General features: G+C 37.0%; 3 protein-coding genes across 3 annotated transcripts; 2 read left to right on the plus strand and 1 right to left on the minus strand.

Annotated features, from left to right (window-relative positions):
- Window positions 1–33,868: 33,868 nt before the first annotated feature.
- Window positions 33,869–35,267, plus strand: LOC108174353 (ethylene-responsive transcription factor ERF098). The gene is given in 2 exon segments (XM_017335083.3): window positions 33,869–33,902; window positions 33,905–35,267. Coding segments are annotated over 2 exon segments (585 nt in total). The 3' UTR covers window positions 34,456–35,267.
- Window positions 35,268–39,574: 4,307 nt separating this feature from the next.
- LOC103445673 (ethylene-responsive transcription factor ERF098-like) lies at window positions 39,575–40,230 on the minus strand. Its single transcript, XM_008384686.1, has 2 exons — window positions 39,801–40,230; window positions 39,575–39,627 (listed from the first exon to the last, which is right to left on the minus strand). Exons 1-2 carry the CDS (start codon window positions 40,228–40,230, stop codon window positions 39,575–39,577), a joined length of 483 nt encoding a protein of 160 aa, XP_008382908.1.
- A 16,056-nt stretch (window positions 40,231–56,286) lies between these two features.
- On the plus strand, window positions 56,287–59,242 carry LOC103445638 (At1g08530-like protein). The gene is made up of 5 exons (XM_008384653.4): window positions 56,287–56,895; window positions 57,131–57,181; window positions 57,751–57,884; window positions 58,339–58,439; window positions 58,529–59,242. Exons 1-5 carry the CDS (start codon window positions 56,518–56,520, stop codon window positions 58,705–58,707), a joined length of 843 nt encoding a protein of 280 aa, XP_008382875.1. The 5' UTR covers window positions 56,287–56,517; the 3' UTR covers window positions 58,708–59,242.
- The last annotated feature ends 12,847 nt before the right edge of the window (window positions 59,243–72,089 follow it).

Here is a 72,089-nt window from a genome sequence, read left to right on the forward strand (position 1 = left end):
TAGAATAAGTTTCTCTCTAAAGTTGAATTAATAATCCACTTAAGGTGGACTTAAATAAGTTTTGAGAGGAATTTATTTCCATTTCCTAGAATTATCTAATTTCCTATTAAAAGAGAAAATCAACATCAAAATAGGAAACAATTCAAAGTTTCCTAAGGTAAGAAAATCTCTACACCTGTTGCCTTTTCTGCGAGCAGCCCAACAGGTGTGGGAGCATTTGTGGAGCCAAAAATAATCACAAGGTGACACACAGATTTTTGGACAAAAGAGGAAAAAATTACCCTTGAGGCTCACCAGATTTCCTACGCGTGAGCAGTGGACAATCATCCGTCAATCAAGTCAAAAGTGCCCAAAATAGGTAACAAATTCAAAGTTATTTTATCCATCATCATTCTATATTTTCCACAAGGTAATTATTTCATAACCTTCAAAACATTCCATATAAATTAAGTTAATTGACCAATTAATGGATTCATTCCTAATTAAGCCATTAATTACCAATTAAATCACCCATTTCACACAAAAATACCCCAAAGGGCAAGCCACCTTTTCTCAAAGGGGGACCGGCCATGCTCTATATATTGAACCCCATTTTCTCTAAAACCTAAGTCCATACTCTTGCAAAACTCCAAAAGCTTTCTAAACACTTTTCTCTCTAAATTCAAACTTTGGCATGAGAGGTTCTTCGGCCAAAGCCCCCCATTCATCATGGGCGCGTAAAGCTCTTGACCTTGACCCTAAGGTGTTAATTGTTTTGTAAGAGAAATTTTTTCCAAGAATAAGGAGACATAAATTTGCATCCACAATTACCACGCTAAAACCTATGTAGAAAATGGAGTTGAATTTATGTGCGTCACTTCCTGCGAATATGTCAAAAAATGTATGCTACATAAGATGGAGTGTATCCTGAATGGTCTATATATTACGACCATACACCCCATAGAAAGCCACTATATGGCCGGCCTTACCTCAAGGACCACACATGAAATTACATTTTGGCATGATCATTTGGGACACCCTGGACGAACAACGATGCGCCGTATCCTTAAATCATCACACAGGCATCCACTAACCCGAAGTTTAGGTTCGATTCAAGGAATCGCATGTCAAGCCTGCATAATGAGAAAGCTAATTATTAAGCCTTCTTATAACAAGATTCGCTCGAATCCTCCTATTTTTCTACAAAGGATTCAACTGGACATTTGTGGACCAATTCACCTTCCATGTGGACCATTTATATATTTTATGATTTTGGTTGATGCTTCTACACGCTGGTCACACGTGTGCTTGTTGTCCACAAGGAACGCTACATTCTCCAAACTATTGGATTAGGTTATCAACTCAGAGCTCATCACCTTGATTATTCGATCAAATTTATTCGATTAGATAATGCTGGAGAATTCACATCTAAAACTTTTGATGACTATTGCATGTCGTTTGGGGTTAAAGTTGAACATCCAGAACCCCATGTTCACACTTAGATCGGCTTAGCAGATGCATTCATTAAGCATTTACAAATGATTACTCGATCGTTGGTCATACGTACTAAGCTTCCGATCACTGCTTGGGGCCATGCAATATTGCACGCAACCATATTGGTCAGCCTAAGGCCTGTTGTGACCTAACATAGATTTAAATATCGATATTATCGGCGAAATATCACCGATAATATCGATTTTTCGGGGAATGGATATTTAAAAAGGTATCCGTGTGATTTTCGTCAAAATATCGCGATATTATCGATATTATCGATAATATCGATAATATCATGATATTTTGGAAATATCGCGACATTTTTGGAACTGTGCAATCGGACTCCGAGAAGAACGCCGGAGATGGTGTGCCTATTCCCGAGCCGATTTCGTCCCAAAAACCTTGCAAAAACACGATTTTTAACATCAATTTCACATATAAACTTCAGATTTCACGCATGCAAGAGGTAATCAACATAGGGTTTAGTCGGATCTCACCTGAAAACTTGGGTGTGCCTGGGTGTGGGTGCGATCGGGGAAGCCGAGCTTCCTCTGCGCGTCGCCGTGCTTCCCAGAGACGGAGGAGAGGGAGGGAGAGGGAGAGAGGGTGGTGGAGATGCTGCGCTGGCATCGGGGTGGACGGATTTGGGTGTGCCTGGGTGTGGGTGCGATCGGGGAAGCCGAGCTTCCTCTGCGCGTCGCCGTGCTTCCCAGAGACGGAGGAGAGGGAGGGAGAGTTCAGGAGGGTGAGAGTTCAGGAGGAGAGGGAGGGAGAGTTCGAGAGAGAGATAGAGTTGAGAACTCTGAGAGAGTGAGGGGTCCGAGAGGGACTCGGGAAAAGAGAGAGAGATAGGGTGAGGGTTAGTGGGCTGCCACGTGGCAGCGTGACAGAGAGTGAGAATCAAGATGAAGGGTCCAGATTAGATTAGGATAAAGGACTCAATTGCACAATTTATATAATTTCAGAAAAAGAGTGAAAATATAAATTAATCTGGGGGTCTAGATTAGATTAGGATAAAGGACTCAATTTCAGGGAAAAAGTGAAAATATATAATTTCAGGGAAATAGTAGAAGTTGTATTTATTGGTTAGGCATATGGAAATGCAAAAAATTGTTTTTCTAATGATTCTAATCAATTTCAAGAAAAATAATGAATTTATAAGGGTAAGATGAGTCTATAAAAGTGATATAATGAGTCTATAAGAGTGTCGGTCAGTTAGACAATTTAGATTTTTTTAATCATTTTTGCCAATTGGCTTGTTATCGCCTTTTTTTATTATCAAATTGGATTATTATTCATTAAATTGGATTATTATCAAATTGGATTATTATTCATCACCATGTTTTATATTAGGATTATTTTTTTATGAAATTGGATTATTATTCATTAAATTGAATAACTACTCTTAACAATACACTCACTATACACATAGAGATGATGAAGATAGTGAAAATTTTGAACCTCATAGGAACTCTATGTGGTACTAAGTCACTTATGTATCTTACCATGCAATGTATAAAGTGTAAAATATTGTACTAATTCATTATATATAAATGATTATGGTGTGTTTAGACTTCTTTCATTAATTACTACATATTTTCTACACTCACAATGTTTGTCAGCTCGCTATATAATCAACTTGATAATGTTAAATCCATCATGCAATGCATTTCTTTCCAATTTTTTGTGATAAACTAATAGATAATTGACTAAATAAACATCCTACAAAGTTTCAATAAAAATTTCCAAGTTTTTCTTACAATTTCCGTGGTTTCCATGTAATTTTTATCGATATCGATATTTTACCGATATTTCCATCGATATTTCCGTGTTTTCGGACTACCGATATTTCCGATATTACCAATATTTTCTTCCTTGGACCTAACCATATAGCGCTCTTCAGTTGGTTACCGGATATGAACTTGACATATCGCATCTGCGCGTTTTTTGTTGTGCGGTCTATGTGCCGATTTCGCAGCCCTTACGTACAAAAATGGAGCCTCAATGAATGATGAGAATATATGTCGGATATGATTCTCCTTCGATCATTCGTTACTTAGAACCTTTGACAGGCGATCTGTTTATCGCTTGTTTCATGGATTGTCACTTTTATGAGACAGTCTTTCCGTCGTTAGAGGGAGATAAAAACATCACCGTTCCTGAAGAACGATGCGAAATATTGTGGATGACTCCCACTTTCTCTCATTTAGATCCCTGCATCACTCAATCTGAGACTGAAGTATAGCGCATATTATATCTCTAAAGCATAGCTTAGAGCATGCCAGATGCTTTCATTGATCTAGCACGAGTGACAAGATCACATATTCCATATGTGAATGTGTCTGCAAAGATGGATGTACCAAATGTACGACGGACTTCCCTCATGGAGGCCTTGGACGCCACTTTGGCCGATCCACTTACATTAGTGGCTAGCCAATCATTTGCCCCTACATATAAGCATGGCAGACCACTTTTGTTCAAAATATTCATACCCCTAGAAGAGTACACAAGCCCTTGAAAAGCCTATTGTGAATCCAATTGTCACCTACTCATTTTATCCAACTCATGAGAAAATTCTAGATTACGAAAGCGTCCTTGAAGAGACGAATCCACCTCCTGAGAATCGTGAGATTTCGGTTGACTATGCTAACTTGGATAATGTTTTGTGTAGAAATGAGATGATCGTTGATGATGCATTAGCATATGCAGTAGCTACTGAGATCATGTTGAGCGATGATATTAAACCCCATTCCATTAATGAATGTCGATGTAGAACTGATTAGTCAAACTAGAAACAAGCAATCCAAGTCAAACTTGATTCGCTTACGAAATGTAAGGTGTTTGGACCTGTAGCTCCTACTCCTCCACATGTAAACCTCATTGGCTACAAGTGGATTTTCGTTCAGAAGCGTAATGAAAAGAATGATATTGTGCAGCTGATGGACATAGTAACTACGTATCTCTATGGGGATCTTTATACGAAAATTTATATGAAGGTTCCCGAATGACTTACATTGATTGGATCAAATATTTTCAACCCCCAGAACACGCTCTAAATTTGGCTGAGGCGTTCACTTTATGGCTTGAAGTAATCTGGAAAAATGTGGTATAACCGTCTGAGTGAGTATTTGACTAGTTAAGGATACATGAACAATGAACTATGCCCTCGTATATTCATTAAGAAGTCACATTCTGATTTTGCGATTGTTGCAATATATGTCAATAACATAAACCTTATCGGAACTCGTGAATAGCTCTAAAAAACTGTCGCGCACTTGAAGTCGGAATTTGAGATGAAAGATCTAGGAAAGACTCGATACTGTCTCGATCTCAAGATAAAGCACCGTTTGAATGGAATCTTAGTACATCAATCGAACTACAGTTAGAAGGTGTTGCACCGCTTTAAGTAAGATAAAACGAAGCCTTTAAGTACTTTTATGGTCAATCGATCTCTTGATGCAAAATGAGATCCCTTACGTTTGAGGAGGATGATGAAGAGATTTTAGAGCCTGAAGTTCTTTATCTAAGTACGATAGGCGCTTTATAGTACTTAGCTCAATGCACTAGACCCGACATCTCCTTTGTTGTTAATCTTTTGGCAAGATACAGTAATGCACAAACACACAGACACTGGACTGGTGTTAAAGACATCTTCCGCTACCTGAAAGGTAGCACAAATCTGGCTTGTTCTATCCCTACGGATCCTCGAACGATGCTACACCTCCTTATCTCTTGTCGATTCTCACCTTATTGGTTATGCTAACGCATAATACTTACCTGATTTGCACAAGGTGCGCTCTCAAACAGTTTATGTCTTTACCCTTTGAGGCACCGGAATCTCTTGGAGGTCAACTAAACAAACCTTAGTTGCCACTTCATCTAACCATGCTAAAATTCTCACCCTACACGAAGCAACTTGGGACTGCTTCTGACTGAGAGCAGTTGTGGGCCATATTCAAAGCTTCTGCGATCTTTACCCTATCATTGATGTCCCAAAGATGATCTATGAAGACAACACAACATGCATTGAACAGGTCAAGAAAGGTTACTTCAAAGGAGACAACACCAAGCATATTACGCTAAAGTTTTTCTTCTCACATCAACAGCAAGAGCATCAGAAGATTTAAGTCACGCAAATCCATTCACAAGACAATATAGCCACCTTCTTCACAAAATCACTACTGAAGGTGACATTTCAGAAGCTTGTTCAAGGAATTGGTATGCGTAAATTTTCTAAGTTGTAACATTGTTAGTTCTCTTTGGAATTATATCAAACTTAGGGGGAGTATCTTGAAGTATACTTGCTTGATCTTAATGTAATATTTTTCCTTACGATTAAGAGCATTTTTCCCATTGGGTTTTGGCTACCTAATGAGGTTTTGACGAGGCACCCACCTTGGGTTGATCATATCCCTGATGATGTCCGGTAGACATTTCATTTGGCTTTGCATTTCTCATGCATTTTTCCTTTATGGATTTTATCCCTACTCGGGTTTTTACCATAGCCATAGGGTTTTTTTACTTGCTTCCTTATGCAAGTTCCTACCTTATTTGAGACTATCGTGTTCCCAAAATCAATGCCGACAAGTCGACTTCCTCAACTCTACATGATGTTGAATCTACTTGAGTATTTATACACTTAAGGGGGAGTGTTATAAACTTCTTATTTAAGTGTGATTGTATAAATCCTATATTAAATTTTATTCTAGTTATTTTTCCCTATTATGACTTGTATTCATGGAGGAGAAGGATTTCTTCCCTCCCTTATTACTGTAAATAAAGGCACTGCATAGGGAGAATAATACAACCTCTACACCCTACAAACACATTTCTCTCTATTCTCTATTCTCTCTATTCTCTCTTTAACAAAAGGGATTCCTATTTATCTAAAAAAAAATGAGGACACCCTCTTAACCGTTGGATATGACTTTAATGAAATTGTGTGGCCTATGATTTAATCTCAACCACACAATTTTATATATATATATATATATATATATATAGGAATCCTTTAACAAAAGGGATTCCTATTTATCTAAAAAAAAATGAGGACACCCTCTTAACCGTTGGATATGACTTTAATGAAATTGTGTGGCCTGTGATTTAATCTCAACCACACAATTTCATTAAAGTCAATTCAACGATCAAGAGAGTGTCCCCATTTTTTTTTTAATATATAGGCAAATTTTACTATTATAATATATATTAGCAGATAGTTACCTATATTTTTATGTAAATTAAAAGTAATTCGAATCAAATAACATTACTTTATTTTATAGGTAAATCATTTTGCATGTATTGTTACATTATTGGGAAACATTTTATTATTATAAGATATATGTACAAATAATTACCTATATTTTTAAGTAAATTAATCTTCAATCAAAAAGCATTTCTATTTTTGGTAAGTAATTTATATGTGTGTGTAAAAAAAAAAAATTTACTTACATTTATGAGTAAAGTATAGATAATTAATTTCAAATAAATTAACATTAATGTGCGTTTAACTTATAATAACATTAATGCCCTCTTTTTTTATGTCAGTAAAAAGATTAAGCTAAGGAGACTCTCTCTTAAAGCGAGACTCTTTATAATAACATAGTTTAGTGTTAGTTCTCGTGCCAACATTATAAAATATTGTGCAAAAAACATGAGGTGGAAGAAAATCCATAGAGAGACTGACTTTTAAGAGGGTCTCCTTGGCATTTCTCTAACATTAATTCACTTGCTAAGCATACAATTAAAGGAAAACTAATGAAAACGCTTGAAAACTTTGAGTTTAACGATAAGGACAAAATAAATGGTAAAATGAATAGTACCAAGATTGACTTTTTAGTATAAAAATGCGTTAAAGTGAACAGTATTGAGATCTTTTCATTAAAGTTCTCAAACAATTGTAGGTAACACAAAAGTAACATACTCGTAGTATAAGTAAAAAATGTAACTAAAGGTATTTTAGATATTTAATAACTACAAAAGATGTAAGGTCAAACTTAATTAATGAATTTGTATATTGGAGCCTAATACTGCGTTTATTCTGGTAAAAAAACTATGTTCGATTTTAAGTAAAGAAAATTGTATTTTAAAGGCTAAGGTCATTATGTTAAAGAAAAAGTAGAAAAGAAAAAGAGAGGTAACAAGAAAATAGATACTAGGGAAAAAGAAGGGTTCCTAAAAAAAAGTAGCCCTTAAAATTCTATTTTATAGTAAAAAAGAGGGAGTTCTAACGAAAAGAGTCTAGAACTATTCATTCTTAATCAAAAAGACATTTTGTGTATGAAAAGTCCATAATGGATCATGTTTTTTTCTTTATTTACTCTTATACCATTATAGCGGGGTCCACAATAATGTTTACATTTCTGTCTGGGAATACATTATTTTACATTATGCTATTAAACTTATGCTAATTTACAGCTAGCTCTTCAGGCTTCCATCATGTTGTCGATGTTATACAGCTCTTCTTCTGTCAAATTATTCCAGTACTGTTCATCACCTTCTACTAACTCCACATCTCTTTCTCTATCTTCTTTCACCTTATAGCATATTTCTGTTGTTTCTTCTTTGAAATTTTAGGGCTTCCAATAAGGTTGATGACTGATCATTGTCTTGCTGTAAATATACATCTCTTCTTCTTCTGCTACTAGTATCATGACATATCTAAAATCTTCAAACTCATCTAAGGCAAACATTTGGATCCCTCTAAATTTTAAAATATCTTTGTATGAAGGAGTCCACCTATGTGAGGGGATAGGGGTTAGTCTAAATGACTCTTCATTGATCATGGCTATATGGCTAGCTTTCTCCTTATGCATATGTACATACCAATCTGGAGGACTACTAATAAAACTTATGCAAATTTCTTTCCACCTTGCTAGATAATCTTCTGCTACTTTTATAAGCTTTTTAGGAAATTATTCTAGTTGAGAAATACGGTTAATAAATATTTTATCGAGATAATCAAACTCTAATAGTAAGGCAGGGGTAACTTCTACCACATTATACTTTTTCTGATGCTTATAACTAAAATGCCATGATTTAAAATCTCTCATGTTAATCCTGGCCACAGCTACGCTAACCTCTGATTTACAAATACAATTTTGTACTATCACAAAGACATGGAGGATACATCTTTATAATAATATTCATCCCTGGTTTTGGATCAAAGATAGACTGATACAAGGCGCATTGTAATTGTAATTGTAACTCTTTCATGAACTGTGATGCTCTGCTCAGGATCTCATTTTGCATATCTGTTGGCATTATTCTTAGTTTTGCTTTTGAAATTTCTTCTAATAAAACATCACCTAATATTAAGTCTGAAGATATATTCTTAAGAAAACTTTCTTATTTTTCTTGTTTTTCTTTGTCACTCAGAACTTGATGCTGATCATTACTTTGATGTTGCTCCATTTAAACGTCTTCTTCTAAGAGTTCAATCTTAATTTCTTCTATGGGCTCATTAGCCTCTTGTTCTATGGGTTCAATAACCTTTTTTCCTTTATTCTTATGCTGATCAATTTCTAAATGTATTTTTAATTATTTTTCAAGATGTCACTTGCCTTTTCTGCATTCTAAGAGATTGGAGTTCTTGGATCATTTTGGTAAACTTATCAAGTAATGACTCATGATCCCTAAAGATGACTTGAAAGTTGTGCTCAAGAAAATGAATATGCTGCTGGTTTGGGTGGAAATTAAAATTAAAGCTATCAAACTCTTGTTCCAAGGCTCTAATTAATTTTTCATGACCAAACCTCATGTTTGGCTGCTTAATTTGAATATTCTAAAAATTATCTAAGAGAACCTGCTGCCTATCAAAAAGCCCTGGTACCCTTGACCTATATCTCAAAGTTGGATTTCTGATTCCATCAACAATATTGCCATTAAAGTTGAACGTCGGTACTGATGGTAATGCTGGTCTAGTCATGGTATTTTGAAATCCACTGAATGGTGGAGGTTGATGGTGCATCATCATGTCATTGAAAGAAACTCTTATGCCTTGCAACCTTGTGCTATTTGCTGATGATGGTCCATGATATTCCATACATGTTCAATAAATTAATCTTGGTAAGATATCAGCTAATAGATTGTCATTACCTTTTATATGTTCAAAAATTGGTTTAAAATCATTTCCTGTAATTGAATCAACAAAATTAACCCATCATCGGGCTGCTTGTTTATTAGCATGTATCTTGTTATAATGAGAAACTATATTTTGACAATCTGTTTTAATCGTAAATACTTTATTATGTAAAAATAAAGAAAATGCTTCAAGTGAATTAATTATCCCTAAAATTTCTAAATCTGTTGATGGTAATCTTGATTGTACATCACTAAACTTTCTTGAGGAATATCTACAAACTTGTTCATCAAACTTTGGAGACTCCATGTACTTTTTCTGGTATAGTATACATACCCATCCTAATGATGAAGCATCTGTTTCAACTATCTTGTAACTATCATCTAATGGTAATGTTAATGGCTTAAGTTTAGTAATTTCTTCTTTTATTTTTTGAACAAATTTAATATCTTCACTATTAAAATATTTTTGCCCTGTTTTGTACCTGACTTGATATATATTCCTAAAAATTTTATATCTTGCTTTTCTAATGCTATTTTATTTTTGCTAATCACAATTCCATTATTGATAAATTCTTGTAATACTATCTTTAAATGCTTCCTATGTTCATTTTTATTTTTACTATGTACTAAAATATCATCTACATAAACACTACAAAAATTATCATATTTCTTAAAAATTTGGTCAATCTTTCTTTGAAAGATCGATTGAGCATTTTTAAGTCCAAATAACATAACAAGCCACTCAAAATGTCCTTCTGGACAAGTAAAACTGTCCATTCAATTGATTCTTCTGCTAATCTTATTTGCCAAAAGCCTGATTTACAATCAAATTTGCTAAAATATTTACTCTCTTGAATTTTATTTATAAGCTCATCCTTATTTGGTAATTTATAACTATTTTCGTATGTATTATCATTTAATCTCTTGTAATTATAAACTATCCTAGCCTTACCTCTCTTTAGTTCTGAATGATAAATGCTGCTGATCTATGTCTAGACTTGGAGGGTCTAATTACTTTTAAATTTAACAACTCTTTTATTTGCTGTTCAAACTCTTGTTTATCAATTAGACTACAAGGCATATCAGCTGTCTTAATGGTTAAATCTGGGTTAATTATATCTAATTTTGCCAGTATTTTATTTTTACTCCAATGTAACTGTGGGTCTTCTCCTAAAATCCTAGTTTGTTTTGCTAATTGTAACAATTCTTCTAAACTCTTTGGTCTATCTAACTGTAATATTTCTATAAGGTTCCTTTTTCTAAATCGGGTATTCATGTTCAAATATGTCTTCATCAAACTCTTCTACATTATTATGCTCATCATTTTCTTTTGAGTTTTCTAAATGATAACTATCTTAGCCACTAGGCTCTTCTATACTTATGTCTTTGTATGCTTCTACAGTATTACTTTGGTCAGTTATTGTAATGCATCTTTTGAAAAACGTTATGTTAAGGTTCATAAATAAAAAACCTTGCAAACTTTTCAAAAAGTTTAAACCTAAAATAAATGGATATGATCCTACTGATGAAACAAATGTTAATGGTAAATTAAATTGTTGTTTTTCTACTTTAATAAACTCATTATTTATATAATGTGTTAAGTAAACTCGTCTCCAATCAAATTGTGTTATTCTTACTGGTTTTGCTAATTTTTGTCTATATTTTTTTGGTACTAACTCTTCTCTTATGACACTCTTTGTACTCCCTGTATCTATCATAGCTATCGTTTGTATCTTATGTTCTTTTACTAATTCTATTTCGCAATTTATGGTAATTAAAGAACTATTTTTTTTGTTTTTCTATAGTATGAACAATATTTCCTAATATTTCATTATTTTCTTGTGATTCTACTGAATTAACTTCTAATAACCTATTATTATAACATTTTTCACATAATATTGAATATGTATTATAGTATTTATTTGCAACTAATTTACTACACTTATGACATATTTCTAGCCAACCTAAATTGATGTATTTATATTCTTCTTCATGCTGTTCTTCTATGAATGCACACATATACTCTTCTAAATCACTATTTGTGCTACTTAAATCTTCTGAGTCTGAATCTATCATGTTAATACTCTCTATACTATAAATACTCTCATTATCACTTAAATTATCTAAACTGTATATTGACTGAATATCTTCATCTTCTTCTAATTTAAACAACTCCATCAAATGTACTTTTTCCTTCGACTGTTTACCTAATTTTGGACATTTAGGTCTAATATGTCCAGTTTCTCCACATGAATAACATTTACAATTACTCTTATCTTTTGGTGCTTTATATTTTCTAATCCAAGGTCTGCCACTTCTTTATCTAAATTGTTTTGGAATATATTTTCTTTTTCTATATGTTCTTGAAGGTCTTATGCTGAAATTTTTATGTTGTTTGTAGGGTTTATACGGCTTATATTTCTTTTTGTATATTTTCTTATGCTTTTTCTTATAGCGACCATACTGTTGTGGTAAATCTATATTTTTACAACACATGAAAAATTGGTTCCTAATTTGTCTCTTGGCTTTTATTTTACTACACTCTTGTCTGAGTATATCATAAACATGTTGAATTCTAGGTCCTATAGCAATATCATTTTTCTTCGGATGCTTTTGCCATTCATTCCAAATCTTTTCACCTATTGGTCCTTTTATTTTTGTCATATAAGTATCTAATAAATTAATATCACTAATTATACTTGTTCTTCCTAAATATTTAAAGAAATATGTGGTATACTTATCTATATACTGTAAATCACAAATTTGTAATTGTTCTAAAATTCTGATTGCTCTTATTTGTTCTTGTTCGCTTTTTCCATCTAACCTATTATGATCTAAAAACTTTTGTTTAATCAAAGTAACAAAACCATCAATATTAAAATGTGTTTTAGCCGCCTGATGCTGTTCTGGATTTTGAACTTTCCATAACTGGAAATAATAAAAAACTAAACCATCCAAAGTATGCTCAAAGTAATCTAACATATTTTGTGAATTACTAAAACCTAACATTAATGCTGCATGTACACAGCCTTTTTCCCATCTCTCAATCGTTCTTTCCCAATCTTGTGGATCTATATTATCTAAATTTAATATATTACCAGCTATATTAATTTGTTCTAACCCTCTCAAATATGGAATCCTATTTTTCTAGGTTTTATCATACTTTCTTCCATATAGTCTACTTTTGCTTTTTCATTATATTGTTTATTTGTTGGTCTCAAAAATTGTTGATCAGTTCTACTTGCGTGTCCTGGATTTTCTACTCCTGATGTACTACTTTCTTCTGCTGGATTACATTCTGCTTTCAATTCTAATAAATTATTATATTCTTTTGATCCTAAAATATGTTCTACTCCTATTTCTAAGATTAAATTTTTCATTTCCTCGTCTGAAATTTTATGTAGTCCTAAATCATGTCTTATATTTTTCCAAATATTGTTCTTCATCTAAATGATCAATATCTTCTATAAGTTTATATACAATATGATCAAAATTTTGTTCAACTAAATTAATATCTAGATTATCAAAAGCCATAAGTATACTCTCATTTTGGATTTCACTCTCATCCTCTTCTATTTTTTCTAGTTGCTTATAATTACTAAACCTAATTGTCGTTTGACCTGTACTAGTTTCATATATTTGTACTTTACCTGGTTATCTATTTGGTGCTACTTGTAAATTAGGCAATGTCCACTGAGTTCCTTCTAAAAAGCTATTATCCACAGGTTTTGCTTCTATCATATTTTTCACATCCCGACCCGGGTCCACCACATCCCGGGCCCGTTCCACCACCGTAGTACGATATTGTCTACTTTGTGCTTACCATTCCCTCACGATTTTGTTTTTAGGAACTCACGAGCAACTTCCCAGTGGGTCACCCATCCTCGGAGTGCTATGGCCTCCTTCTCGCTTAACTTCGGAGTTCCTAATGAACCCGAAGCCAGTGAGCTCCCAAAAAGCCTCGTGCTAGGTAGGGATGGGAATATACATTTAAGGATCACTCCCCTGGGCGATGTGGGATGTTACAAATCACATCCCGGCCCGGGTCCACCACATCTCGGGCCCGTTCCACCACCGTAACACGATATTGTTCGCTTTGGGCTTACCATTCCATTACAGTTTTGTTTTTGGAAACTCACGAGCAACTTCCCAGTGGGTCACCCATCCTGGGAGTGCTCTAGCCTCCTTCTCACTTAACTTCGGAGTTCCTACGGAACCCGAAGCCAGTGAGCTCCCAAAAGGCATCGTGCTAGGTACAGATGAGAATATACATTTAAGGATCACTCCCCTGGGCGATGTGAGATGTTACAAATTACATCCCGGCCTGGGTCCACCACATCCTGGGCCCGTTCCACCACCGTAGCACGATATTGTCCGTTTTGGGCTTACCATTCCTTCACGGTTTTATTTTTGGGAACTCACGAGCAACTTCCCAGTGGGTCACCCATCTTGGGAGTGCTCTGGCCTCCTTCTCACTTAACTTCAGAGTTCCTACGGAACCCGAAGCCAGTGAGCTCCCAAAAAGCCTCGTGCTAGGTAAGGATTGGAATATACATTTAAGGATCACTCTCCTGGACGATATGGGATGTTACAATATTTACATGTTTACTGCGAAATGTTTGAACTAAATTTTGAAACTCTAAATTAAACTTATGATTATATCTATCAGACACTTTACCTATATACATTAAGCTAATACACAAATTTTTATACTCTCATTTCATATTATAATTTTTTGTTCTTATGCTCACTTTAATATATTTACTAAATTCATTAATCATCATAACATAATTTGGAATACAACATATGACTGCTAAGTTTGAACTTAAGTCTACTTCAGTTGTTACTATTGTTGCTTATTGGTGATTATATCATCTATCATTATATATGTATACTAAAGCTTTTGTACCTACTTGTGCTCTGTTAATCCTGCTATTCCAATTAATATTGTTCCTATATGAATCTGACTAAAATGTGATTTTCTCAAATGAGTAACTACTTCTTTACTAATTAAATTAAGTGTGACTTCTTTATCAATACATCTAACTTCATGTTGACTGATTGTGCTTACAATTCTACTTCTGTTTCAAATAAACCTAAATGGTACAAGTTATACTTATTTTTCTGTGTTCTCTCAAAACCTCTTCGAATAAATTCTTGTGCTTCTTCTTCATTTGGATAAATATATTCCGCTCTAACTACTTTTTTTCCTTTTTTCCTAAAGAGTTCCATTTTCTATTATAAAAAAGATTTAGCTTAGGTCTTCTATTATTATTTGCACTCAAAGTTAAATTTTCTAATTTATCTAGCAATGATGGTGGAAGTGATTAAGATATGTTATGTAAAACTTGGTTTATTTCTGCTATTTGTTCTTCAACTTGATTTAATTTTTCAGCCAAACTTAAAACTAATTGAATAATCAAATTATTTTGCCTAATGAGAATATTACTACTGAATACTTGTGTTGAAAAATTTGTTAAACCTACTGGTTCTTTATCTAACTTACTAATTTCTTCAAAGCTTGAATATATTTTATGCTAGTTTTGAGAATCAGTCATTAAACTAATAATTTATCTATTTTATTATGCAACTTATCTACTTGTTCACTTAACTCTTTTTGTACTAATTAAATTTTTTGAACTTCTAATTTTAGTTGCTCAACTATTTCTAATGATCTAAATTCTACTTACTGCTTACTATCTGTAAGATCAACAAGCTCTTTTACTTCTTTTTTGCTAGGAAACCTTTGAATATTTTTATTATTATCTTCTAACTGAGATGTAATATAGTCTAAATTTTGTCTAATTATTTTTATGGAATTTTTCTGAAAATGTTCTAACAACTGGTTTAACAAATGATTATGCTTATTATTTTCTAATTTTATATTTTTTGTTTGACTAATAATAAGATCTACAATAATATTGGCTTGTGAATTTTCTTCACTGTGCAAAATATGATTATGCTTGCTTGATGGAAAATAACAAACTAAACTATTTTGGTCTAAAGTTATTTTCTTTTTTGAGGTTCACTAATTTCTAAATTAAGATAATCTATCATAAACTATAGTCTACATTTCTCTAGAGTTACGGCTAACTGGTTTCTTATAAACTCTCTTTCTTTTCTCAAGGTCTCTAAAACTTGATCTGTTATTCTTTTTGCTTCTAAAACTTTATGCTGCACTTCTGTATTATTATATTTACGAATAAATGAAGGATGTTCAAGATAGCCAAGATAAAACTTTTGCTTCTTCAAAGTGCTAATAATTCTTTTGGATATATATGCTAATCTTCTCTTTATGCTAGTTATAGTTTGATGTCTGGGACAATAAATACCTGGTAATTGTGGTTGACAGGGTCTATAGGGACAATAATATCTGGTAATTGTGGTTGACAGGGTTTACAGGGACAATAATATCTGTTGTTCATATACAATAAACAAATATGATATCAGTTGTATCAATGACTTCTATCCTCAAGGTACTTTACTATTATAATTATATTATTAAAATGCTAAACTTGGCTCTGATACCAAATTCGCAATGCATGCTCGGTTAAATAGTCGGATGACCATAATAACAACTAGACATAGAACCTTGCAAATAGAACTCAACATGTTTCAGCATGACGGCCACTCACAGTACAAGTATAAGGCCTTAACGGCTGAACTCAGAGGTACAAAGAACTCAGAGGTACCCTGGTTAATGTCCAGTTATTTGTATGGCAAACATTCAACTATAACAGGATGCTCGAACAAAGTATGATCGTCAGTTTAGCAGGTTAATAATATAACCACAATAGTGTTTCCCTATTTTGGACTAGAAGTCTAATTAAACAAACACATTAAAGAAGGAAAAGAAAACTTACTTAAGACTTGGAGATTGTTTGAATATGTACACTTGAACTTTTATTGATATATGGACTGTTTACAGAGATAGTTGTTTACAAGAAAGTGATTACAAAGAAGTGTTTACAAGGATGCTATTAAGGCTACGAATGCTTGAGTGTATGAAGTGAGTATAGTGTTTTCAGATGTTGAGAGAGGTATCTTGCATGGGAGGAAAGCTCCCTTATATACAAAAGCTGATTCCTAAACAAAACAAAATAACTTTCCAATATTTACAACTTTTTAGATAGTGACAACACATTGTTTCTGAAAGCTGTCAGCACTGTTCTGAAAATTGATGAAAGCCACGTGAACCCATATTGTCTTGGTTGCTGCAATGTTTGCCACCTTAGCTGTGCCATGCAAATTTTTTTCTGAAAGTGTCACCTTCATTGCTGAGCAATCTTGTATGCATGTGTGAAGGGCATGATTGGCATTTTTGCTAAGTTTTGTCCTGATGGTTAAAAAGAAAGTTTTTTAGGTGTTTTGGTTAGTTTTCCATAAAAAATATTATTTTTGGTTAGAGTAGATTTCTTATTCAAACATCATAAGATTGCACAGCAGATACGTTAATAAGATTTTCTGAACCCAAACATAAAAATTAAGAAATAAGAACACTATTATGAAAAGATACGTTGCTCGAGTACCTTCACGGGGCAAAAACAAGTTACAAATAATCTCAACAAACCTAATACATAAACAATAAAGTTGCTTTGTTAGGAATAGATGCTATTCAAGCATCATAAGACAGTGACGTAAAATTGCCTCGTATGATGGATGAGGATCCTCTCCGGATCCTCTTTATGGGGATCTTAGGGATCTTTACATCTTAATTGTTCATTGTATATCGTGTAGTCAGTTTTCATCAAATACTATTTGTGTCTAATTTTAAATAAAAAAAGTCAAATAATTTCTAACCGCATACGATGAATGGCTAAGATGTGAAGATCCCTAGGATCCTCACAATTTGAAACTAGATGAGATCCAAATCCTCGTATGATACCCAATATCCACTTATACTGTAGTTCATTTGTACCTTTAAGTATGAATTCATCTCCTCCCCCATTAATCATGTTATATCATGTAGACTAGAAAAATCACATCCGATAATGTTTCAGCAACCTCGGATTATTCGTTTGTACACGAGCCTTGATGTCTTTGTTGATTAAGCCATTTTTGTCCGCTGGTAATTTGCGTATCCTCTACATTACTCTTTCTGACTTATCAAACATGAAAGGGGAAAGAAATGAAAAACTTAAATACACGAACACTTGACACATGCACACATGAGAGATATGATCCGGTTACAGATTAAGCTAAATATTTGTGTTGAGCTGATCGATTATACGTATATGGGATGAATGCAAGAAGCACTTGACAAAAAAGTCAGAAGTGGGGATAGCTACTTATCTAAGACCATGATGTAAGAACGTCATAAAAAATTTGGCTTTATTAATTAATATTTGACATATTGTTCCCTAATCTCATCAAGCATATACTATCAGGAATCCTTACCATAATGTCTCATATTTTATGCTTCTTTTAGCCCTGAAATGCACTGAACTGGGCTAAATGCATTGCATGCTCTCACTATCCCACTGTCACGCATACGAGGTACCTCAATATTTTAGCTTTTCATTTAAATCACGTGGGGATTTACAACTCTTTGTATCCGGTCCTTAGTTTTTAGCTAGAGTTCTTTGACTGAAACCCGGTTGAATTTCAATTTCTGATTCATGTCTATAAACTTTGTACGCATCAACATTTTACTATTGATGACATATTTCCATGTCAATTTTTATTTTATTTGCTAAAGTTTTTAATTTTTAAATCATCTATCATATCACGGTAAAGAACAATTCGAGAGTATTGTAACTGAAATTTCGAAATTTCAGTCGCCTAATTCAAGCTTCTGTTAGTTTCAAATTAATAGTTTGTAGGCAAGATAGACTTTATGAACCAAATAAAATAAATAGAAAACTTTATTTTAATCCTTAAAAAATATGAGTTTTAGACTATAACCTTGTGTAATATTAAAATCTAATTTTAGTCCTTGATCATACATTGTTTTTTAGTACGTCCCTGATACATTAATCATCTCATTTATTAATTATATTTGATGTTTTATTTCCTTCTTCTTTCCCATTTTTAATATATTAATTACATTTCATTCATCATAATATATTTTGATGTCTACATTTAGCTAAACTAATTGTTTTTTTTATATAATATACGAATATACAATTTGTATAATCTTCATTTGGGTACATAAATTCATTTGATATATTTAGGTATATCCATTGATACAAATATATAGGTACATTAATTGAATATAATATATTTCGGTACATACATTTCGGTACATTAATTCAATATAATACATTTCGGTACGTAGATTTTGATACATACATTTTGGTATTGACATTTAGGTACATTAATTCAATATAACACATTTTGGTACATACATGCATTTAGGCTCATTATATATATGTCGGTACAAACATTTTGGTACAGTCATTTCTGAATGTATTTACATATTTATGTGTCACTAATTTCTTTTAATATTTTCTCATTTATGTTCATATATAATTGAAAGAAATAATATGTGCATATTAATAAAATTAAAATTTTAAATGTGGAGGAAATAAAAAAAAATACACATTAAATAACAAAAGTAGAATATATTTTGGGATTTTTTATTAATACCTCATATTTTATTGACTACACCCCACATAATAATTTGATATTAAATTGCTCATAAAATGACTATTTAAGCCCTAAAATGTTATAAAAATTAAAAAGAAGATTCTAAATATGTTGATGAAGAAAGGTTATGCAGGAAGAAAGACAGAGAGAAATGTAGAAGAGTAAGAGAGTAAGAGAGTTTAGAGAGTAGAGAGAGAATCAAGAAATGTATTTCCTTTCTAGTTAGTTACAAATGACTATTACAACATGTATTTATTTGTATTGGTAGCTTACTCTCTAAGCCACACAATAACCACCTTAACTAACTCTTATATCACAGCTATAGAATCTTAGTACTCCTATCACTAAATACACCCCAAGTTCTTTCTTTGAGTCATGCCTAAAATTTACCTCTACGCTCTCACATAAGCAATATGACTATTTTTCCAAAAAAGAATGAACAGGTTTTCAGTAAAAGTTTGAAAACTCAATGTGAAACTCTATCACTTCAATATTATATACATACAACTACAAGACTTAAACCCTTTTGCCCTCAAGTCAATTTGGGTGAGGCTTGTGTCCTTTTGTCTTTACTTTAATGAAAACTCATTTCAACTAAAAGAAAGATTGAAGAATTATATAGGTTACTGATATGAAAATTGAAAAGAAAACTGGAGGAAACAAGTTTGTGAAGACGAATCCGCAGGTTTGATGTGGGGTGTATGTGAGGAGTTTAGAGTGTGAGGATAGCTTGGGAAAGAATGTAGGGTGTATTAAGATATTTTTTTTTAATTTAAAATGTAGATGTGGGGTGTTTTTAGTACGTGGGGATTAATCAACAAAATATGGGGTGCCAATAAAACAACCCTATATTTTTTAATAAAAGTACGCTTTAACTTTAAGGCATTAAAAATGAATATGTAATCTAGTACCATATTTAAAAAAAAAAATTCTAATCTTTTGTAAGGACTAATGTTCAAAACCCCTAAAATAAAATTGTAAAGTCTGTCTCATATCACGGTAAAAACTAATTGGAGAGCATTGTAACTAATAGTTTGTACGCAAGACAGGTAAAAAATAATTGGAGAGCATTGTAACTAATAGTTTGTACGCAAGACAGACTTTATGAACAATAAAGTCAAAATATAAAAAAAAATCTTCAAAGTCTACCCTTGAACAAGTCCTCAGTTCTTCCCTGCAAAAAAAATTCTGATATTTAGGTTTGCCTTCAAATTGATCAATGTTTATGTTTACCTGCTAAGCTAGTTTGTATCCAAAATTGAAATGTTGATTTTGCTGTCATCATATATACAAACAAAAAATAGTACCCAATGCAATAAGATTGTACCCCAGGCTTGGCCTTTTAAGCCCCATAAAGGAAAATAAAAAATAAAAATAAAAATAAAATAAAAAAAACTTATTCAAGCATTTTTACAAACATGTTCTATGCATATTAGAATTCAACAATGTTTCAGTTACAGATGATTGGCAACTAAGGAATGGATTCTATTTCTCTTCTTTTTAATTATATTATATTGACAGCTAGGACAGTATGGGAGAGAGGGAATATGATATTGACAGCTAGGACAGTATGGAGAGAAGGAATATTGCTCGTGAAAAGGAATGTTGTATATTCCTTGACAGATAGACTACCACATGGTACTACCACATGGTTTGCTGCTTTTCTTTTTCTCTAGTTGCTGCATCATGACAGCAAGCACAACACCTGTATTGCTTTTCTTTATTGCATGCGTGTATGTAAAATGTATATAAACAATGCTGCCATTGCAGCAGAAAATAAGATCGAAACAACAAAGTTGAAACCAAAACTTCAATATGGTATCAGAGCAGGAACCATAGGGTCCTGCCTCTGTTGATTATCCTTCTAGCTTGTTCTTCTTTCTCTGTTCATCATTTGTTGTGATGGCAGAAGATATCTCATTTAGTTATAAGGCTACAAGTTCCTCAACCCCAACACCAGCCAACATGATACACGGGGAGAGCAACCCACGACTGTGCTCTGTGTTGTTGAATGAGTTCAACTACTTGCCGTGGTCACGAGCTATATCTCTTGCCCTAGGAGGAAGATCGAAACTAGGGTACGTAAATGGAACCACCAAGCCTCCAGAGTCTTCCTCAGCTACCTTTGATGCATGGCACTCAAATGACCAGCTTGTTATGTCCTGGATACTTAACTCAATGGAGCCCAAGTTGTCCGAGATCTTCAGCTACTCAGATTCTTCACACATCTTATGGGAATCGATCAAGGAAATGTACGGCAGTCAACACAATGCTGCTCGTGTGTTTGAACTGAAGAAAAGCCTCGCTGGGCTTAAGCAAGGTGATCAAACTTTCAGCATCTTGGAAGCATGAAATCTATGTGGAATGAACTTGATCTATACCGTCCACACACCACTGAATCCGCTGTACTCTTGAAAAGGGCCGATGAAGATAAAGTGTTCCAACTATTGGCAAGTTTGGGAGTTGAGTATGAAGACTTGCGTATCCACTTACTAATGACCCCTGAGCTACCATCTTTCGTCAACGTGTGTCATGCAGTCCAAAGAGAAGAAACTCGAAGGAAAGTAATGCATGTTGAGCCCTGGTCTAGCCCAGAAGCTAGGGTTTTCACTAGTAACCACAACTTCACTAGTGAAAGGCCTTCTAATGGAAGGAAAGCTGACTGGAAATGCACATACTGCAACACCAAGGGGCACGTACGGGAAAAATCCTGGATTTTACATCCTGAGTTAAAACCTAAGTTTAACAAGGAAGGAAAAATGATCAAGGATGGGAAAGGGTTTGCGCCTAAAGCCTTCCAATCTCTGAGTCGTCCATCTAATGAGATGTCAAACTTCACCTCAAACCCTATCTCCCTGATCAATGAGTTTGCTGCCTTTCTTCAAAAGAAGAGTGATATCGCTGAGGGTAACAATGTCACCACGAAAAATCCCACAGAAATGCTTGGAAAATTTGCTGGTTTTTTGGCAAATTCAAACACCACTACATCCGGCAATATCCCAGGTATCATTTGTGCACTTTCCACGGCTCTCAATGTATATCTCACACACGATTTTTGGATTATAGACTCAGGTGCCACTGACCATATAACCAACAAACAAGCTTTTCTACATGAGTTTCAAAAATTACCTAATCCTACTCATGTGTCTGTAGCGAATGGGAAAGGGGAACCAGTTCTAGGAAAAGGAAAAATTAAATTGATGGGGAGTGATGTAGAGTCTACGGCACTATATGTACCCTCATTTCCATTTCAGCTTCTGTCCATAGGAAAAATCACACATACTTTGGACTGTCTTGCTATTTTTTCTCCTCACACAGTTGTATTTCAGGATCGAGTCAATCAAAAGAAGATTGGTGAGGGTTTTTTCTTAAATGGTCTGTACTACCTCTCAAAGGAGTTCAATCAAGTTAAGGAACCCATTGCCAACCTAAGTCATGTCCAGAAGCATCAACTTTGGCACCAACGCCTAGCTCATCCCTCCGAACCAGTAATGTCTAAATTATTTCCAAATTATTGTACCAACACACATGAGTGTGAGATCTGTCAAATGTCAAAAGCCACTAGGCTACCTTTTGTACCCTCTAAATCTAGAACTAGTAAATCCTTTGAAGTTGTACACTCAGATATTTGGGGACCTTCTCGTGTTGAGTCATTTGATGGGTACAAGTATTTTGTTACATTCATAGATGACTACTCTAGGGTTACTTGGTTATATCTCTTAAAGTCTAAAAGTGAATTTTTTACAGCTTTTCAAGACTTTCATAAGCTAATAACCAACTACTTCTCCTCAAAAATATTTACCTTACGGTCAGATAATGGCACCGAGTATACCTCCAATAATCTGTCAAACTACTTGAGCAGCCATGGTATCTTGCATCAAACTAGTTGTGTGGGTACACCACAACAAAATGGTGTGGCCGAACGCAAGAATAGGGATTTATTGGAGAAAACTAGGTCTCTTATGTTTCAGATGCAAGTTCCCAAAAGATTCTGGTCCCAAGCACTCCTTACTGCAGCATATATCATTAACAGACTTCCCACTCGTGTCCTGAATTCCAAATCACCTTTTGAAGTTATGAAGGGAAGAACTGCTGATTTAACTCATTTCAGGATTTTTGGGTGCACTTGTTATGTTCACGTTCAAGCAAATCATCGTGATAAACTTGAACCTCGAGCTATCAAATGTGTGTTTATGGGGTACTCGAGTTCACAAAAGGGATACAAATGTTATAACCCACACACTGGGAAACTGGTTGTCTCTAGGGATGTACGGTTTGATGAACACGTCCCTTTCTTCAACAATCACTCCCCAAATAGTTCTCAGGGGGAGAGTTTAATGGATATTTTTCCACTACCTACTCTTGCTGAAATCCATACAGACACCCCCCCATACCACCCTATAAGTGATCCTCCAGTTGATGAGATGGTCAGTGAAGATATACCTCGTGCCCCAGCACCAGTTGTTGCCACACAACCAATTGTAGCAGCACCAAAAAGGAATCCAACTCGCGATCGCAACCCTCCTCAACGGCTACAAGAGTACATCACTTACAGTGCAAGGCATCCCATTTCTGAAGCCCTCACTTATCACAAACTGTCAGCATCTCATGCATCTTTCCTAGGTCAGTTGGCAAACAATGTTGAGCCTAAAAACTTTCAAGAAGCAGTATGTATGCCTGTGTGGAGAGATGCCATGCATGATGAGCTCAAAGCATTGCACGAAAATAAAACCTGGAGTGTAGTAGATCTTCCCAAAGGGAAGAAAGCCGTAGGGAGTAGATGGATTTACAAGACCAAATTCAATTCTAATGGTACCATTGAAAGACACAAGGCCCGGTTGGTTGCTCGGGGTTTCACTCAAACTTACGGCATTGACTACAAGGAGACCTTTGCTCCCGTTGCCAAAATGAACACCGTGAGGGTGTTGTTATCAGTAGCAGTCAACCACGACTGGCCCTTGTTTCAAATGGATGTTTAAAACGCATTTCTTCACGCTGAGCTTCAAGAAGAGGTGTACATGAAGCTACCTCCAGGACACCTTCAAGAAAAAGAACCTACCAAAGTCTGCAAGCTTCATAAAGCGATATATGGACTTAAACAGTCTCCTCGAGCTTGGTATGCCAAACTGAGCTCCGTTCTTGAAGTGGCAGGGTTCAAAAGGAGTCATGCTGACTCCTCTCTCTTTGTTCGAAGTGGTGTCCAAGGGAAGCTTGTAGTCCTTATATATGTTGACGACCTTATCATTACAGGAGACAACATGGATGAACTCGAGGCTCTTAAAAGGTCACTTCACCAACAGTTTGACATTAAAGATTTGGGATCCTTGAAATATTTTCTGGGAATTGAGATGGCTACCTCCTCCAAGGGTTTATTCTTAAATCAAAGGAAGTATGTTCTTGACCTTCTTGATGAAGCACATATGGGTCAACTGCAAACCTGCCCGCACCCCACTTGCTAGCAAACTTCAACTGGATGCTCCAGGTAACCTTCTTTCAAATCCTAATGTGTATCAACGCATGGTTGGGAAACTCATTTACCTCACTATCACAAGGCCTGATATTGCTTACTCCGTAAGCCTTATCAGTCAGTTTATGCATTCTCCTACATTGGTTCATTGGGAAATTGTCAAGAGAATACTTCGATACCTCAAGGGCTCGATCGGCAGAGGCATACTCATGCAGAAAAATGAGTCTAATCACATTCTGGCTTATACCGATGCGGACTGGGCTGGTAATTCCCTTGATCGAAAATCTACCACCGGTTTTTGTACCTTTGTAGGTGGACACCTTGTCACCTGGAAAAGTAAAAAACAAACAGTGGTTGCACGGTCCAGTGCTGAAGCTGAATATCGGGCCATGGCCGCAACAGCTTCTGAACTCATCTGGTTGAAGAGTCTCCTTCTTGATCTTGGCTTCACCAGCAAGGAACCCATGTCCTTATTCTGTGATAACCAGGCTGCCATGCATATTGCATCCAATCCTGTATTCCATGAACGGACTAAACACATTGAAGTTGACTGCCACTACATCCGCACTCAAGTTCAATCCAAAGTCATCGAAACTGTGTACACTAGAAGTCATGATCAACTTGCGGACCTTTTCACGAAAGCTCTTGATTTTACACAGTTTCAACGGTTATTGTTCAAGCTTGGATCAATCAACCCCCTTGATCCAGCTTGAGGGGGAGTATTGACAGCTAGGACAGTATGGGAGAGAGGGAATATGATATTGACAGCTAGGACAGTATGGAGAGAAGGAATATTGCTCGTGAAAAGGAATGTTGTATATTCCTTGACAGATAGACTACCACATGGTACTACCACATGGTTTGCTGCTTTTCTTTTTCTCTAGTTGCTGCATCATGACAACAAGCACAACACCTGTATTGCTTTTCTTTATTGCATGCGTGTATGTAAAATGTATATAAACAATGCTGCCATTGCAGCAGAAAATAAGATCGAAACAACAAAGTTGAAACCAAAACTTCAATATATTAATTTAAAGGATTTAATCTTGATATCCCAAGTTGCATGCTTGAGTACTTTCCAAGAACCTCTCTTTATGTCTCTTGTTAATTTCTACTTAATGTTCTAATATGTTTCTAAGCAAACTTCTAGCTCTACTGGAAGTTTCAATGACATAAAAATTAAGCCATTGATCGACAAGATTATGGTATGCTAACTATGTACGTGCCCTAGCTCTTTCCTGGAAGCTCACTCTTGATAGTTGAGAGGAGACAGAGATACAGAGATAATCTCTTTTTTTGTGGGTTTATGTCATTTGGTCATTGCAAGGATTGCCCAAATAATGGAACAATCAATTGCAACTTGCACTTAGAAATATATTATTAGCATATTTTTCAAGAAAATTGAAATCCACATCTTTTGAATATAAATTGAATGAGCTTGTTGAACAAGAATGTATGAATACTAGACCAATCACCAAATTTGATTACTAGACACAGAAGAATTATCTAGATACATTATGGTATGACATTTTTATGTTTTAATAACTTACTCAATTAATATTTTTTTTGTACCATTGGATTAGTCTGGGTTTTTCCTTCATCCCATACATACATATAAATATATTCACATGCATATATTGACCTAATTCTTCTCCTACTTTTGAACCTGTAAACTTTAAATTCCGGTCAATATTGGATTGCAGGATATGGGTTTCACTAGAGTACTGGTCATGACCCAATTCCGCTGAACTGGAATTGAGAACATTTGGTTCACGCTATACACTCATGAACGTAAGGGGAACAAATTAAAAGAGGTTATTTCTCAGAAAGTTCGAGGTATGCATACCTAGGAAACATGCCACGTACGAATGTGGGATTCACAATTGAAGGGAACACAATAAACTGATCCAAAATGCAGCCAGTGTAGAATTTCTTGTGCATTCAGTGCATTGTAGAACCAGAGAACTTATTCTTGTGCACAAAATGTAGTATAAATATGACATGGCCAACTATGAGATTTTGGAGAGTCCTAAGGCGAAAACAAAAATAAAACGACGTATGTTCTAATTCCAAACAAGAAAAATCCTTATTTTTAAGTCCTCCAGAAATTCGGAGACTTTGAGATGGAATTTTGGTGGGAAATGGGTAGTGCTGCAGAGAGAGAACAAAGCGAGTTTGTATTTTAGTGGAATCGAAATTGCAGACATCAAACAATTTCGGCGAGGATTTGAAGTTTGAGTGGTAGCAGCCGCTGCTAGAATTGAAGAGCTCTGCGTTCGTTAGGTTTTTTTTTTTTAAGGTTTAACAGGATTAATAGTAGCGTGGTGATAGGATAGTTGAAAGACACCTCATGTGGGAAAAAAAAAATTAGGATTTAAGCCACTGTAGTAAAGTCTATTAGGATTTATGCCCAAAATTGAAAATTTCATCAACTTTCTGTTAATTATTAGTACATAAGCCACACATATTAGGCTAAAACGAAACCTTTCTTAGCACGTGGGGCTAACTCACGTACTAATAATTAATAAAAAATTGACGAAATTTTCATTTTTGAGCATAAATCCTAATAGACTTCTCACAAGGGCTTAAATTCTTTTTTTTTTTTTTTACCACATGAGCTATCTTCCAACTACCAATCAGCACAGGAACTAATAATCTAATTAGGCATTTTTTAAAAAACCTTTGGGAGAGGCGCAACGCCGGGTCGGATTAGGAGGGGGATGAGGATCCCATCCAGATCTAAATGGTGAGGATCATAGAGATCCTCACATGCCGTTTATCGTACATCGTGCAGTCAATTTTCGTCGGGTATTATTTGTATTTAATTTTAAACAATAAAATTCAAATGATTTATGATCGCACATTGTAAGGAGTTGTCAATTTTCTTTCTGAACTTTAACTTTAGCCAATTAGCCCTCTTAAACTTTTATACTTGGCAATATCCTCCTCTTGAACTTTAATTTTAACCGATTACCCTTTGAACTTTTATAATTGGCCAATGTTTCCGCTAAACTTTAATTTTAACCGATTACCCCCTTAACTTATAATTGGCCAGCTTCTAGTAATGAATTTGTTGAGATGAGTAAAAACAAAGTTTCTTCACCCGAAACAAAACTACAAACCAAAGAGAGGAAAGATCAACATGAAGTAGCCTCTTAACCTGGTTCGTTTTTATGGCGTGTGCATTTGTGAACGAATTGGGAAATTTTCTCAGTCTATAAGGGTCGGAACAAATTGTATCCACCTATTCTGGAAGGAATACGATAGGTTGCAGACCAAGAGAGTCATTTCAGGATTCAGTGACATCTACTAATATCCCAACGGATCAAATGTGAGTAATGAGTCTTTTAAGCCCAAATTAAAAGGCTAGCTGTTAATACATGTTCACATAGACAATGTTAACAGAAGTCTTGTTTCCTTCTTCATGGCCACAACCTAGATATCTTAGGCGTAAAAGAATGTAACGAGGACAGATGCCAAGCACACAACTATATAAGTACTCAATATTGTTACTGAAAACAAGGTCATACATAATGATACAACAAGCGCAAGGAATCTAAGTCCCAAAAGATAGGCACAACAACATTAGTCCTGCAACAAATTGATATAATGTTTTACATGAACAATGATTTGAGACGTTTAATGCACCAAAGTCACTGCGGAAGAGAATTTTTTTTGAAAAATCTGGATAACAAGAGTGTTCCCAAATACATAAGGTAGGGAATATAGATAGATAAATCTATGAATTTATTATCCTTTGCTTCAATCTCAAAGGATCCAACATTGTGGAAACAATCTAAATGAAAACTAGAAACCGAATTATGCCTTTTTCCAAAAAAAAAAAAAAAAAAAAACATGAAACCCTTGCCAATTTCATGATTCTATGACCCTCACAAACCAAATAAGGAAATTGCAGTGCAACTCAAAATCCCATGATCCCACCAGGTCTTATCTCGAAAGACATCGATCATTTTGAAGTCATTGTCAACTCTCTAGCTCCCCTTCTAAACAGCAACAAATACACATGTTGGTCATGCTTTTTTATGATTCGTTTAGATGTGCTTTTAAAATGACTGAAAATGTTTTTAGAGAAAATATTTTTGGGTTCCAAACGCACTTAAAGTGTTTTTTGCAATAAGCACCAATTACGTGCTTTTTCAAGGAAGCATTTTACGTGTTTTTTCAGAATTTACTTACATTTTTACTAAGGATTGGTTTTAAAAACATTTTCACCAAAAACGTTTTCAATAATTTTAAAAGAACATTCAAACGAGCTATTAGTGTTGGTCATAACAAACCCAATTATAAAAGTTCAGATGGTTAATCGGGTAAAATTAATGTTCATGGAAGAAATTAGCTAAATTTAAAGTTCAGATAAAAAATTGGCAACTTCTTACAAGTTTCGGAAGGAAATTGAGAAATCAACAAGTACATCTTAATATATATAATTTATTTTGGCCTAAAAATATATTTACCATCGTTCTACTTAGGTTAAGACATGTATCTATCAAGTGACATATCAACTAGTTGATGAAGAAAAAGACCCCAAATGAAATGATATGCAGGTGCCTAGACGATTGGTTCACGTGGCTATGCTCGAGACCAGCTTTAAAAGGTTGTTGTCGTGATTGTATACTAGTGTGTGCAATTGGCATTTTGTAGTTTGGTATTTTTATTAGGAATGTGATATCCACACATCCTATTTTACTTCTCACACATTTTTTTAATTTTCGACCATTAGATCGGATGAATTGAAGAAGATCAATGAACATAAATTATCAAAGGGTGTGTGAGAAGTAAAATAGGATGTGTGGATAGCACACCCCTTTTTATTATTTTTTCAATAAATTAATTTTAAAATTTATTATTGTTTTAAAAATGTGAAAGAAAACTAATTAATCCTAAAAATAACCATCTAAAATGTGGGGATCCTTCAATTATCACCATGAAAGTTAATTACTATTCTATCATTTTTAAATTAAATTATTTCTTTTATAATCTTAATTAGAGGAGGACAATTTTAAGTATTTCAAAAGCTTCACCATTTTAGGGTGGCTTTCTACGTATTGATGCCAGACTGTTCTTGAATTTTTAGTGCCCAAAGTGTAAAAGTACAATGAGATCCTTTTCAATACATTGTTTTTACACATGAAAAAAAAAAGAGTACAAATCTTATTTCTTTATTTGTGTAATTTTTGCTTTGGCTTAAGCATAATAGTTCACTTAAATAAAATTGTATAAAGAGAAAAATGTGCCACTTTTAAAAACCAAAACTAGCGTTGGGAGATATTTGAAGGAAGACTGGGAGAAGAAGATAATGGCTAGAATAAAGGTGAAAAAAGGTATGCATGTCTAGTTTGGAAAAAAAGTATGAAAATTTTTATTTGAACCCATTTAACTTATTTCTACACCAAACTTAAACTTTAAATGTGAAATATCTTTATTACTGTATTGCATAATTACCATTAAGTACAAAATAAAATTAATAAGAAAAATAAGATTTATTAATAAACTCACAATCAATAACTAAACCCTAACCATTACGTAACTTTTACGTGCGTTTTGTTCTGGCAAAAACCCTATGACGCTTTCATAAAGAAAAAAATAAGCTCTTTTTGACGGATGGAAGGTGATTTTGAATTTTTTAATCCTCCAACTAAAATATGAATTTATTTATGCAAGAGTTGAATTATTGATTTATTAATTTATATGTCATATACTAACTGTAACATCCCACATCGCTTAGGGGAGTGGATCTTGTAAGCCTTACATGTATATTCCCATCTCTACCTAGCACGAAGCCTTTTGGGAGCTCACTGGCTTCGAGTTCCATCAGAACTCCGAAGTTAAGCGAGTTCGCGCAAGAGCAATCCCATGATGGGTGACCCACTGGGAAGTTCTCGTGTGAGTTCCCAGAAACAAAATTGTGAGGGCGTGGTCGGGGCCTAAAGCGGACAATACATGCTATGATGGAGTTGAGCCCGGAATGTGGTGGGGCCCAGGCCAGGATGTGACAATTTGGTATCAAAGTCAATCCTTGGCCGAAAGTGTGCTAACGAGGACATCGGGCCCCTTAAGGGGGGGTGGATTGTAACATCCCACATCGCCCAGGGAAGTGGATTATGTAAGCCTTATATGTATATTCTCATCTCTACCTAGCACAAGACCTTTTGGGACCTCACTGGCTTCGGGTTCTATCGGAACTTCGAAGTTAAGCGAGTTCGCACGAGAGCAATCCCATGATGGGTGACCCACTGTAAAGTTTTCATATGAGTTCTCAGAAACAAAACCATGAGGGCGTGGTCGAGGCCTAAAACGGACAATATCGTGCTAGAGCCCAGGATGTGGTGGGGGCCGAGATGTGACACTAACATTCTGACTATTAGCTGTATAAGTTTACCAAGTATTTGTTGTTCTTTTTGGACGGACACCATTTACCAAGTCTTCTACTTCCTAATTTACATATAACCATAAAATCCTGCTTTTGTTATTGCATTACATATCAAACTGCTACTACTTAATTTGCGAGTCACAGTTAGATAATAGCTAAGTTCCTCATGTCTGCATTCATATATCAGTCTTTGCTTTGCAATCTAAATTCTAATTTGCCAAACCACCAACAGCTACATTCTTTGCATCAATGTTTTTGCATGTTTCCCAACTCTTAGGCAATAAATTTGGGTCTAATGATATATTAAAAGTTTAATTAAAAATAATATGGATGTAAAGAATAAGTTAGGTGTAGAAAGAGGTTCAATTGCTTCAAATAAAATCTTCCAAAAAGTATTATGTTCATTATGAAAAATGTTAGGAAGATTATATATTTAGATTATATTTATAGATCACATGATGTGGCTACTGAAGTGATTATGCCAGCCACATCATTAAGCAAGATTTAAGATTTTTCTCAATTATTAGTTCTCAAAATTATTTATAATTTTAATTACACATGTAATCATGCAGAATCTTAAAAGCATTTAGTTTTTTTTTTAATTTTAAATAAAAGCGATAAAGTGTTTCATTACCAAGAACAATCAAATACAAGATTACAAGAGGTGTTAGATGAGTACAATTTCTTGATCTATAGATATTTCGCACAAATGCAAATGATTTTAAACCCCTGTACGGCTACCACAATCGACCATCACAACTTCACAAGCAAGAGTCCTGGGTAGATCCGTCAGAAAGACGACAAACATGACAAACCTGTGGGATCATGATCTTCGGGGACCATGATTTTTGGGTCCATATATGACAGATGGCAAGAATGGCCCGAATGCCTCTAATAGCTTTAGTCTGGCAGACTAGGCTTAAGGCCTATTAAAGATGTTACTTGTCTCGCAAGTAAGGAAACCCTAATTCAAGTCAAATTAGGATGGGGATTAGGCAATGTAATCATAGTTCTAGAAGAATAAGATATCTCCTAGATAGTCTCCCAATTTAATGGAGATTACTTTCTCTACAAGGACTCTCAAAATCTCTATAAGACCATCTCCAATGGTTTGGATAAAGCTTAAGGTATAAGCTTTAAACACCCCACCCCCACCAAAAAAAAAAAAAAAAAAAAAAAAAAACCCATCTGTAACCTTTGGGCTAAAATAAGTTTCGGAGAGAAAATATACTTTCGGCTAGGTTCCCCCCAAAAATTAAGTCAGGCTTAGTTCTTTTTCGACCCACCAAACCATCCATGAGAGTAGGACGTGCGTGAGTGAAGCCCAAAACCCCATTTCCATTCTCTTACGTGTGCAGCAGAAACAGCCACACGCATGTCTGAAACAGGTGGGGCCTACGCCACATAGTCCCATCGACCACAACTTGCAACGGCTTGAATTCCAACGGTCATAATAAGGTGACCGTTGGTGATCCAACGATTAAATTTCATTTTTTTTTTCTTATATCCCAACAACTATGATTAAATGAGATCAAATCTATTGGTAAAAAAATCTGATGGCTCAAAATTAAATCCAACGGTTAAAACAATTTAAAAAGAATTATATAAATCAAGGACAACCTTGGCACCTGCATAATAGGACAATTTATTTATACCGATGGGACATTTAGGCCACCACTTGCAAAGCTCATAAGAAGGGTATGTTTACTTAGAATGTATGAAAATGCGAATGAAGGGCCATAATTCTCAATCTTGCGTTTATTAACACCTAGGGAATTGATTTATTATGTGGAACACATCACTTTTGGGTATGAAATTCCTAAAGATTAAAGGTATCCCATTAATACAAGGGGATTGTTGCCATTCATTCTAATCCCTCATTCCTTCATATCTTCATATCTTCATATCTTCATATCATGTAAGTAACATACCCTAGAAGTCTTGAGACACTTAGTTGCTAATTGGTTATCGGGGGTGCGATGATCCAACTCCTTATAAATTTTTGCAAAATTTCGTATTTTCCAATATAAAATTCGCACTCTCAATAGTGCCTACAAGGTGTAATGGGGAGGACAACTTTGGTGGATTCAGACTTTTAGGTCGGAAGATTTGGCGATGATAGTGGGTTATGACCAACTTGATTAATAATTAACTTCTTTAGCAAAAGCAAATCACAATTAAGTCTTTAAAACATATTAAGTTGGGCTAATCCCAATTTCTAAGTGCGGGTTTGGGTTTGGGTTTGGGCTTTTGACTTCTGAGTGCATGTGAAAGGTTTGCAATTGCTTCTTAACATTGGTCCTGAAGATATATGGATGCAACTGGATTTGTCCATTATTTGTTCCCAATATAACGGATATGGATTAATTAGGGTTAATAAAGCTTAAGCAATACATATGTCGTTTCATTCGTTTGACCGAACAGAAACAATTTAGAGACCAACCTGGGGGCAGTGACGGCCGCCAATGTATTGTAAAATAAAGCCTAAGATGGCTTGGCACCCAACACTAGGACAATAGAGTAGTAATATGGCTCACTCTGCCTCTGGCTAACCAGCCAGCCAGCCGGCCAATCCCTCACCACCGAATCAAGTAAATAAACGTCGCAATAGACTTGTAGCTCAAGTGAATAAGAGAGTATATTTACTTCTGCATTTGAGATTTTGTATTGATTTTCAGTACATAGATATATTCGCCCTTTCATCAAAGTATATATAGATAAAATAAACGAAAATACGTCTATATATAGTCACAAAGTGGTCAAAGCATTTTTGATGGCGAAAGGTAAATTTGCTTTTTCTTATTCAAAGAAAACATTCCAACACACCACCTATCAGATTAGACCAAATTAATTTATTAGACCACACCACCATGCACTATATATCCTGCATGCCACAGCCCATATTTTGCCACCAAATTTGAAATCAAAGTATTTTTCAATTAGAAAAAGAAATATTAGTATGGAGGGGAAGAGAGGACCGGAGAATAATAACCAGCAGAAAGAACCGAAGGCACGAGGTCAAAACCGATATAGAGGGATTCGGAAGCGGCCATGGGGTAAGTTTGCAGCTGAAATTCGTGACCCTTCGAGAAATGGAGCACGGCTATGGCTAGGCACATTTGAGACAGCTGAGGAGGCAGCAAGGGCTTATGACCGAGCTGCTTTCGGCTTTCGGGGCCATTTAGCCATACTCAACTTTCCAAATGACTACCAATACCACAACCCTTCAAGCTCTTTGAGCACTTTATGTTCGTCTTCATCTTCTGCTTCTTCATCTTCATTTTCAAGTGTTGATCCTGGAAGGAGTATTAATTTTGGAAGAGGCCAAGAAGAAGACAAAGTTATTGAGTTTGAGTATTTGGACAACAATGTCTTGGAGGAGCTTCTTGATACAAAAGAAGATCATTATAGGCAGGGGCAACCAACACATTATGGAAAAAAATTCACTGATATTTAGCTTTTGTTTGTTTGGTTTTTTCTATTTTACTCTTTACCCCCAAAAAATTGGAAATAAGGGGTACATTTAATTTGCATCATCTGAAGAAGTTCCTTTGTTCAGTAGTCTCAAACTGTTACTGTTGATTTTTTTTTTACCAAAGAAATTATGTGGATGCTTGTTGGAGGAGTGACTCTTTACGCGGTGATATCGGGATTGTGGTCAGAGATGATTATTCGGGATGCATTGCGGTAAGGAGTGTGAGGGTGCACGCGACTTCTGTTGCTATGGCTGAGGCGCTTGCTGTTCTGGAAGGATGCGTACTGGCAAACAATCTTCAACTGCAAGAGGTGGTAATTGAATCGGATGTTCAAGCTATTATTCGGTACCTCATTTCTCCTTCTCTGAGTTGTGATTGGGACATGCTCCCAATTCTTAGCCGTGCTTTGGAGGTTGGGAGGAGTTTTCAATCATGCTCTTGGTCGTGAGTTCCACAGTCAGCAAATAAGGCGGCGGATTTTGTCGCCAGGAATTTATCTCCGGAGATGTGCGGCTTCGGCTGGGTTGTAAGACCACCATCTTCGCTCGTGGGTGTTTTGAACAAGGACGGTCTTTCGTGTCCTCCAATGTAAAGGGTGGGGTTTTTTGTATGGGTAGATGGGATGATGCTGGAGTCCTGTTTGTTGGCGTCTTTTATGTCCTGTTTATCTTGGTTCCAGCTGCTTGGTTTTGTGGGGATGCTCTCTGCTTCTTGTTTGGCCTTGTGCCTTTCTGTTTCTTTGAATCGTTCTTCCGACCCAAAAAAAAAAGAAGAAATTATTTGATTGATTTAATTCGGAGTGCATGTAAAGAGGACATATTGAATCATTTTAAGAGGATTATATTGCCAAACTAATGCGCTACCCAATTGATAAAGCGGGGATTTTGCTAACCGATGCAGAACAGCATTGCAAAGACAGGACTGAGAACCCAATTGTTAATATGATCTATTATCCCAACAAATTTTCATCTTGTTTAACTCATTTCACTTAAAATTGTAGAAAAAATGTTAGAGCGATTATATTTTTGTACCACTTTAGTGTATCAGTTGATGTGGCAAGTGATGTGTACTTACTACTACATCAATTAATGAATTTATGTTATTAGATGTTAGTTGTATGAATCACTTAACTCGTGAGATGGTATACTAATGTGATCTCCCTAGCAAGCTAAGAATTTTAATATTAAATTACTTATATGTCATAATATGAAAGGCTTTTTAGCCAAAATGATTTTTTTTTTTTGATCAAGCGATATTATCTAGACCAAAGGGAAGGTTGAGCTTAGCCTCACAATGGGCTTAGCTAAAATGGTGCTTGAGATTTTCATAACTCATCACTTTGGTCTTTAAGATTTAAAATCGATAGAAGTGATCCCTATAATTATCTACCATCAATCATTTTGGCATTTTATGAAAAATCTCCATTACATTGAAGAAACCAAAAGTTCAAGATGAGGGTTGATTTGATAAAAATACACTCAATTTGACTCATGGGCATCGTATTTCCTATCTCAATATAATTTGAGATAGGAAGTTTAATGGTTTTATTAATCTACGTAATCTTGCGGTTCTTGATAAGCTTAACTTTCAATGAGTGCTTGAAGTCTACTCATTGCTTTACAATTGGTGATGTTTTATTGTAATTTTTTTTATAGGGGTGTGCTATCTACACACCTCAAATTACTTTTCACACACCCCTTGTTAATTTTTGTCCGTTGATCTTCTTCAATTTATCTGATCCGACGGCTGAAAATTAGAAGGGTGTGTGAGAAGTAAAATGGGGTGTGTGGATATCACAGCCCTTTTTATATCTAGTTTGCAAAGAACCTTTTGGGATCGAGTTCTTCATAATCTATATGTATTCGTAATGCCTTTTTCCGATGAATGAAATATTGCATTCTATTTCAAAAAAATTAAAAAAAAAACAATTACTTTATTATTAGGGAGACTTTGAATGTGGTCCCTAGCCACCAATCTTCTTTAACTGAAATCTTATAGTTATTAGTTTTTTTTATTATTTTTTATTATTTATATATATATATATATATATATATAGAGGTCGCACTTGGTGCGATGGCAAATGCCTTCGCCCATAAGCGGTAGGTCTCGGGTTCGAGACTTGGGAGCAGCCTCTCCATAAATGGGGGTAAGGTTAGCCGACATTCACCTCTCCCAGACCCCGCGTAAAGCGGGAGCCTTGTGCACTGGGTACGACCTTTATATATATATATATATATATTTTATCAAAATCTCTGTTAGAGATGTGATATAAATGTGGTACATAAAATATGGTAACCGTAACATTACTCGTGAATATTAAGTATGATAAAGATGTTCTAAGTCCTGACATAAAAACCTCCATATGCTTTTTTATTAGGGTAATGCTAGAGATACCACATATACCATATTGGTGTACTATCACATGTGGCAAATGATGAATATCATCAATATTCAATGAGATAAATTCATTAATTGACGTGATATGTACACATCACTTGTCACATCAAATGATACACAAATGTGGTATAAAATCGTGGCCTCCTTAATTTCCATTTATTTTTTTATTTTTTATACAACGATATATTTACACTAACATGTGAGAAATAAATTATCAAATTCGCCATTTAAGATATTTGAGTTTAAGATATCTCACTTACAAATGAAAGAAATATGGGTAGACCTTAGTACTAAGTGACTCTACTATTTTAATTTCTAAATTAGGAAAAAAGTCCCGACTTTTGATTAATAATATTTATGACATTAAATCTTCAAATATAGTTTAGTCACTGTTTTAGGTTTGACTTCTGCTTGTGACGACTAGTTTGTGATTGTTGTGCTTTTTTTTTTAAATCTACTTCTGTTTAGGGCTAGGTTCGGTCTGAAATGGTTCGGTTTTAGCCAAAACAGAAACCGAACTGAAATTTTGGTTTGGTTCGGTTCAGTTCAATTTTTTCTGTTTTTTTTTCGTTTTGGTTTTTTTCGGTTCGGTTTTTTCCATTAATTTTTTTTAATCTGGAACCAATCTGCAACAATTGATTGAGCACTGAAGATGTAGAAACTTCTACATAAAATGAATACGAACTGGGACGATCGGCCATGGATCTGACATTATTGGGTGTCTGTGCGTCTTTCTTGTTGTGGATCCAAGAGTTCTCGCAGAGAAAAAAAACACATGCATGTGTTAATTCTTTGATTTTTCTATTAAAATAAACCCAATAGAACTAAATAGCAGCCAGCCAGGGAGATTTTTACCTTGGGGGTTTGTTTTTAGTCCTAAACATCTCATCACTCGTCAGCCATGGCAACACCTATGCATTTGCTACCAAATTGGAAGATTATAATATGCAAAATCCCAACAAAATAATTAAAAGAAAAACCCATTTTATGTGGACATTAGCTGTGCACATAATAATTTATAAATTCAAATCTAATATTTGTTGGTTTCATGGAATTTACAAAACCAATTATTAACCAGGGTTGTATTTTCAAAGGTTTCTAAAAAAATAGTGGGAAACAAACTAGGAGCTGCTGATACATATATGAACAAAAGAGAAATCATTGATTAATCATATAGTCTATTAATTCAGTAAATCACAATATAAAATTATAAATCATATTTGTTTCGATTCGAAAATTACCTGTGAGAGATTAGAAAACCAAGATTAGAATCTTCCAATTTGGAGGGGGTTTCAATTTGAAAGGGCGAGGGAAAATCATGGTTTGGAAGAAGGGAAGATCATGGTTTGGAAGAAGAGGAGGAGGACATGAGACTACTGGAAACCGGAGAGAGAGTGATTTGGAGGAAGAGAGGAAGGAGAGAGAGAGAGAGAGAGAGACACTGAGGAAGCAAAGGCAGATAGGAAACAGCAGAGGGGAAAAAGAGTGTGAGTGTTTGAGATCTGAAATGGGAAATGGGAAATGGGATGGGAGTGAGATGGCTAGGTTTGTAAAGTTAAGAAATTTTATAAAGCATTAAATTTAAGAAACCTATAAATAACTTACTAGTGCAATTATAACAACTCAAGGCCTACAATCAAGTTGGCTTGCAGCAATTAACCCCAACCTGCAGGGAAAGGGTTCAAACCATGACGCCAACATGTTTTTAGTATTTATATATGATTTTTTTTCGGTTCGGTTCGGTCCGGTTTGATTTCCGGACCTTAAAAATCGAAACCGAACCAGCCATATTCAGTTCGGTTCGGTTTTTTTCGGTTTTGGTTCGGTTTGGTTTTCGGTTTTTTGAACTCACCCCTACTTCTGTTGTGCTTTAAGAATAATCAGCTGCAAATTAAAATAGTTGATTGTTTGATAAATTGTATTTTTGAAAGTATTGTGAGTATGAAAAGAAGTGTAAAAGTGTTTGGTAAGTTTTAATGTAAAAATGATATAATTGTATATACTACTAAAACTGGACATGCATGATAGTGTGGGTGATGATAACGACAACAATTGCGAGGAAAATGGTTGTGCTAGTGGTGGTGGTGGTGGTGGTGGTGGTAACGGTGGCGGCAACAATGATTGTGGTAGTTGTGCTAGTAATGGTGGCTGGTATGGTTGTGGTGATGGTTGTAAAGGAGGTGGTGGTGGTGACAAAAATGGTGGTGGTAATGGTAGTGGTGGTCACTGTGTTCTCTAAGGATAACATGTGTCTACAAGGATAAATATGTCATTTCAAAAATTAATGAGTGTATTATAGGAATTAAAAATATTCGTTAAAAGCTCAAGTCTGCTTTTTATTAAAGTAGCTCTATAAGCAACCTACAAGTTGTTTTTAAAAGTTGCTGTTTGAAGGTCATTGTTTTTAAATTAAGCAAGATATTTTATTTTTATCAAATATTTTTTTACTGCTTTACTTTAAAGTAAAGTAGTTTTTGGTAAAAAGAAGCAATAACCAAACGGGCTTGTGTTCCATTGTGCAGCTTTGCCTAATAAACTCTACCTATTAGTGTAAAACAACGTTGTATAGTTTAAAAAAAAAAAAATTGTTGGATTAAGAGAAAAAATAAAGCATTATAATAGTTGGTTTAGTAGATTGACAACGCATGCCATCTTCATAGTACTCACATGGGAGCAGTCGACACCAGTGTTTTATTACATCATTCATCTAAACGGCTCAAATCCCACACCGCCGGCGGAACAAAGAAACACAGGGGCTGCATTTGGCATTGTTTATGGATCAACTGAAAGCACATCGCAATAACAAGAAACATTCATAATACTTGTCCAAATGGCACTGAAAAGTTAATAGTGTGGAACAATTTGGAAGCTTAAAATTACAGAACCAGAATAAGAAAGAATGCTACTTAATTTGTTTTTCTTCACTTACTTTTGCTATTATTCTCAAAATCAAGAAGGTCCTCTAAAACACTATCATCTAAACACTCAAACTCGAAGATTTCTCTTCCGAATTCTGTCCTGGTCGCATTATGGATTCTCAAAGACGATGAAAAAGAAGATGAAGACGAAGAAGATGACGAGGAAGTAGTAACAGCAGAGTGACGTGCATCTTTCAAACCATGTTCACTTGGACAATTGAGAATTGCAAGAGGACCCCTCATGGAAAAAGCAGCTCTATCATAAGCCCTTGCAGCTTCTTCAGCAGTATTGAAGGTGCCAAGCCACAACCAACCTCCCTGCCTCGTCGAATCGTGTATTTCGGCTGCGAATTTCCCCCACGGCCTTGTTCTCACACCTCTATACCTCATATCTCTCTGTCCCTCTTCTTTAGCTTTGCCTTTGCTTTGGCCTCTTTCCATGGCCAAGTAAAGTGAAACTATTGAATCCTCACTCTTGAATTTATTATATATATTGGGTTTGGTGGACAGGTGCCTAAATGGGTATAAGTACAAGTTGACAAATCACACCAAAATGGCCATTGATAAAGATTGTTTATTGGGTGCAAAGTATTATGACTATATGAATAGAAGATCAAGGTGCATGATGGCTTTCAAGGAGGGGTCAATTTTGAGTGTATCTGACAGGACTTTTTCTTGAAGTTTCATTCCCAATTTCAGAAAGGGTAGTGGCATCATTTAGATTACATGGTTTCTTCAATAGGGACTGTATAATCATATTTGCAAATTTATGGGGCTTGGCTTAGCCCCCAAGCATCCACCCTAGCCCTAACTAGACCATTATAAATAGAGGTCTTAGGGAGAGGGGTTATGAGCATCCTCACAGCAGCCATAGCCTAAATTTCTCCGTGGAAATTCCTCCTCACTCACAAATCTCTGCCAAATACCCGGTTCACCAAGGTGAAGGCAGAGACTTAAGAGGAAACTCTATAGAAGCAATTCTAAGTAGCCAACTCACCGCCCTACGTCCCAAACTTGTACACAAAAACGCTAACTCATGTGGATCCGTGGTTGCTCACTCGAGACGGTTGTACGTAAGAACAAAACAATTGCTCGACCCGAGTTATTGGGTTAGATATAATTCCTATACTTGAATATTTATATATGTTGCACGTTCATATATAACTAATAGGGAATGAGCAAAAACGGACTCTTGTCGCTGGCTTCCTCCTATATATCGAAACGCCTATCGATTCGGTTGAAGGAATCCCTCTTGTACTTTCCCTTTGTTTATTTCTATAGGCATTGGGCACACATGTATAACTTCTAGTAAAATATCAAATTTTGACGTATTAATTAGCTTTATTAACATAAAATTTTTAGGTGTTTTGGAGTACCAAATACTCCGAGTGCTTTAACCGTTAGATCTTGATTTTTATATATTTAAACAAAGATATAATATTTAAAATACCCAAGTAACCGTACTCAAGAGTACCCAAGAAAGTCTCCTATTAACTTAGGAACAAATAGACCAGTGTAATGTATGTTCAAGGAGGTTGAGTTGGGACTGACGAAACTACATAAAAATGTGTTGTATTTGTTGCCAAACTGAGGCCATTTGGCTTGCATTGCTGTTACAGATCATAGGATGATTGTCTCAATTCGAACTTTCAATGCTTCATAGTATTCACAAATTAGATAACCATGGAATGATATAACATTACCCTCGTAACAGCAAAGTTTCCAATTGGTTGATTCAACAGTAATAATTAAAAAATAGTATAAAATTGTATTAGCTCGTAATATGAAAATGTCATGCAACTTATTTTAATGATATGTAACGTATATGAACACTGCTAGCACAATTTTTTTTTCATAAAATTTATAGTGGCATGGGTTCTTGCATGTAGTTTGAGTGATGAGCGTTAGTTTAGGGACGAGCGGCAGGACGAGGACAAGGCCTCCCGCAGATGCACTGTAACATTATGCATCGGTGGTCAATACCACCAGCCTTATGGCATGAGTCTGCGCATTTTCCACGATGGAGGCAAAAGTACCCGTTCCACCACCAACAAGTCTTAGCTTCACTATGCTTCACTGTCTCTTCTGCACATATGAAAAATTTATATAGATGTTATTAGAATACTTAATAAATTGAGTTCTTACTTTGCTAGGTATTGAGATAATTATCTAGCAGATTAAGAATATTAACCGTGCGCATTACAAAAAACAAAAAAACACTAATAGTCACTGATATCAAGGGCACGTGATGAATGTGGTTGCTAAAGTTTCTAGCCACTTATAATCAGACGTGCTTATTATTAGCGATATATACAGGGAGAGATTTACGAGAAGTTACAAAAATAATTAACAACAAAGCAAGAATAAAAGATTTTCTCCCCGCCATGCTTTCTCTTCAGTTTTCCAGTGGCCTTGTAGCTACAACTCTCTCTCAACAGTACTCTATCACGCACATACATGGTTTTGTACACATCCCAGAGCCTTCTTATATAGCACGGATTTGAGGGTTTGGTAAGGGACAAAAAAGTCATCTTGCGCGCTACATACAAAGTTAGTTTACAGCGGCTTTCACTAATTAGTTTCAATACTAGACTGGTCCAGTGCTCAAATTTATTTTACTAAACTTGTCTTATTTGTCCTTAATTTTCCTAATTTATATTTATTATACACTTCATCTTGCGTTGGACTCCCTTTTATTTAAGGAAAATTTTATTTAAACTCATCTAACCTATTTCTACACCCAACTTACTATTTGCACTCATTTGATTTTTAACTAAACTATTAATATCTCTTTAAACCCAAATTTAATACCTAATATACCCCTATAACTCCAATTCAATATGTGGATTTATTTTTACACCCATTGAACATCAGTGATTGTCAATCTTTGTCCCTGTTATGCTCTGCTCTGCGAAGCTAATAACTTTCCTCTGCAAATAGCTAGCTAGTCTTGGTTTTTGGGGCAATGGTTGGGTAAAGTATCAATGTGTTGTAATGATTTGCTTGTACTAGGCTTGTTTGTGAATTGCAAGACCGTCAGGGTTGAGGGTGCAATTTCCGTAATGCTTGCGTTATTAAAAGAACAAAAATTAAGCTTTCATAAGATCTGTAATGCAGATTCATTCTGTTGCATTGCACAAGGAAATCAGATATGTACTGATTGGAACTGGAGCTGATCCTCAAGCATTGATGCCATCATATGGACGTTTTGTTCCTCCTCTGCCAATTTGCTGGTAATGTTTTTTTAACATTTACTTGCTCCAAAACATGGAATATTTAACACAAACCCAGATAGGGAACAAGAATTTCTTAGTGAGTTACTACTGTGATATTTGGGTGCGTCGTCATCTTCAATATGTCAAAAAATTCATAAATTGAGTCATACTTTGGTTTGAGGATTCAAAACTTCAAAATCACCATCGATCAATAAAAAAACTTATTTTTCTCTATGGGAGCTATTAAAGTTTTAGCTAGAATGAATGTAGAATAAACAAAGAGTGATCGTAGGGTTTAATTATAGTCTTTGGGTTTATTGATAAATTTGAGTTTTATTATTAATTTCATTTTGTACTTAATAGTAATTATGTAATAGGGTAAAATAGACAATTAATATTTAAAATTTAAATTGGATGTAAAAAGAGGTTAAATGGGTTTAAATAAAATTTCCCTTTACTTAATTCGATCTCCATCAAATTTGAAGCTTATGGAAAAACTAGATAAGGATTCTGTCGACACACAGTGGCTGACTAATCTTCAACCTTTGAATGAGTTTTTTTACCTTTTACACAAAGGCTATTTGGAATTTAGGACAAACTTTTGCATTTTGTATTTTTATTTAAGTTCAATGAGAAAGATTAAACGAGATTAGTTTTTCAGCAATAATTGCATGCAAAACAACTAACCTCCCCTATAAAATTAAGTACCATTACACCTAGAAATCCCCTGCCCGTCCCTCCTCCACTATTTTGGCCGCACTTTACTAACACTATATGGGTCTCGCATCCAATGATAGAACCCAATCTCTGTTAGAGACTCTGTTACAATAAGTTTTTTTTTCTCTGTCCAAATACTACTATAATTTACATATTTGTCGGGTCTGACTAAATTGACAAATTTTGGCCAAATACCCAAGGAAAGTTAACAAACTTTAGCTAAATGTGTGGTTTCCTGGCCAGTCTAATTCGACTATACATCGCTTAAAATTATGGAAAGGTACACTTTACACCCTTCAGATTTGATATTTCAATGGTACCTCCCTATAGTTGAAAAATTGCAAAATATACAATCATAGTTATGCTGTAAACTTCCTATTAAAGTGTGATTGTGTAAATCTAAATTGGATTTGATTATAGTAATTTTTTTCTATATGGACTTGTATCCCTCTTATTACTATAAATAAAGGCACTACGTAGGAGAATAACATATCCCTTAACACACACACATTTCTGCAAACACATCTCTCCTCTCTCTCTCCTTGCAGCTGGCCCCTTCCCCTTAGTCAGATAAAATAGGCTACAACACGTTATCAGCACGCTCTCACCGTTGCGCTTAGGAATCTGACGAGGAGTTTTTCTGCATCAAACCAGTTCATCCATATCATTACGCAATCAGGTTCTTCCAAAACAACGGTTTTTATCTCAATATTTTTGCAACCTTGATAGCATGAACATTCACTATAATGCATGACCCAACTTTACGTTTCATAATTGTTTAATTATGTGAATTTGATATTTTCCATGAATTGCATCAAATATATGTACATGCATTAAATTATTAAATTGTATATGCATATAATTGAATTTTATAATCTGAAAAAAAAAATTGAAAATGCCATATGGGTTCTTCAAACCCGTGACCCCGAGCAAACACAGAGCATCAAGCTCCTTGAAACCCGATGCGTATGGCATCCAACCCAGAAAACCCAACTTGCCTACAACAAGACAACAGCCTTGCCGTGCAATTTTTTGGCAAAATCCGACATGGTGTCATGATTTTTTAACTAATATCATTGAAATTCCAAAAGAATTCCATCAAATTTGGGTGAAATTCTAGTTTGAATTTCATGGTGTTTCTCTTTTCTTTCCCCCCCAATGTCGAGGTACTCCCTCAATCCCTAGGAATTTGCTCATGGCCCTTCACCTAGAACCATCTTCCAAAACACGACCACCTGCAGCGGCGACATTGGCCTTCATCCCAGATGATTGCACCTAGCTCCGACTGGGGTGTTTTTGGCTGAAACCGAAAGCCCAAATCTTTTGTTTTTTTTTTTTAAACGGGCTTGCATGATGTGGCCCAATTCTTGGACTTGGCCTAACACTAGCCCGTAGGGCTATGGTGTCTAAGGATGGGCATTTGGAACCGAAACACGAATCGAATTGAATCGGACCGCACCGAACGGTTTGGTTTTGCGGTTTTGAAACGGTTGTGGTTTCTAAACCGAACCACAGTAAAGAAAACGGTTTGGTTTCGGTTTTGGGTTTTCAAAACCGCACCGAAACCGAAACTGAAACCACACCATATATTGAATGTTTTTGCTGCATTGTTGTTAATGTTTTTGCTGCACTTGTGGGATTCTGGACAAGTCCTTATGTCATGAGAGTGAAAATTGCTTTGGCAGAGAAGGGAGTCCATTGCCTCTATTTGGAAGAAGAACATCTTCTCCAAAAAAACAAGAGCCCGTTGCTTCTCAAAGTCAACCCAGTGCATCAGAAAGTTCTTATCCTTATTCATAACGATATTGGCGCAGCTCAATCAGATTCAGGAGACCAACCACAATGTACATTCCTACGTACATGCAGATGCAGTAGTAAGCAGTAAGCAGTAAGCAGTCTTCTTCTTTGAGTGAAACCGGGCCAACATCACAGTAACTATTTCAATAAGGTAATTATATATACGCAAAACACTATATTTTTCCTGCATGCTGTATCAACTATATATAGAATTATTTAGCAAATTAAGAAAACAACGAAGTTGAAGAGGACTAACTGTTGAGGAAGATTATATATTGATAATGATGATGGTGCAATTGAGGGCAGATGGTGTAGTGAAAGCAATGAGAAGAAAATTGAGGATGTCATGGATCAATATTTAAGGAAGGAAGAGAGAGAGAATGAGAGAAGCATATTGCAATTGCAGGGTGCTGGTGGTGCATTAAAAACAAATATGTGTATATTTTAAATTGTACATTTTTTTCTCAAAAATCGAACCGAAATCGTTTGAACCGCACCGAACCAAACCAAATGGTTTGGTTTCATTTCTGTTTTGGCTTCAAAACCGCATCGAATCGCACCGCAAAAAGTTTCGGTTTCGGTTGCAGTTTCACTCGAAACCGCACCACACCCACCCCTAATGGTGTATGTGCATCTGTATGCCGCACTTGATCCCAGCTCCGTTGGCATTGTTAGAATGATCTGTCAGCACTGCCATATCAGCAGAGTCTGTTAAGGTTGTTAGATGTTGAGAGTTAGTTAGCACTGTAGCCGACTAACTTGAGATATAAAAAGGACAAATTGTAATTCATTTGTGTGTGAAAAATACAAGATTAGATTCTTCTTTCTCTCTCTCTCTCTCTCTTACATTTATGTAGTCGTAGTTTTTCATTTCTATTATCTGGTTTTGTTATCATGGTATCAATTGCCCAGACGATTCTTGGTGCCATCTTCTTCCGCTGAAAAATTCAGACTGGACATCTTGCTTGGGTGCGAAATATTTTAAAAGATATAGGTGTTCGTTTGTTCACACCTCCAGTGATTCACTGTGATAACATATCAGCTATAGCTTTAAGTGCCAATCCCGTCTTTCATTCTAAAATCAAACATTTAGATACGTATTATCACTTTGTTCGAGAGAGGGTTCAAAAAATGTGATTTAGAAGTGAGCTATATACCTACAGATGAGCAAATTGCTGATATTTTAACAAAAGGCCTTTACAGTCCTGCATTTGTTCAACATTGTTACAATCTCAAGCTTAGAAATCCCAGCTGAGATTGAGGGGGGATGTTAAAATGACATGTCAGCACTGCCATATCAGTGTAACCATATCAGCAGAGTCTGTTAGGGTTATTAGAATCTGTTGGTTATTAGATGTTGAGAGTTAGTTAGCACTGTAGCCAACTAACTTGAGATATAAAAAAGACAAATTGTAATTCATTTGTGTGTGAAAAATACAAGATCAGATTCTTCTTTCTCTCTCTCTCTAAGTTTCATCTTTCTCTTCTCTTATCTCTTACATTTCTGTAGTCTCAGTTTTTCATTTCGATTATCTGGTTTTGTTATCAGGCGTATCCGTATTCCCCCGTGTCGCATCACACGCGATCAGCTCCAAGTCTGGGCCACTGTTTTGGGCCCGACTTCTTTACAACCCACTATGTTATTTGGGCCTGATCCCCCGAGCCCATCCCAGCCCATTCTTGGACCTGGGCTGCACAGCTCCAATTTGCTCAGCCCACCTGTGGGCTTTGGCCTATTTTTTGGGCCCCGAGCTTCAATTGTTTATTATTTTCAGACAATTTGGGTTTTATATTTTTTCATCCACTCTTTTAATTTGGCCCGAAGTCTAAATAATTAATTCAATTATAATTATAGACCTGAATGTCTATTTGCATATTTTCTTGTTGCATATTTCTGTATATATATTTACCTTTGTCTGTAGGAACATATGAACCTAAAGTTCTGTTGACCCTAAAAACTACCAAACCTACATGGCGTGCAAGCCGAGTAACTAATGAGCTAACTACGTCTTTCGGTTGTGTGCGGGGCGTGCCAACTCGACGATCGAGCTCGGCCGGTGAGTAAAATGAGTTAATGTTGTATTGAGCACGATGCTGACTTCTTGATCTTGCGATTATGGCCAAGGAAGGAATATGTCTCGGCCTTCAGGTTCTAGAGCCTAAAGACAAGGTTGTTAGTTCTGCGAAGTTCACAAAACATCGACGCCAGATTCGGTCACAGTGATTATATTCGTAAGAGTATAAGCACGTCGAATCGACACCAGAGTATAAGGACACAGATACTCAAAACAGATATATGTCTTGACGGTAAACGAGATTCGACCGTTAGAATGCCGAACTCTAAAGCCTACTTGTGAATATCCAATCATAAAACAACTCGGCGTTCGATGTGCCGAGCTCTAGTAAACTGTAACACCTCACTTCGCCGAGAAGGCTAATGAGATGACCTTCGCCAATAAGGATTCAAAAATCTTTCTCGACCGAGACTTGGATAGATAACTAGTCGACCTCGATGCAGTGCTGTTTATCCAAACTAAAGGTGTTTCGCGATCGGCTGATTCTACGGCGACAGTGCTGTTTATCCAAATTGAAGATGTTCGCCGGTTGCCTTCACAGTGCTGTTTATCCAAACTGAAGGTGTGTTGGCGAAAAAGAAACTAAAAATCTCAAGGTTATTGAGAGGTTTCGCGTAGAGCGAGGGTTTGCGCATGGCAGTTTGTGTGTTGAATTGGAAGGGCTTTGAATGATACACTCCTCTCTCTATTTATAGTAGCTAGCCTACTTCTGATCGAATCAAAACCATACTTGGATTAGGACTCCTTCCCCCAATCCAACCTCATCTCGGCCAGTTCTACTCCTATTAGGATTTTGAACTTAACCCCTTATCAGGCCGTATTCAATCCCAAGCTTCACATCTTTATCCTGTCGAAACTCCTTCTTGTATCAGGATTCAACTACCCTATCCATCCATCTCATAATAGGACTCACCCACATCCCATGGATTCCTAATGGGACACCATCGGCCTTGACTATGCGGCCCACGAGCCGGATGACCCCCAGCGACTCCTAAGCAAGGCCTCTGGGCTAAGAACAATTCTAAACTTAGCCCAAACCAATATTTTGGGCCCAAACAAGTTCATAATTATTTTGAAACCTGAAGTTTCTATAAACATGCCTTGTTTGAAAACCTTAAGTTTTCCTTAAAAACATCACCCATGAAAACCCAAAGCTTTTTCATGCGAATTTAAACCAATACATGTGTATTAGAACTTGAAAGATCTACTCATATGTGAATGGATTGATTTTTCTTTCTTCATTACGCTAATCACATCTTGTCCTTTATTTTGTGATAAGACCATGTCAAATTTGAACAAACTCAACTTCACAGCTTTGGAGATCTCTGGAAGGAACTACCTTAAGTGGGTTTAAAATGTGAAGTTACACCTCACTACAAACTGAGTATCTTGCTGAGGAGGATCCACGAGCATTATGGGTCGCTTTGGCTGATCGTTTTGATCACCCAAAGGGCATCTTCTTGCTTGAAGCAAGACATGACTGGGAACATTTACGCTTCCAAGAATTTAAGTCTGTGAATGAATATAATTCTGAAGTTTGTCGAATTCGATCACTTCTCAAGTTTTGTAATGAAATTTTGACCGAAGAATATCTCCTGGAGAAGACCTATTTGACCTTCTCTGCTACCAATATTGTCCTGCAGCAACAATATAGAGCTAAGAAGTTCACTAAGTTCTCGGATTTGATCTTTGTTTTAGTTATTGTTGAAAAGCAGAATCAGTTGTTGATGAAAAATCATCAAGCTCAACCTACTGGGGCGACTGCTGTGCTTGAAGCACACTACAACATAAACCAACGCCTAAAACACCAAAAAAGGCGTGGTAGGGGTGGCCAAAAACCACCCCGTCAAGGTCAACAGAACCAATGCCCATCTAAGGGAAAAAACAAAGCCCATAAGCGCCCTAACATTGCTCTCAAGGCCCTAAACTTTAAGAATAAGGGCAAAGCACCTAAAACCATTGATGTGGATATATGCTATTGTTGTGGTTCAAATGACCATTGGTCCCATGTTTGCCGAGCTCCCCATAAGGTTGTAGCTGAATATCATTCTCGTCGTAAGAAGTTTAAATCAAATTTTATAAAAGTGGATGAACCGAAAAGTACCAAGGTGAAGGTTTTTGATTTTCAAGAGGATACCACACCTATACAAGATTAGAATCTTATATATAAACTATTTTTTAGTTAAAATAAGACAATGGGGCCAAATTCTACAGTAGTGGCCGAACCCCCTATTTGTTTTTTTGGTTAATTTTGAACAAGTTTCCTTTATGTTTGGATTATTTGGTAGTGATTTTCTTTTTGGATATGAAGTTTTAATTAAATTCCTTCCTTGAATACTTAAAATTATTTTGAATGGATATTTGTTTTAAGAACTTTTATGCGTGTGACCGATTGAAATTAATTTTTCATTCTTGGTATGACTAGTGGGGAAGTTAGTTGTCTGGCAGATAGTGCAACCACGCACACCTTTTTGTTTGAACGCATCTATTTCACTGACTTCATACCTAAGAATGCACCTCTGACAACCCTCTCAGGCCCATCCAACATGATCAAATGATACGATAAGGAACATATAATGTTGTCCAATGGTACAATTTTGACCATTGATGAGGCACTTTATTCTCCTCGTTCCGGAAGAACGTTGTTGAGTTTTAAGGACATTAGAGATAATAATTACCACGATGAAACCCACGTAGAAAATGGAGTTGAATTTATGTGCATAACTTCCTACGAATATAGCCAGAAGCATATTCTAGAGAAGATGGAATGTACTCTGAGTGGTCTATATACTACAACCATACGCCCCATTGAAAGCCACTATGTGGCAAGCCCTACTTCTAGGACCACGCATGAAATTACACTTTGGCATAATCGTTTGAGACACCCTGGACAAATAGCGATGCGTCGTATCCTTAAATCATCACACAAGCATCCACTAACCCAAAGTTTATGTTCGATTCAAAGAATTGCATGTCAAACCTACTCTATGGGAAAACTTATTCCTAAGCCTTCTTATAACAAGATTCGTTCGAATCTTCCCATTTTTTCTACAAAGGATTTGGGGGGACATTTGTGGACCGATTCACCCTTCATGCAGACCATTTAAATATTTTATGATTTTGGTTGACACTTCCACACTTTGGTCACAAGTGTGCTTGTTGTCCATAAGGAATGTTGCATTCTCCAAACTGTTGGCTTAGGTTATCAAGCTCAGAGCTCACCACCCTGATTATCCGATCAAATCTATTCGATTAGATAATGCTAGAGAATTCACATCTAAACATTTTGATGACTATTGCATGTTGATTGAGGTTAAAGTTAAACATCTAATACCTCATGTTCACACCCAGAATAGCCTGGCAGAGGCATTCATTAAGCACGTACAAATGATTACTCGATCGTTGGTCATACGTACCAAGCTCCAATCGTTGCTTAGGTCTATGCAATATTGGACGCAACCATGTTGGTCCGCTTAAGGCCTGTTGCGACCCAACCATATAGCACATTTATATTGGTTGTCGGATACGAACCGGACATATCGTATCTGCGCGTTTTTGGTTGTGTAGTCTATGTGCCAATTTCGCCGTTTTTACGTATAAAAATGGGGCCTCAGCGAAGGATGGGAATCTATGTCGGATATGATTCTCTTTCAATTATTCGTTACTTATAACCTTTGATAGGCGATCTGTTTACCGTTCGTTTCGTGGATTGTCACTTCTATGAGATAGTCTTCCCGTCGTTAGGGGGAGATAAGAATGACAACGTTCCTAAAGAACAACGCGAATTATCGTCGACAACTCTCACTTTGTCTCATTTAGATCCATGCACCGCTCAGTCTGAAATTGAAGTGCAGCATATATTTGATCTCTAGAGCATAGCTCAGAGCATGCCAGATGCTTTCTCTGATCTAGCACGAGTGACAATATCACATATTTCAGCTGCAAATGTGCCTGCAAAGATGAATGTACCAAATGTAAGACGAACTTCCCTCCTAGAGGCCCGAGATGCCAATTTTGGTGATCCATGTACATTAGCGGCTAGCCAATCATTTGCCGCTACACAAAAGCGTGGCAGGGCTTTTGGTTCAAAGGATTCACACCCCCGGAATAGGAAACTCACGGCACAAGCACCTAAAAAGCTTACTGTGAATCTGACTGTCGCTTACTTATTCTATCGAACTTATGAGGAAATTCTAGATTACTGAAGCATCCTTAAATAGACAAATCCACCTCTTGAGAATCGTGAGATTTCAGTTGATTATGCTAGCTTAGATGATATGTGGTGTAGAAATGAGATGATCGTCGACGATGCATTAGCATATGCAGTAGCTACTGAGATCATGTTAAGCGATGACATTGGACTTTGTTCTGTTGATGAATGTCAACGTAGAACCGATTGGTCAAACTGGAAACAAGCACTCTAAGTCAAACTCGATTTGCTTGCGAAACGTAAGGTGTTTGAACCTGTAGCTCCTACTCCTCCATATGTGAAGCCCGTTGGCTACAAGTGAGTTTTCGTTCGGAAGCATAATGAGAAGAACGAAATTATGCGTTACAAAGCTCGTCTTGTTGCGCAAGGCTTCTCACAACGGCCCGGGATTGACTATGATGAAACTTATTCACCCTTTATGGATGTGATTACTTTTCGCTACCTTATCAATTTGGTAGTTTCCAAAAAACCGAGTATGTAGTTGATGGACGTAGTAACTACGTATCTCGAGATCTTGATACTAAAATTCATATGAAAGTTCCCGAATAACTTACATTGATTGGATCAAATATTTTCAAACCCCACAATATGCTCTCAATTCGGCTAAGGCGTTCACTCTACGGTTTAAAGCAATCCGGAAGAATATGGCATAACCATCTAAGTGAGTATTTGACTAGTCATGGATATGTGAACAATGAACTATGTTCTTGTGTGTTCATTAAGAAGTCACATTCCAATTTTACGATAGTTGCAGTATATGTCAATGACATGAACCTTATCGAACTCCCGAAGAGCTCGCGAGAACTGCCATGCACCTGAAGAGCTCGCGAGAACTGCCATGCACTTGAAGTCAAAATTTGAGATGAAAGATCTAGGAAAAACTCGATATTGTCTTGATCTCGAGATAAAGGATTGTTCGGATGTAATCTTTATACATCAAATGAACTACACCCAAAAGGTGTTGCGCTGCTTTAATGAGGATAAAGCGAAGCCTTCGAGTACTCTTATGGTCTTTCGATCACTAGATACAAAACAAGATCTCTTCCGTCCGAAGGAAGATGATGAAGAGATTTTGGTGCCTAAAGTTCCTTATCTAAGTGCGATATGCATTTTATTGTACTTAGCTCAATGCTTTAGACTCGACATCTCTTTCGCTGTTAATCTTTTGGCAAAATACAGTAATGCACCAATACACAGACACTGGACTGGTGTCAAAGACATATTCCACTAACTTAAGGGTACTACAGATTTGGGCTTGTTCTATCCCTACGGATCCTCTAGTGTTGCCGCACCCCCTGCTTCTCAAGTCGAGTCTCGCCTTGTTAGTTATGACGACGCATGATACTTATCTAATCTGCACAAGGCACATTCTCAAATGGGTTATGTCTTTACCGTTGAAGGCACTGCAATCTCTTGGAGGTCAACTAAACATACTTTAGTTCCCACTTATTCTAACCATGTTGAAATTCTCGCCTTACATAAAGCAACTTGAGAATGCTTTTGGTTGAAAGCGGTTGTGGGCCATATTCGAAGCTTCTGCGTTCTTTACCCTGTTATGGATGTCCTGACGACGATCTATGAAGACAACACAGCATGCATCGTATAGCTCAAGAAGGGTTACATCAAAGGAGACGACATCAAGCACATTGCGCCGAAGTTCTTCTTCTCACATCAACAACAAGAGCATCAGAAGATTGAAGTCACGCAAATCCGTTCACAAGACAATCTAGCCAACCTTTTCACCAAATCACTACCAAAGGCGACGTTTCAAAAGCTTGTTCAAGGAATTGGTATGCATAAACTGTCTGAGTTGTAACATTGCTAGTTCTCTTTGCAATTAAGTCAAACTCAAGGGGAGTATCCTGAAGTATACTTGCTTAATCTTAATGTAATCTCTTTCCCTACGATTAGGAGCATTTTTCCCACTGGGTTTTTGCTACCTAACTAGGTTTTAACGAGGCACCCACCTTGGGTTGATCATATCCCTGATGATATCCCATAGACATTTCATTTGACTTTGCATTACTCACGCATTTTTCTTTAGACTATGGATTTTTTCCCTACTTGGGTTTTTGCCATAGCCTTAGGGTTTTTTAGTGAGACTTAGTTCTTTATGCAGGCTTCTACCTTATTGAGAACAACGTTGTTCCCAGAATCAGTGCTGACAAGTCGACTTCCTCAACTTCTACATGATGCTAAATCTACCTTGAGTATTTACACACTTAAGGGGGAATGTTGTAAACTTCATATTAAAGTGTGATTGTGTAAATCCTAGATTAGATTTTATTCTAGTTATTCTTATCTATATGGACTTGTATTCCTTAGGGATGAAGGATTTCTTATCCCTCTTATTACTATCAATAAAGGCACTACGTAGGGGAATAACATGTCCCTTAACACACACACATTCCCCTACATTCTACAAACACATCTCTCCTCTCTCTCTCTCTCTCTCTCTCTCTCTCTCTCTCTCTCTCTCTCCTTGCCGCCGGCCCCTTCCCCTTAGTCAGATAAAATAGGCTATAACCAATTACAAATTGTTGTGACATTAATCCTTCTGTTAAGTTAACCTTAGTGAAGACCATTAATCCTTCTGTTAAGTTAACCTTAGTGAAGACCAAATCAAATCTAGTGAAGGAATATCTGGTGTGTATTGTACTACGATCTAGTGGTATTCCTCTTCACTTGTAAGTGAGGGGTCTTAGGTTTGATTCTCGCCAAAGGCGAATTTGAACCACATTATGCTAGCCCATTGTGAGGCTAAGCCTATCCCCCTCCCCTTTAGTGTAGATAATATTGTATGTTAAAAAAAAAAACAAAACAAAGATGTATGGTAGAAATCAAAGTAAGAAAGAGACTTGCGTGCACCCAAAAGTTAAACCACATATCATAAGATTATTAGCCAAAGATGCTGACATGGCAGCGCGAGGGGTGATAAAGAAGATCATTGCCTTTTTCATTAGGACAATGCTTCTCTTTGCTAACACTCTCTCCTCCTCCATGTCCGAATTTGAACGTATTCTGGATGATTTGCATTCACTTATGATAGTGGATAACCAATTACAGGAATGCATTCAGGAAATCACATTTGTAGTATGTACTTTATTATATACTTGCAAGCTAATGGTCACAAAAGCTTAGACTTACAAAAAGTGAACTCCTGGAAAGAGGTAAAAGCAAATTGGCCTGGTGAAGGACATTAATTTAAGATAACATCACAACAACGATAGTCTAGAACTTAATTATTTAGTTCCCGTAATCTAGTTTGAATTTAATAAGGAAAAGTAGAGAAAGATTGGCTATGTGTTTATCGAGTTCGGAGGCAATTTTGTGTGTATCGAGTAGGACATTTTCTTCTGATCACTAAACGATTGACGAGATCATCATTCTAGTATTTTAGTTTCCTACCGAAAGATATTAACAGCGGGATATATATACTGGGTTGTATGGTAAAATCTCTCGTAGCTGGGCTATCATTCATAAACAAGACCATGAATGTGATTCATGAGCCACATTTGCTATAGTGAATGTGCCCTCCTTGATAGATTAGTTTACGGACGAATATCGTGTGTGAAAAAATCATGACGGTTCCAAAGTATGGAGGGTGACAAATTCAGAAGAAAAACGCGAATTAGGCTGTAAGAAATTAAGCATGATGATTGATTCATTACAATCTCATATCATATCATAAATAAAGTGATTTCATCACTCATTTTCTTTTGTTTACACAACCATTTATTTCTAACTTTGGTTTTGAACAAATCAAAAGACAATCGAGAGACACAAGTAAACATAGTATGAAAAATGTGTAAAAAAAGACGTGTGTAAATCATTTTCCTTGAATTATTCATGAGATGTTTTTCAAAATTTTATTTATTTTTCTTTAAACGAAAAAAGATGGGCCAAAAGAAAATTGCAAGATATATAACAGACAAGTCGGGTAACCTGTAATGCATCGAGACGAGCTGAAGAAGACGATAAACAGAACTCGAGTAGCTACTCGACTGCACAAGGACCAATTGGCAATTTTCCCATACCTTCCAATAATTAAGACAAACGACTTTGTGGTCAATCCCTCGATGGGGCTTTCTTGGATTACTTGGAATTTTAGGTATTTTAATCGTAAAATATTTGTATAAAAATATAAAAATTAAGATTTAATGATTAAAATTTTCAGAACACCAAATACTTCGGAGCATAGAGTGCTTTTGAATGTTTTAGTGCTTATGGCTAACAATTCCGACAATGATTTGCTTACAAGTAGAAGTGTTTTACAGAAAAATAATAATTAATTTTCTTAAATGCTTAAAGTTACTCAATGTCGACATATAATTTTCAATAATTAAGTAGGATTTTGAAGAGAATAACAAGCGAGCATCGAATTTAAGTAGAAGGAAATTAATTGAGTTCCATCAGTGTCGACACATATTTAAACATTAAATTTTTTATCTAACTTAAACTGAATAATCAAGAAGTGTTGAATCAAATCTAACCGTCAAAAAAATAATACGTGGAGGCTTAAAAAACTACAAACAGACACAACTTCGTCTTTGGTGCTTACACGTGTGGTTTCCCAAAAATAAAGTTCACACGAGTGGTTCATTTGTGTTCTTCGATGCTGCTTCTTGCCCTGTGTGATTTATCAGAAATGGCGGTCAGCTAAACTGTGAAAGCTTTGGAGTTGGCTCCCAAATTTTTGGTGGCAAACAAAAAAATGAAATCTGTTCATTTCTCAATTCACTCGGCCCCAATTCTTTCCTTCAACCCTAACAATCTCACTTCATCATCATCTTCTTCTTCTCCGATCGCTCTCCTCCGCCCCTGCAAATTCAGCTCCCTTTCTCTCCGCTCCACTTCCAAGCCCTCCCGCTTAATAACGCTCTGCGCCCCCAATTCCGCTAAAGCGACGTCGTCCCGGTCCGAATCGGCGGCACCGGTGCCCAGCAATGAAGCTTTTATTCAAGCTCTAAACGACACGTCGGAAAGTCAGTGGACTGTGGAGGTCGGAAACCCTAGCGTTCCGAGTCCGTCGGTGGCCAGATTGAGCTTGAGCGACCAGGCTTTCTTTCTCTTGGCCTTCATCGCGTGCACGGTATGAGCCTCAATTACTCTACTTTGTGTTTGTGTAATTCAATTTGTGAATCTGTTGTGGATGATTGGGATCAATTTGTAATTTTGTTGTGGAAATTGGGATTGATTTGTAAATTCGTTGTGGAAATTGGGACCAAATTGTAAACTTCCTTGACAGAAATGGGAAATGTGAAAGCTCTAGTTTATTTTGCTCATACACTGATGATACGAGTGCATGATTTGATTTCATTGTGCAGACTTCTGTGGCATTTACGAGCCTTGTGATTGCAGCTGTCCCGACGCTATGTGTAAGTTTTCTTTTCTTCGAATTTAATGTCTTTTTTCAGCTTAAAGGTTGCTCAAATTAATATATCAGTTCAAGGGAAAGAGCAATCGTTAATGCTTAGATAATCATTTAAAACTTAGGGAGTTCTGAATTTGCTGTGGAATCTTCATTTTTCGCAAAAACCCTGAACCCCAAATCATATTCTGTTTATTATGTATATGTTTCTACTAGTTATCGGGTCTTTGATGCTTTTGCTAGTGGTTGTCTCCTCCCATTCCTTAGACAATTGTGATTGGTTAGTTTGAAGAGTTTGAGTGCTGTTGAAATGCTATTTGGATGGTCGAAAGATCGATTGTCTACTGCTTGCATGCCGTGGAATGTGTAATAACTTCTTTCATTGCTTTATCGTCTTGGCCTTTTGAAGTCCTTGTCTTGGTTGCAAAAGAAAATCAGAACTATAATTCTTGATAAATATATTCTTTTCCAAGACAAGCTTGCAGAATTAGGTGCCCTTTTCTTTGTTTAAACTGGATATTGGAGGTCTTGTCCAAATTTTGGTCCCAATTTAGCTGTTTCTGGTATGTTCTGTAGGCAATGGGGAAAGCTGCAATATCTCTTTCAAAGCTGGCGGATACAGCTCGTGAAGAACTCCCTAGTACTATGGCTGCCGTTAGGCTTTCAGGCATGGAAATAAGTGATCTTACGCTGGAACTGAATGATCTAAGGTGATAACTAAATCATTATTCCCGAGTCCCTGATTCATTTTTTATGTCATACATGGTTGCTTTGTAGTCTCACTTCATAGTTAACCTCATCTCTTTTCCATGAGCTACCCGTTAACTGCTAGTTTCTAACCCCAAAACGAGTCCATGCATGTATACCCATCTGCTTAAGCAGTGGGGTTTTTAAGGGGCACAAATTCAGTCTAAGGTGGTTTTCTTTTTCCCTGGGAAAATTATGAGTTATACGCTGGTGTTTAATTCCAGAAATACACTAAACCAGGTTTGATAGGAGGAATTACTTAACAAAGCATTTGGTCATCAATGATATCTGTCCAGCCGTCCAGGCTTTGAAATTCAATTTTTGTGTGTTTTATATATGCTCACATCACATTTTTCTTCAAAATTTTAAATTGGATGATGTATGTCATACTTTGTTTTCCATTCCATTTCCATGCAGTCAAGAGATAGCTGATGGGGTGACCAAGTCCACTCAAGCCGTTCAAGCAGCAGAAGCTGGGATTCGGCAGATTGGTACACTTGCACATCAGCAGACCATGTGTATGTTAGAATTCGTCTTTCTGCTTATCTTCTTAATATAGGCTTTTCAGCGACTTCTGAACTATTGTTATCAATATTTTATGATACAGCAATGATACAGGAGAGGGCGAACCTTCCCATCATCTCTTTGCAACCTGCTGTTGTTGGAGCAGCAAAGAAGACCTCTCATGTTGTCGGTCAAGCCACTAGGAACTTGATCAATATAATTTCTCGAAGGGACGACTCTGAGAACGAGGAGGACGCTGGAATTGATAGGTTGGAAATTTGAGTTTTTGCACTTGGATCAGAACTCTATTTTCACGAACTTTGTGCATATAATACTTGGTACTCCACTAGTTCAAACCCGAAGCCAATTGTCTCAAAACAGTGGTGGAGATGAACAATATATACCAACGTTCGGGAGAATAGCTTATACTGAAATACCGTGCCTGTTGTACACTTGTTGAGAATATGGACCAACCTTAATTATTGTAATTGAAATGCCCCGAAATAAGGAGGTCAGTAGTGAAGATACCATGGTCTCTGAAGAAGATCCTGAGCTCCCGTTGCAGCGGTTGTACAAGGTATTAAAGCTGTCAAGTGTCAAAGGAGTGAGGAAGAAGTTTCTAAAGCTCATATTTTCAAATGTAAGATCCCTGTATTATCTTTTCAAACTAGTAAGGTTGGCCGTTAAACGTTGATGGAGTCTTTCATTTAGATAAATGTGAACCTTTTAGTTAAGCTTGACATTTTTTGTTGTTGAAGTTAGAACTATAAGGATGATTGGGAATCGAAATGGAATTATAAGAATTTAAACTTTGAAATTTTGAGGCATTTGGTTAGATCTTCGTAGCTTTGATAGAACCGAATCAGTCTCGCATCAAGGAACTAGTATGAAACACCTTTTGTGATTGTCGCATCTCTATGAAATCATCCCAAGATTATATCCTAAATTTGGGTAACTTTAGCATGTCTTCAAATCTTCTGTACCAAGCCTTTGTACCAGATTTGTGCCAACCTTTTATATTTTGACACGTGTGCAATTATTTAACCCCAAAATATAACGAGAAAAGCTTGTGTGAGGTTTGGTTTGTCATTGGATTTTAGTGAGTGACACTAAACTCTACTCAAAACTCACCACATGGCAAGTGTTATGTATAATCTTTTATCATTCTTTTATATGTAAAATGTTCATAATTATTTTTCCTACTAATTAATATACACCATAAGATCAATCTAATGATTCATTTTTTTCTTCTTTCCCCCCTTTTTTTCTTCCCAATCTTCCCTCCAATATATGTTTTTCGGTGAGTCTTTACTTTCTTCTCTCTTCCGGTTCTATTTCTTGCTTTTCTTTACTTTCTTCTCTCTCCCGGTTCTGTTTCTTGCTTTTCTTCAAAAAAATTCTGAAAAAAAAAAAAATTATATTCTCCAACTTATATAATGGGAAGCAACCAATAAAATATTCCAGTTCTTTAAAATTGACTACATGAGTGGTTTGACGGTAAAGTTAAGAGAAGTTAGTCATGAAGGAGCCACTATCTATAAAGCAACCAAAGAAGGTCATAAAAGAGGGAACACAATTGAGTTTATCTCTCTTAGTTCCATGTTTTCATGTAAAATGTTTGAAGCTAAGGGCATATTGTGTCATCTTACTTTGAGGGTATTTGTGTCGAGTATGCAAGTTTGTATTTAGACAGAGGAGAGACACAATGGGGGGAAGAAGATGGCAGACAAATTTTGAGAAGATAAATGGCAAAGAGGAAAAGAAGAAAAAAAAAAACCATTAGGTTGATATCATGCTGTATATTAATTAGTAGGAAAAAATAATTATGAGAATTATTATAAAATAATGATAAAGGTTTACATTTAAGACTGCCACATGATAAGTTTGGGTGGAATGTAGTGCCACTCAGCAAAGTCTAGTGACAAGCTAAGCGCCACACAAGTTTTTCTCAAATATAATGGTGTTAACTTAATAAAATTAAGAAAATAAAAACAAAAATTAAGGAGAAAAAAAAAAAAAAACCAATTCTCCCCCAAGACCCCAACTCGTCAACCCTCTCTCCTCGCCTCCACAAGCTCTCACTCTACAAATCCAAGGCGTTCTGCAAATGGATTTCTTTTGATTTTCAGTCAGATAACGGGTTGCAAAAATGAGAAGTGGGATAATCAGTAAGACTAAAAATCAAAGGGATCCATTTGCAGAATGCCTTGGATTTGTAGAGTGAGCTTGTGGAGGCGAGGAGAGAGGGTCGATGGGTTGGGGCCTTGGGGAGATTGGATGGGTTTTTTTTTTTTTTTTTCCTTCTTAGTTTTATTAAGTTAACACCGTTATATTTTGGAGTTAAATGGTTGGGCATGTGTCGAAATATAAGGGGTTGGTACAAAAGGCTTGGTACTAAACATTTGAAGGCTGGTATACGATACCCTTAAATTAAAACAAGGTACCATTATCATTTAATTTGATGGTTGGTAGTGTAATGCAATCACGCTCAGAAATAATATCCTACCTTTACAATTTGACACAATCCCTTTTTCTATAAGCAGTTGAATAAAAATTAAAACTTGAAGAAAAATAATGTAGTTGACTTGGGAGAAAAGAAGTATATATGATTGAGCACAAATATTTGAGAAAGCAAAATGAGCGGTGGGGATATATAAATAATTCACATGCATCAAACTGGTTGCAAATAAAATAAATAGAGAATTGAAAGTGGGTGGCTTTTGTTTATGAAGAATACGACTAATAATTTCGTCACGAAATGATGGGATTAGATTATAATATAAGATGATATTAATGTATTATTAGCTGCAAATTGTAAGATATTATGGTTGGTATTATATTGTAGGATGATAATGTATGTTATTCCCCGGATTTTGCCACGTTAGATTTTTTAAATGGGGACTTGTCACTGAAAGAGATTTATGTAATTGTATTTAATAGGGTGAATTAGTACTAGTAGGAGCCTTGCCATTAGTATTACGGTTTAGTGGTATTCCTCTTCACTTCTAAGTGAAAGGTTTTAAGTTCAATTCTCGTCAAAGATGAATTTGAACCACATTATTGCTAGCCTATTGTGAGGCTAAGCCAACCTCCATCCTCCTTAGTGTAGATAATGTTGTTTGTTAAAAAAATGGAGGGAATTAGTACTAGGAGGAGCCTTACGTAAGGTTCATAAACGATGATAGATACGAATTAGGCCAGCTCGTGAGGGCCATCTACTCTTACCTTCAATTTTGGTTTTTGCTTTCATAAATAAGAAAGAGTAGTTTAGAATATTCCTTTAATAAAATAAAAGACTCATGAACGATGAAGGTAGCTCAAACATTCACTCCCACTAGTTGCACAAAGAAAATAGATTAATTAGCATGACATGGGGATTTTTATATGCAAGCAATATATTAAGTTTTAATTAAATTAATATATAAAAAACCTATTTCTCAATTTTCTTAATGTAAATAATATCGTTTATTAAAAAAAAATATAAGAAGATTTGAATATTAGTGTAGAGCGAAAAGGTTTTGGATGTTGTAGTGATGACGATTGATATTGAAAAACAATTTCAAGTTCCAATGATATACCAATTAAGAAGAAATATAATTATGTAATGCATTTGGAAATAGAGATTATTTCGTGTGCTTGGTGTGGATGCAAATTTTCTCCTCCTCGATCTTGGACAATTTTGCACCTACAAAACAACTAGCACCTTAGGTTAAGGCCAAAAGCCTCATGCGCCCACAATGAATGGGGGGGCTTTGGCCGAAGAACCTCCGATGCCAAAGTTAGAATTTGAGAGAGAAATAGTGTTTAGAGTATTTGGGATTTTTTGTAAGAGAATTGGAATGATCTTTTGGTGAAAATGGGAATCTATTTATAGGGATAGGGGTGGCCGGCCTAGCTAGGGTTTTTGTGTTTGATTTAGGTTTAATTAGCCAATTTATTTGGCTATTAAACATAAAATGAATGTTTTGGTGGTTTTTGGAATTAATTGGCTAGTTAATTAGGGTAATTAAAAAGGAAAAATAGTGGAAAAGGTGGAGAATAAGATGGTTTACTTTTCTTGATGGGATTGGCCGGCCACTTTAGTAGTTTTAGGTTTGGATGGGTGTTTCAATTGATAATTAAGGGATTGATTAGGTAATTAATTACTTAATTAATCAATTATTATGATTTTAGGAAATATGAAAGGAATAAGTATATTATTTAGCTAATTGATTAGCTAAATAATGAAATGGGAAATATATGAATAAATTAGGTTTTAAGTTGATACCTATTTTGGGCACTTTTGACTTGGTTGAGGGATAATTGCCTGCTGCTTGCGCGTAGGAATCCCGGTATGCCTCAAGGGTAGTTTTGCTTTCTTTTGTCAAAACTCCACGTGTCGCATTGTGATTATTTTTTGGTCCACAAATGCCCCCACACCTGTTGGGCTGCTTGTAGGAAAGGGCAACAGGTGTAGAGATTTTCTTGCTTTAGGAAACTGAAGACTGCTTCCTATTTTGATGTTGATTCTCTCTTTAATAGGAAATTAGATCCTTCTAGGAAAGGGAAATAAATTTCTCCCAAAGCCTATTTAAGTCCACCTTAAGTGGGTTATTAAATCAACTTTGGAAAGCGATTTATTCTACCCTACAAGAGAGAGAGAGCGTAGAGGATATTTGTTCCCCCTCCTCTAGCAATCTTCTACATCTTGCCCGTGCAAAGGACCGTTTTTTGTTGATTTCTTCGTCTTCTTCGTGCCTCACCGATGTAAGAAAATTTTAAGTTTTCTTGTCTTCTTTTTGGATAGTGCTGTAGCGGGGCAGCCATCGGGGTGGTACAACACGTCGGTTGGCAAGGGCCAGGAGTCAACTCGGCATGGGCCGATAAGGTGTTGTGGCATGGACCACTGGTTGGGTTGTTCAATTTGGCTAAAGCCATAGGCATTTTATGCGGCTAGGGCCACAGATTGTGGCGCTGGGGTGCAGTGCTAGGCGAGTCACAAGTCTCGTTTCCTTTGGGCTTTTGGATCTAACACGGGTTAAGCCGGTGATTGAGAGAAATGAGGAGGTCGCGGGCCTCATGGGCTGCTGGAATGTTGGGCATGCAGGCCTCCTGCCTGCTGGAATGCTAGGTTGAGCTCCCCTGCTAAGTACCATGAATGTCGTTGGCTGCTTAGTCCGCTTCGCTGAGAGAAAGGTGGGCTGCTCCCGAAAGATGAGGTGAATAGGATAAAGGCGGATGCATTGGCTCATCCAATCACTATTGTGGATCTTGCTGCAAGTGTAGGTGGGAAAATGGATCTTCCCTGCCTGCTCAAGAGATTTCGGTTGAGAAAAAACCAAAGACTTCTTTCGCTCGCGCGGGTTCGCCGACTGCCTCCAGGCTTGTGATTGACTTGACTTTTTCCAAGGGGACAAAAAATGAGGCTGTTAGATATGAGCATGTGGCGCCTGCCATGTCAAGAATGGCTAGTACGATTGCTGATAGGATTGTTCGGCATAAAGGTGCTGTCATGCCCCTAGTGCTGAATTTTGTACTAAGACGTCTGTTGAGAGCAAAGTCCGGTTCACCTTTGGAGATGCTTGCTATTATAAAAAGCGATAAGGTGGACTCTGCTGCTAAAGTGGCGCCAAGGCCCATTCCTTATGCTGTTGAGACTGATTCGCCTGTTGGGAATGAGGAGACTGCTCGCGCAGGCAGCTGTGAGAAATCCACTAAGCCTGCTTCTGGGGGGGCTGCTGAGATCTATGTGCTTTTGAAACCAGATCTCTTGAAAACATGGACGTTTGTGCCAAGTTTGTTGATGGCGTCAGAAAGATGTTTGCCCAAGCTCGTTTGCGAAGCATACGACCTAATTATAGAATGACTGCTTTGCTTACTATGATGCAGATATAGCAAGGCTGCTAAGGAGACGGCAAATACTTTGGCAGATTCTGAGCTCGTTGCTTTGAAAGGGTCTCATATGTCTGCCCCCACTCATTTGCAGCTTGAGACCGCTCAACTAGGCTTAACGCGATCCAAGTTAAGCATGAAAGTGCAGAGAATGAGATTGGATGTTACATACCTCAGATTCAAGATCTTGAGTTTGCAGTTTCTGAGCTTTGTTTCGCTGCTTATGCAAAGGATGAAAAGTTGATTACTGCTTATAATCAAGTGATCCACTTCAAGAGAATCGTCGATAGGCTTGAACCCCAAATGTTGGAACTTTAAGATGTACTGAAGATCAACGAAAGTCTGAAGAAGGAAGTGGATGAGCTGCAAAGCATCCATGTTGGTCTGCTCGAGGAAGATGAGCAGCTGAAAGGTGAAAAAGCTGGGCTCGGGGTTTCAAGACCTTCTCTATTTCTCCGGAAGACTTGCTTGATTTTACTTTTCAGGCTTCCATTGGTGAAGTAGTTGGAGAAGTTAGTGCCCAGGCTGGGGCAGCCGAGGGTGAAGTGACGGATGATACCGCTGTTAAGAGCGTTGCGGCTGTTGAAGGTGTGGCGACCGAGTAGTCGTGGGATGTCCAAGCTGCTATAGTCTTCTAGGTAGCCTTTAGGATTTTATTTATTTTTCCTTGTAGCTCTTGTTTTGCTTGAACTCTTTCGGCTTTTGCTAGTTGTTTATAAACATGTTTTCCTTTGATTTTCTTCATCTTCGCTTCTTTTATTCATGCCCTAACCTTTAGACTTGATAGACCAGTGGCAGGCATGCTACTTTTTTATAAGCAGACAAGTCCGCGTAGCCTATGCAGCCGTATGTGTTGGTGTAAAACTTTGCAAAGTTGTTAGCTATAGGGTTGGCAGCCGGATGCCTTACTTACAAAAGCAGACAAGTCTGCGTAACCACTAGGCTGTTAACCTTGGCTTTCTCCAATTCCGTAGATTGCATAGCAAGTATCACAACACTTTAGGACTTGGTGTAGGTTGTTCCGCGCTTGGCAGAGGTGAAGCTTATCGACTATGTAGCATGTCGGCAATGGATAAAACCTCGTATATGCATGCTAGCTTGTTTAACCTTTCACAAGAATGTGCGGTTGTATAAGTTTAGCGCTGCTTTACTGCTCGAAGGGCAAGCCGTAGGCAGTCTTCCAGAATCTGTAGGCTAACTTAGTGCACTTGGTAGCAACTTTAGGGTTCCAGGGCAGTCGTCTATAGGGCGTACTGCGTAATGTGCCCCTCTGTCTCTAGGGCCTAGTTCCCCGCGGATTGGGCCAAGAGACCCAAAATCCTTTAGTTAGCTAAGCCTTGAAAAAGACCATTGTGGCTAATTCTAGGAATCCCGGCGCAATCCATCGTGCATCTAGTTATACTAGGGCAGCCAGGCTCATCCACGTTTGGATATTCGAAGTGTAAAGTTTATCCTCTCATCTTTGGAGAGCTGACCCATATGAGTGTCGGGGAATTAGTTTACCCTTTCACACTGGAGAGCAATTAGTTTACCCTCTCGTACTAGAGAGCATGGTTGGTCCCTCGGGAGGGGGCATAATTCCTGTTATGGGTCCCTGAGAAGGGCGCAGTCTTCTTTTGAAGTGCCGGAGTGATCAGTTGTTGTAAGCATACAGCCGAGCTAAGTTGTGATTACTTCTGAATTCCTCATTGAAAAACGACCGAAACGAACGAGAACTTAGTTGTAAGGTAGGAACTGCATAACAACTGGATAGTCCTTAACTTGTGAGGTGGTACCCATCGAGCTTCTTGAGTCTTCGGGGTTTGATGTAGTGGGAGGTCACACATGGTACTTCTTTAGATTGTAGGCACTCCACTACTTTTCGATCTTTTTATTGTTTCATGGTGGCGAGGGTGTAATTACTCTTACCGCCTATTCAGATGATCTTGTACGGACCTTCCCAGATGAGATCCATCTTTTTGGAGCCTTCTTTATGGGCAATGATGAAGGCTTTTCTTAGGACTAGATCTTTGGGCTAGAACTGTCGGATCTTGGCCCTTTTGTTGTAGCTAGAGAGGAATTGCTGCTAGTAGGCTACGATTCAAGTAATGGTCTACTCACGCTTTTCCTCTGCCAGATCTAAACTTGTGGTCATCTCCTTACTGTTCGGTTGTTCTTCTTTTGGTGGTGCGATATGCCCATAGACATCCGAGGAGTTCGTTTAGCCATTTTCCATTCTTGCTGGTGAGGGATTTTTTGAGGCAGTCGATGATCATCTTGTTGGATACTTCAGCCTGCCCATTGCTTTGAGGATATCTCGGTGTGGACATGTGCTGCTAGATGCCATATTCTTAAGGCATTTTTATACTAACTCCTTAGCATCTTGATGCATGGTAGGCTAATAGTAGCCTGCGTTAAGAACCTTCTATGCTAAGTATTGGCCTCCGGAGTGGTTTCGACATACACCTTCGTGGATTGATCTTAGAACTTTCAAATTGTCGGGAGGCGCTAGGCAGCGGATATGTGGTCCGGTGTGGGATCTTTGGATGAGAATGCTATGACACTTAGGCTGCTGGCTCCATCTCTATGCTTGGCTTGTCAAGATATTCCACCGGAATATAGCATTTTGAATTGGTGATCGAGTGCGGAGCCTAGGCTGGCTAGTACGTCTGCATGGGCGTTGTCTGCCCGAGGAACTTGAGTGAGAGTTTAAGTTTGAAATGCCTCAAGCTGCTTGCGTACTTTCTCTAGGTATTACATCATCGATATGCAAATGCCAGAAATCTCCATTGTGGGAGCAGGTGCAGCTAAAGTGTGCTCGACTACCTTCGGGGTGCCGTTGGGCCGCAGAAGGTAGTGCTCAACTGCCGGTACATGTTGCTTTTATGTAGAATCTTCTGGGGCGACGAGGATAAAACTTGTTTTTGAGTGTTCCTTCTAGTGTTCGTCTATCCTTAGCGTGTCTTTTGGGCCTAGTTGTTGCGTTCATCAGGATTCGGTGGAATAGTGCATCATGATGATGACTGCATGCGTTTGAAGGTAAAACTTGAGCTTTTAGGTTACAACAACTATAGTCGAAGTTAGCTTTTGAATTTCTGATAACATCAATGAGAGCTTTTAAACTGTGGAATACAACTGATAGCATCGAGGAGAACTTTTAAATTGTGGAATGATAGCATCGAGGAGAGCTTTTAAACTATGGAATACAGGTAGTTGGGCCCCCAGCTCTTCTCGCATGATGATAGAGGTTATTATTGGTCTAGATACCGTCAAACACGTGAATAAGTCCTCCGTTGCTTCCGGTTTGGATAGTAGGGATGTGACGTCGGGTACTCTTTCAAGTCTTTGAATGTGCATTGGTGAGCCTCGTCCCAAAGTGCATGCTTCTCTGCTAAAGCGAAAGAGTCTGCCAGAGTTAGATCTTCTTTCATGATCAATTTTCCAAATAGCGGGTGGTCTGCTGGAAGTCCTTTTTGGAAGGCTGCTCTAGCTATCGAGTCGTTGCATCCGACTATCCTTGCCTTCTCTGCTTTGAACCTCCTTACATAGTCACGAAGTGACTCCTTTGGGTTCTTCTTGACGTCGAACAAATGGTCAGACTTCTTTTTTATCGAGCGATATGATGAATATTCTTTGGTGAAAACCAAAGAAAGTTCGTAGAAATTCTGGATGGATTGTGGCGGCAGGGTGTAGAACCAATCTTGCGCCTCGCCTTGTAGAGTGGTGGCGAATATCTTGCACATGAGGTCATCGTTGTTTTGATAAAGGATCATTGCACTTCGGTAGCGCTTTAAGTGTCTCTCCGGGTCTTCATCCCCTTTGAAAGATGTGAAATATGACATGCTGAACTCGCGTAGAGGCTCTGCCTGCTCGATTTCGTCAGTGAAGGGTGACCTGTTTATGTTAGTCATGTTCAGTCATAGTGCCTCGTCGGTGACCTCGTTGCGTTGGAAATCGTGTAATCGCTTGGTCAAGAGTTTCTCTACTTCTTCCTGAATTTACCTTTGTTGGGGTAGTGGAGCTCTCGGTTGCCCCCAGCCATAACTTGCTGGTCTAGGCTGCTCTTCCATGTGTTTGGCTCGTCTATACCGCGGATGCAGTGCATGTGGTGCGTTCCTAGCAGGCGAGCGAGTTCTTTGCAGGCTGCTGGTTGAACTTGAGGTGGATTGAGTGACTGCTTCTTTCTGTCCGTCGTGCTGCCTATTCCGATATGAGGTGGAGGATGCTCCTTATGGGCTTAGCCACGAATGAACACTTTGCCCGGAAGGTTGCTCATGTTGACTATCGGAGTGTGACCCCAACCATGAATGTATGCTCATCCGTGGGCCTAGTCGAGAGTGCACGCTCATCCGCACACTAAGACGGGAGTATACGCCATCTCGGGGGCCCAATCGGGGATGTACATTGCCCGAACGTTTGGCTCGTGGCTGGTAGAGTGGCTGCTTGCCAGGACGCTGCTGGAAAGGTTCGTCTGCCCTTGTCTTACTTCGAGATACCTTGTCCGGGGCACGTTGGATCCCGATGTGTTGCAAAAGTTGATTCACCAAGGTTGTCTGTTATGCAAGGGCGCTCGTCAACTCTATGACTTATCGAGACAAGTGTTGTTCGCCATTTGGATTGGAAGAGTTTGGAAGGAATGCACCTGCTTGGGCAGTGGAAGGGTGGTAGACTTCGTGCACGAGATTTAAGTTGGAAAATGTCAAATCTGCGAAAAAATGTGGTAAGAATGCCCTCGGCTCGATGGTAGGTCTGAATGGTTGAGATAGTCTTGGGCCGACATGGGCTGCTTGGAAAGCCACAGGAGCAGGCTGGGCCATGAGAGTGGGCTGCTCGACGGGAGCAGGCTGGACCACGGGAGTGGGCTGCTCGTCGGGAGCAGGCTGGGCCACGAAAGCAGGCTGCTCAGCGGGAGTAGGCTGTACCACGGGAGTGGGCTGCTCATTGGGAGCAGGCTGGGCCACGAAAGCAGGCTGCTCGGCGGGAGTAGGCTGAACCACAGGAGTGGGCTGCTCGTCGGGAGCAGGTTGGGCCACGAGAGTAGGCTGGACCGCGAGAGTGGGCTGCTCTTCGGGAGCAGGCTGGGCCACGAGAGTAGGCTGGGGTGCGAGAGTGGGCTGCTCGTCGAAAGCAGGCTGGACCACGGGAGTGGGCTGCTCGTTAAGAGCAGGTTGCTTAGCGCGTGATGCATGTGAATGCGAGGCTTAGGCTCGGACGCGTGCAAGCTTGGATGGCACGGCTTGGGCCGTGGCCTTGGTACCGTGAGCCTTGGATGGCACGGCTCGGGCCGTGGTGAAGGCACCATGGACCTCGCCACGGGTGGCTACCGAAGTAGCCACCGTGGTGGTTCCCGTGGTGGAAATTCGTGGTGGTGGTGCTGCTCCACTTATTGTCGCATTTAGCCTCACGGATCTCCGCAATCCCATTTCTTGAACATTAGAATTTTCACTTGTGGAATTTTCTAAATTTCAAGCCATTATATTTTGCTTATACGTTTTATCAAAGAACATTTGCAAGTAAAAAATTCTAATAATAAGAACGTATGAAAAATATTCAAATGGACTAGAAAATAAAGAAAAAACCTTTTTGTGCAAGAGTCTTCTACGAGTATGGATTTCAACTCTCAATGAAAGCACCAATTTGTGGATGCAAATTTTCTCCTACTCGATCTTTGACGATTTTGCACCTACAAAACAACTAGCACCTTAGGTTAAGGCCAAAAGCCTCACGCGCCCACGATGAATGGGGGGGCTTTGGCCGAAGAACCTCTGATACCAAAGTTAGAATTTTAGAGAGAAATCGTGTTTAGAGTGTTTGGGATTTTTTGTAAGAGAATTGGAATGATCTTTTGGTGAAAATGGGAATCTATTTATAAGGATAGGGGTGGCCGGCCTAGCTAGGGTTTTTGTGCTTGATTTAGGTTTAATTATCCAATTCATTTGGCTATTCAACATAAAATGAATGTTTTGGTGGTTTTTGGAATTAATTGGCTAGTTAATTAGGGTAATTAAAAAGGGAAAATAGTGGAAAAGGTGGAGAATAAGATGGTTTACTTTTCTTGATGGGATTGGCCGGCCACTTTAGTAGTTTTAGGTTTGGATGGGTGTTTCAATTGATAATTAAGGAATTGATTAGGTAATTAATCCCTTAATTAATCAATTATTATGATTTTAGGAAATATGAAGGGAATAAGTATATTATTTAGCTAATTGATCAGCTAAATAATGAAATGAGAAATATATGAATAAATTAGGTTTTAAGTTGATACCTATTTTGGGCACTTTTGACTTGGTTGAAGGATAATTGCATGCTGCTTGCACGTAGGAATTCCGGTATGCCTCAAGGGTAGTTTTGTCTTCTTTTGTCAAAAATCCACGTGTCGCCTTGTGATTATTTTTGGCTCCACACTTGGAATAGAGAAAGTATGCAACATGTTATTATACAATTGGAGGAACACTTAAAAAAAAACCTTATCTCTAATTGTATAATGATATGTGGTGTATTGTCTCATGTTTTGAACACACTGAAAAATTCTCATCTCATTCTCATTTGGAAAAATGGGTAAGACCATGAAGACCATCTAGTTAAACTATTTTTTGTAAATCATACGATGTGATTTTTAATTATTAAATTATTACTTAAATATTGATTACTATACTTATTTTCTATTAATAATACATTACTGATTTATAAATATGATATAAAATATTAATCTACCTATCATTACTTGAAAAATTAGCTTACCAAACTTGTCTATTATCAAAACTGGAGCTTGAGATAGAAATATAAAAAATTCGTTTTGGGAATTGCGAATCAAATGCAAAACCTAAACATAAAGCATACCAATCAAACAATATCGAATAAAATAAACCAGGTCAACACAAATATCATTGACCTACACATAATTATGTTTTTTTTCTTTCCAAAACGATGTTAATTTATTAGGTAAAATAATAGTTTCAGTACAAATAGAGAAAGCTAGGGAAAAGAAAAAACATTTAGAATAAGGTGACGAATTAGGCGAAACAAACTACGGAGGGTATAGTCAAACTTGGATTTGAGAATTCTAGTGTAGTCAACTAAAGGATTTTTTGAATCCATATAAATCTAGGTGTAGTTAATGGAGATTTTAATAGTCAGTTTTAAAGATTTTGTAGGATTTCATTAAGTTGTGGATTTTGTGAGATTTAAGAGAAATAAATATAAATAACCAAGACTAAATAGAATTCTACCTCACACCTTAAAATTTCAAATCTAGGACCTCTTTGAACGTTGACTCCTCTTCTTCTTACTGCCGGCCACTTTGTTTGCTTTATCTTCTTCCTTTATTTCTGCAATTTTTTCTTCGTTGGGTCGCATCATTTTTATGAAATTTTTTCTTCAACTTTTCATTGTTGGTTCGCAACTTTTTTCTTCATATATATTTGCACATTTTTCATGTTGTTGGGCCCTCCTGCTGATTGCTACTGTTTCTGCGGAATTTTCATATTCTAATGGACTGCTTCTAGTTGTAGATGAAGACGAAAGGTTTATCTGGATTATGATACCTAGGTGTCTAATAGATTGATCAAGAGGAAATTTTTAGAGCATGTCTGCTTCTTAATTATGCTTGTCTTTGTACTATGCATGCATGTGTTGCATTCATAAATATTAGGAACAAATAAGAATAATGTGGGTGTGACAACTTGTCCCAAATTTCACGAGAATACCCTAGAGGTGAGGGTATTGATTTTCGTTGATCGCTAATTCATGACGCGTATGGACTATTACCTTACTGTATTTCAAAAGTACTTGGCGGTGCAAATGCGTAGACGCAT

The sequence above is a fragment of the Malus domestica genome, chromosome 10 (genome assembly GCF_042453785.1).
Source record: "Malus domestica chromosome 10, GDT2T_hap1".
Taxonomy (NCBI): Eukaryota; Viridiplantae; Streptophyta; class Magnoliopsida; order Rosales; family Rosaceae; genus Malus; species Malus domestica.

What these genes read in the sequence shown, in the direction of transcription:
- LOC103445673 (XM_008384686.1), bottom strand. Translation starts at nt 40,230, where the DNA reads ATGGAAAGAGGCCAAAGCAAAGGCAAAGCTAAAGAAGAGGGACAGAGA. An exon ending in TTTTGAGAATAATAGCAAAA is followed by an intron (nt 39,628 to 39,800) that starts GTAAGTGAAGAA and finishes TGCCAAATGCAG; the next exon opens with CCCCTGTGTTTCTTTGTTCC.
- LOC103445638 (XM_008384653.4), top strand. Translation starts at nt 56,518, where the DNA reads ATGAAATCTGTTCATTTCTCAATTCACTCGGCCCCAATTCTTTCCTTC. An exon ending in CAGCTGTCCCGACGCTATGT is followed by an intron (nt 57,182 to 57,750) that starts GTAAGTTTTCTT and finishes TATGTTCTGTAG; the next exon opens with GCAATGGGGAAAGCTGCAAT. An exon ending in TGCACATCAGCAGACCATGT is followed by an intron (nt 58,440 to 58,528) that starts GTATGTTAGAAT and finishes TTTATGATACAG; the next exon opens with CAATGATACAGGAGAGGGCG.